Source organism: Pseudopodoces humilis, chromosome 12, assembly GCF_049639895.1.
Source record: "Pseudopodoces humilis isolate 2021_Gansu_Grassland_sample_001 chromosome 12, ASM4963989v1, whole genome shotgun sequence".
NCBI classification, from domain to species: Eukaryota; Metazoa; Chordata; class Aves; order Passeriformes; family Paridae; genus Pseudopodoces; species Pseudopodoces humilis.
The window spans coordinates 8,764,938-8,825,885 of NC_142211.1; the positions used below are offsets into that span (position 1 = coordinate 8,764,938).

A 60,948-nucleotide genomic window follows, 5' to 3' on the forward strand; every position below is an offset into this window, starting at 1 on the left:
TGGTGACAGCTGTTCCCCTGGTATGGTGTTTCATTGAACAAAAATGTTATAATTTTTGTAAGATCTGTTTAATTTGGTTTTCAATGTACTTCTTGCTTTCATAGAATCTATATGCTCATCATTGATGGTATGGTGAATGAGGTAGGAGCTGAGGTTGGGTTGAGGAGTCAAGTTTTCAAAAACATTATTGTCCTTTGGAAAGAGGTGGGCTCTCCATACACCTAAAGGTGAATAGAGTTTGCTGTAAAACTGCAAAAGTTGGTGCAATGCACAGACTATATTCTTGGTAATCTAGGTGTATTTGATAAGGCTAAATAAAAAAAAATACACCTTCTTGGTCTGCATGCCTAGTAGACTACTATGGGACATCGATTCACATGGGAATAAGTTAATGAGGTAAAAATTACTGAAGCAAAGAAATAATATTTTTACATAACCCTGTTTTGTTGCACAGGGAATAGCTATCTAAAGAACTGTATCGCACCTTACGAATTGTATTTGGTTTGTGTGGCAAGGTTCTGGTGGGAGGGCTACGGGGCTGTGGCTTCTGTGAGAAGCTGCCAGAAGCCAATGCCAGTCGACTCCAAGATAGACACACCACTGGCCAAGGCCAAGCCAATTAGAAATAGTAGTGTTGGAGGTTAGGTGTCCTTTTAGTTCTGGCTAATCTGTGGAATTTTTACCCATTAGTTGCGGGGAAAACCTGACTGTGGGTACTTGGTGGGTACTTGAGAAACACAAAGAGTTCGGCTGGGCCCAGGGGGGAAGGGGGCAGGAAAAGGGGAGGGTGGGGACAGTTTGGCGGGGTTTCTTCAGCTTCAGAGAAGGACACTTTGCTGAGAGCTGTTGCTGTGGAGAGAAGGGAATTCGCCATCACCCAGATGGAGCTGCTGCTTCTTCTTCTCCTTCTTCCCTCTTTGTTGGTGGGCCTCGCACCCCCTGTCCTGCCGGGATGTGTGGCAGTGCCAGCCACCACCGCAGAGCTGCTGATATACCTCAGCCACCAGCCTGGGATCTCAGCTCATTCCTGCTGTTCCAGCTAAGTGTTCCTCAGAACCCTGCAGGAGCACCGGGACTGCTTGCCTGAGGGGGTTTGTGAAGCAGCTGAGAAGGCTGTCACGGGGTCCCTGGTTCTGTTTTGTTGTTAATGCTGTAGTTATTGTTGTTTGTGTGCCTCATTATACATACTAGTAAAGAACTGTTATTCCTATCCCCAGTTTTCTGCCTGAGAGCCCTTGATTTCAGAATTATAATAATTCGGAGGGAGGGGATCTACATTTTCATTCCAAGGGAGGCTCCTGCCCTCCCTAGCAGACACCTGTCTTCCAAAACTGAGACAGGTAGTAACGCCTCTGTGATAACATATTTAAGAAGGAGAAAAAAACTTATTGCACAAAAGCAATTGCAGCCAGAGAAGAGATGTCACCCTGAAAACTCAGTTTTTCGATCTGGTTGACATAGTTTCTAAAGACTTTCCCAGGACAGTAACTGTAAACATAGATATGGATACATTCTTTCTGATACATGTCTTTTGATGGACATCTCTCACAGCCAGTGTGGTTGGGAAGGTGTTAACCTGACTGTCCAATCCCTGGCCGTGGTCAGAAACCTATAAATTCTGAGAGAAAAAATAAAATTCTCTCCTTCCTTCACCACACCTCGAGCTGTGTCTGTGTGACTTCTTTCGTGTCCAGCAGCAACATCTGGTGACCCCCGACGTGTGTTGCAGGTGATGGTTGCAGGGCACTCTCTGGCCCTGGACCATGGCTGCTTTTGGGTTCTCTCCTGCAGAGGCCCTGGTTGTGGGGGTGTGGCATGCTGTTTTTGATCAGAAACGGATTGATGTTTCAGATGCTGACTTTCAGCGGTTCTATGCTTATGGGAGAGCTGAAGGTTTTTTCCTGTGGTTGAGGCGGTTTTTTCGAAGCCAGCTTGGGATGCGTTAGGCAATTGCCTGATCTGGGCTATGGTGGTGGCTTACGACCCCCACCTAGCCCTGCTGCTGCAGATCTGGTGGCAGTGTGACCGCGCTCTGAACAGCTGCGCATCCTCTTATGCCGGATCGGTAGCCGCTTTCTCTGACCTGGATGAGAGGGATGGCTCTGACTGCAGTTGTGGGAGCAGGGCGGGGCTCTCCCTCTCCCCTGGTGATGCGAAGCCAGGGGGCAGCTGTGTCTCGGGTTCCGAGGTTGGCTCCCCCAGGGTTGCTGGGGCCCCTGGTGGGCTGGATCCTGGCCAGCGGGCCGTCGGGGGCGCTGCAGAGCCGGCGAGCATAACCCCACCTCCCCCGGCACCCTGGAGGCGTAAGCCTGGGGCAAGGTCGCCTCCTTTGTGTGACTTCCCGGTGCAGGCCGATGAGGGGCTGCCTGAATGGGGGTCAGCGCTGTCCCTGGGGGAGGCGTCAGGGATGGTCCCATGTCCCTGTTGCGGCTGGTCTGTGCCATACCCCGCCGTGGGGGACAGGACAGGCCCAAGCTCCGCCCCGGTGGCCATGCACGCAAACACTGTTCCAGTGGAGGAGGGCCTGGCACTGCTCCGCGTGGAGCGGCTGGCGCCTATTCTTGGGTTTTGCGCCCCCAACGCTGCTCCCCCCGCACCAGATTTGTGGGACGTGGGGACAGGTGCTGTGAGTGGTGCGGACGCTGGGCCGGGTTCTGCCGGCCCCATGCTACAGGTTTCCCCTCCTGCGGGCCCGGGAAGTCCCCTGGCAGCGGAGTGGGACACTGCCACGGCCCCACAGGCTGTGTCTCTACCTGCGCCTCGGTCCCCCCCTGCGCTGGGGGTGGACTAGAAAAGAATTAAACTTAACATCAACAATGTTAAGTGAACTTTCAGCCGATGTAAGCAGTGTACGTCATGCAGTACTACAAAATTGAGCTGCAATCGATTTTTTGCTCTTAGCGCAAGGACATGGTTGTGAGGAGTTTGAAGGCATGTGCTGTTTGAATCTTAGCGATCATTCAGTTTCCATCCATAAGCAACTACACCAGCTACAAGATGAGTTACATGCCCTGAAAGAAGATAGTGACCCCATTGGAAGTTGGTTTGCCAGCTGGGGTATCACTGGATGGTTGAGTTCTCTTGTGCTAGAGGGGGGACGGATGCTACTTATGGTGTTAATTGGGATAATACTTTTAAATTGTATGTTATCTTGTGTTCGTAAAAGTGTAGAACGAGCCGCATCCAGAGCCTGGTTTGTGCAAAAAGAGAAAGGGGGAATTATAGAGAGTTTTTTAGCAGAAGGTGGACACGATACATTAGTAAAAGCCTGTCTGCACAAACCAGCCTCTGGAATAAGTCGTGATGTTAAAGGCTAAAATCCTTGAAACTTTCCTGCAGAAGAGAGAGTAAAGCAAAACAATATTCTTGTGTACAAGGGAAAAAATGTAAACTTGTGTGTATTAGCCAATAGCAGCTTGCTTTGCCTGCGGACCCTGTAGAACCCTATAAAAGGTGTGTTAATAATAGAAATAAATCATGTGTTTAAGCCTTTTTAGAGTAGCTAAACTTTTAGCGGCAGCTGCTCCTGGAATGAAAAAGGAGGTTGCCCATATTAGACCACGATTCCAAAAGTCTGGGTTTCTAACATCATCACGTTGTAATTCATTTAGGCTTTGCTTTGACCGTTTGATATTTTTCATTTTGCTAGCTACATTTAGCAATTGATGTAAGCTTGGGTGGAACAAAGTAAGTTTCCCAAGATAACAGGGTCCTCCATATGGACTAGCAGGAATTCCATTCCATGCTCTGTCCCCACAGATTAGGAATATGGAACTAGGTAATCGCTTTGGTAATCGTCCTGTGAGATTGCACTGCGAGTAAAAAGCTTTACTCTCAGTGGCAGTAACAAGATCAACTATAGGGTTGACTGTAGCCCAGTGCTGCGTTACTTTATCAGGATGACTTTTTGTCGAGGGTTCAAACATCATCCATTCACCTGAGGTTTTGGTGGAACCTAACAAATATAATTCTTCTGGGGGCTCCATGGTAATATTAAGAACTTTGATAATTTTTGATTGCCAGCAGGCTTCAAGCTGTCTAGATGTGAAGCCAGTGGTGCGATTGCACTCTTGCAGCATTGCCAATTGATTCAGTCGAGTCTCGTTACTAACTAAACCTTTAAATGCTTGAGGATCCCATTCAGGGACTCCTACGAAACAGGTGCGAAAAGGATCTCCAGGTGTGGCTAGGCTCAAACACATTGACCTTTGGCCAGTTCAATGTGCCAGAGTGACCCATATGTTCTGTCACTTTGGATGTTAATCAGCAGACAGTTGATTGGGACTACACACAGCACAATTACCATAAGCAGTTTGTTCCATGTAAATGATACCATACTTGCAAACTCACAGCTAAAACTTTAACGTTAAATGTACTTTCAAAGATGCTTACACTAGCTCTTGAAGGGGTAATACTTATACTTTATACTAATATAACAATTACTACACAAGCTAAACTCTTTATCTTAACTATTATCTAACTACTTTTAACACACGTGCTCTGGTATATATGTAGTCTAAGCGTGAAAGCAGTTTGCTGAAAGGGTAAACACACAGCTACAATTTGTTTTGTCTACAATTAGATAGAGTCTCTGCACTCTTCTCAGATCTTTTACAGAATTTTCTCACAGACTATGACTTGACACGATTCAGTCTTGAAACATCTGTTGCTCGCATGATGTCAGCTGGCAGCCGATCAGAGACTGACTGAGGGCATCAACATTCTGATTGTTCTTCAGATCCTTCGTGGCTGATTTGGTCCATCCGCTAGGCACCCATAGCGGTCCAGCATCTGTGGAAACACAACTGTAACCACGCCAGTTAAATAGCAATGGACTTGGTCCCTCCCAGATACCTGTCTTTGGGTTCTTATAATATAACTTAACTTCTGGGGTAGCTTGCTGTCCTGGGGTGACCCTAAACTAAGACACTTGCATCTTTACTTGACTATTATGAATTACCGCCAGGGGTTGCTCTAAATCTCCAACTAAACTGAGGAAATTCAGGGTGAATAACACTTGCTGCAATCGAATGACAGGGTCTAATTGTTCAGGTGTTTTTTGTTTACTTAAATACTCTTTTAGGGTCCTATGGGCTCTTTCTACAATGGCCTGTCCAGTTGACACATGGGGAATTCCAGTTACATGTTTGACTCCCCATTTTTGTAAGAACTGAGAAACTTGTGTTCCTACATATGCAGGCCCATTGTCTGTTTTTAGTCCTTTTGGAACTCCCATTACAGCAAAGCAAGCTACCAAATGTCGAATTACATTTATGCTTTTTTCTCCTACTTGTGCAGTGGCCCAAACCATTTTTGAAAAGGTATCTACTGTGACATGTACATATTTGAGGCGACCAAATTCAGGCACATGTGTTACATCCATTTGCCAGATTTCACAGGCTTGAAGACCTCTAGGGTTAACCCCTAAGCCTAGAGTGGTTCCATATTGACTGCACTGTGGACAGGATTTTACAATGCCTTGTGCATCTATTGAGCTGATATTAAATTGTCTCTGTAAGGCTTTTGCGGCTTGATGAAAGAGAGCATGACTCTCTCTTGCAGCTGCGAAAGAGTCTCTTGGTGCTGCAACAACAGGACTGACAAGCGTATCAGCTTTTGCATTGCCTTCTCCGAGACCTAATTCTGTTTGATGACTGCGAACGTGAATGATGCAACAAGGCTCATTTCTGTCCTCTATAGCTTTTTGATTTGAAAAAATAGTTGACACGGTCGCTTATTAGCTGGTGGTTTGATGAGAGCATCTTCAATACGTTGTACCACTCCTACCACATACAATGAATCTGATACAATGTTCAGCCTACTGTCTCGCCAATGAGACAGTGCCCATGTGACGGCTGTAAGTTCTAATGTCTGCAGTGAGTCATGTACATCTCCATCTATGGTTTTACTTCTCCAACTCGAGTCTTCTTGCCAGGTACAGGCTTCTTTTTTCTGCTGACTTCCTGTGGCAGTATATACTGTAAGGCCTTTTACCAGCTGCTTCACGACTTTGGGCTGTTGCAACCACCGCTGCTTTAAGATGATCTGCAGGCATGGATCTTTAGGTTGCCTGTTGTGTACAGTTCCTGGATAGCTGAGCAGCGCTAATTGAATTGGTTCTGAGTGTCTCAGCATCCACTCAAAGTTTTCTACCTTTATCGGTAGACTGATATATTCCAGCTCAGCAACACTAATTTCCACAATTCGCGTTCTCGCTTTTTTGATGAGGTAAGCAATTGCTTCGGTCCTCTGCCAAATACTCATTGGTGGCGTATGTGGTGTAAAAATCCACTCAAGGATCGCTAAAGGCTCTGCACATTTCCTTACTGATTGCACTAACTGTACCTTCTTGGCAGGCTGCTTGGCATCTCGACGGCTCTCAGGTGGGTCTTCTCCCCCTTTCTCTTTTTGCCAAGCAGGCCACTGAAATATGATAGCACATGGGGCAATAGGGTGGTTACAAATCAGAAGTCCTAAAGGCACATCTGGCAATCTTCTGTCTGCTAGTGTTGAAAGCAGTTTCTACCCTAGGTATATGAGACATCTCTTCTAATTTGCAGAAAGGGTAATTGGAGTTTGCGGGTCTGTGCCTTTTAAAAGGCTCATTAAGGGTGCCATCTCATCATTTCGGATACCAGCAATGAGTCGTACCCATTCCAGATCTCCAATAAATCTTTGTGCATCATTAAGGGTGTGGATCTCTGTTGCTGTATTTTATATATTGGTAAAGGTCTGTCTGCACAAACCAGCCTCTGGGATAAGTCGCAATATTAAAGGCTAAAGTCCTTGAAACCTTCATGCAGAAGAGAGAGTAAAGCAAAACAATATCCTTGTGTGTAGGAGGAAAAATGTAAACTTGTGTGTACTAGCCAATAGTAGCTTGCTCTGCCCGCAGACCCTGTAGAACCCTATAAAAGGTGTGCTAAAGATAGAAATAAACGGCATTCACAATTACTTCTGTGAAGACTGGTGAACAGCTCGGGGGTCTTTCAATATCTGGCGCTCCGACCAAGGACACCCCTGCGGGCAGAGGGGCTTTGGAGTCAGCGGAGTGGATCTGGGCATTAGACGTCGCGGGCTTGGATCGGCACCGGATAGGCAGCCTGAGCATGGTGAGACGCTGAGCGGTAGGATGTGGAAAGTCAGGCTGCTGGGGGGGGCCCAGGCAGGCAAGGGCGTGGTAGAAGGGTTGCAACCTTCCCCCCCGCTGTTTGCCGCTGGCATGGAAGTGGAATTTGCGGCGGCAGATAAACTGCTTCTCTGCATCCTTGTTAAACGAGGCGAAGCAGCCCGGGAAAAGGACCTGGATATGCTCATTATATGGGCTAATTGTCATGGGCATTTGCAGTGCCCACACTGCTTTTTGCGGTGCAAGAACGGACTGATATATCGGCTCTGATATGGGAAACGGCAATCACGGAAAAGAGCAAGGACACTGTGACTCTCGGTTGAACTTGGCAGACTGTAATTAATACCTTAAAATCAGAAAAGCAAGATATACTGAGGCTGTGAGCTCCGTAATTCTACCTGCGTCACAGCGGCAGATGCCTTCACCTCCCACTGCTGGGCGAGCACTCCTATCTATGCTGCCCATGGAGAGAGGGAGGGAGAGTCAAAGAGAAGAAAATAATGAGAAAAAAAAAAAAGAAAAAAAAAAAAAAAAGTTCCACAGCGAACGCTGAAACAACGAACAGAATCTGTTCAGTTATGGCAGGATGTGATACATCCAGAAATATTTGCTTCATTTTTGGAGTCACTTTTTGCATTACAATCTTATTTAAGTTCCATCTTTACCACCCTGGAAGAAAAGAAGCCAAATTTAGATTGGTTTCCACCCGAACCAGGGGGACATGGGGGAGCGAGGTGGGTGCAAAGAACAAAGGCACCCCCGGGGGTAGAAGCAGCGCAAGAAAAGTTCCAAGGCCACGCTGTTAGCACCTGGCCGTGAGAGACTTTTCGTGTAACATCACCTGCTTCTGTAAAATCGTGCCCTTTTTCCCTCTATCGGCGAACAACAAGAGAGATTGAGAGAAAAAACTGCATTTGTTAAAGTTAACTTTGTGAGGTTTTTTTTTCTTTCTCTCCGTTTTTCCTCTCTGCGAGAGTATATGGAGAATGTGAAGAAAGATAAGAGCAGCAGAGAGCAGCAGCAGGGCGGGCAGTCAAACCCCCCCCGGCTCCCTCTCTAAGAAAAAGCATCGGGATTATACTCAGTTTGTTAAAAAGTTGTGATTTATTGGGTTTTCAAAATGTTTTTATATACCATTGTAGAGTTAATTCTGTGTTTTAAGTAATTATGAGTTTATGCAATTGCAGTTTTTAGGATTTTACTGAGAAGTTATTGTGAGTCTTTGAAAGTGAAAAAAAAGAAAAAAAAAAACAAAAAACCAGAGAAAAAGTGTTTAACAGAAGTTGCCTTGCAATAATTGGTTTTAGAACCCAAGGTTAAAATATAGTGTGATTTACAGCTTCTAGGAAAACCTTCCAATTAATGTTATCTACAGAAGAGATTTATGGTTTAAAAAATAATTAGTTAAGAGAACTTTACTGTACAAGACAAAGTTAAGTTAAAGTATATATTATCCATTTGCTTGTTTTTTCCACAATTTTAATAAGGTAATTTTAATGTGAGTCCTTTTGTTATATAAAACACATATAACTGCATATATACCAATTTGGATTTTGGATTTTAGTTTAAAAATTGGACTTGATGCTTCTGAAAAGTGCTACAAAAGCTGGATGGCAGCTCGCCAAATCCCATGTTGTTGTGGTTTTTCTCTAGAAAAACTACACTTTTAAATCCTAACCAATTTAAGCATATACTAGTCAAATTTCTGTTATGAATGGGTATTTTTAATAACATTTGCAGTTATTGTGGGTTATTCTCAAAGCTAGATGACATAGAATTGTGATGTATTTGTTACATTTTTATAATCTTTATAGTGAATCCATGTTACTGTTATATTGTGTTTGAAAGGTATATATCAAACTTTTAGCTGCCTTTTTGTAGTAACAGAATAAGATTAAGTTATGTTTTTATTTAGTATAGATTAAGTGTTAATAGAATTAAGGATAGTCAAGCTTTATAATGTTTAGGCTTGAATGTTTTTAAGTTAAGTTTTCTAACTTAGATATTCTTTTAAAGTTAAGTTTGTTATTTCCTTTTGTCATAAATAATTATTGTTAGGTTTAAATATTGTTTAATTTAAATTGTTTTATGTTTTATTGGAGACACTTGTTTAAACTGCAAAGTATAGTTATTTTCCTAGAGAAATGAAGATAACCACAACTGAAACAGCAGTGATTGAACACTGGTGAACACCTGTTTGTGGATGGAAGTGAATGCAGTCTGTGACACCCTTGACTTCACTGGGAGTTCTATTGGTTGTTGCAATCTCTGCAGTTTTTGTTTGTTATAGCTTTCTTATTTTTCAGTGTTTCCAGAATTTTAAGAAGATGTATCATTGTTGAAGATCAGCTGCCATGGGGGAGGCTTCAGATTAAACCAACTGCTGCATGGTTTAATTGGTCTGGTATCTAAGGCTTCTGATCATTTGCTTTGTATAAATGCATTTCAACAGTTTGCTGTGCTGTAAGCATCTCATAGCTGCTACTATTGAGAACCTTGTTTTAGAAATGAGTTGAGGCATCTTTCCAGTTTAAAGCCAGGCCCTGGCCAAGCCTTGACTTTACCTGGATGAAATGTTTGCCAACAGATCCAGATGTTTTCTGTACCAAATCAGTATTTGAGTCACTTTTTGACTCAACAATTTGACCCTATTAATATGACAGCTGGATCAATTTTGAAGTGGGCTTGGAGAATCATTTCCGGAGATGATTACCCAATCCTTCACTGATTTTTTTTGTTTCTGTTTGTTTGCTAACTATGGGATGCTGGTGCAGTGTTTTAGTAATTAATAGTAGTTTTATATTACATATGTCATTAATAATGTTTATGATTTAATTGATTTTTAACTGGTATAAGTTCTTATTAATTGTGTATATGATTTTGTGTTGGTGTTGATGTTTATAACAGAAGTACATCTCATTTTATTTTTTTTAAGAAAACGGGGGAAATGGATGCCCTAAAAGCATTTGATTAGTGTAATTCATTAACTTCAAGGAGAGAAGTGTCTGTGTTTTGTTGGCAGGTTCAAAAAGGTCACCTGTCCATCTGACCAGACTGTGTGCCTCTGAACACATGAGATCCAGTGAAGAGAAGTCACCACACAGCCTTGGTACTCCAGACGTAGATCAGAAGTAGACCTGTCAGGACACAGTTGTGTCTGAACACTACACAGACAGTTGCCAACAGAAATTTTATGTTGTTATTATGATGTTGTGTCTCTAACAATTTTTCAGGTATCCTTTGTTTTAAGATTTAGGATCTGAAGAACAACTTGAACATCAAAGCCCTCAGTCATCGATCAACTGCCAGCTGACATCACGGGAGCAGTGAACGTTCCAGGACTGAATCATGTTAGAGAAATTCTGTAGAAGATCTAAGAAGTGTAGAGACTCCATTTAACTGTATATAAAGCAAATTGTAGTTGTGTCTTTACCCTTTCAGCAAATTGCTTTCACGCTTAGACTACATATATACCAGAGCACGTGTGTTAAAGGTAGTTAGATAATAGTTTAAGATAAAGAGTTTAGCCTGTGTAGTAATTGTTATGTTAGTATAAAGTATAAGTATTCCCCCTTCAAGAGCTAAGCATCTTTGAAAGTTCATTTAACGATTGAAGTTTTAGCTGTGAGTTTGCAAGTATGGTGTCATTTACATGGAACAAACTGCTTATGGTAATTGTGTTGTGTATAGTCATGACCAACTGTCTGCTAACTAACATCCAAAAGCGACAGAACATATGGGTCACTCTGGCACATTGAACTGGCCAAAGGTCAATGTGTTTGAGCCTAGCCACACCTGGAGATCCTTTCGCACCTGTCTCATAGGAGTCCCTGAATGGGATCCTCAAGCATTTAAAGGTTTAATTAGTAATGAGACTCGACTGAATCAATTGGCAATGTTGCAAGAGTGCAATCGCACTGTTGGCTTCACATTAAGACCACTTGAAGCCTGTTGGCAAGCAAAAATTACCAAAGTTCTCAATGTTACAACCCTCAGAAGAATTAGATTTGTTAAGTTCCACCAATACCTCAGGTGGATGGATAATGTTTGAACCCCCGACAAAAAGTCATTCTAACAAAGTAATGTAGCACTGAGCTGCAGTCAGCCCTATAGCTGATCTTGTTACTACCATTGAAAGTTAAGCCTTTATTTGTGGTGCAATCTCATAGGACAATTACCAAAGCGATTACCTAGTTCCATCTTCCTAATCTGTGGAGACAGAGCATGGAATTAGATTCCTGCTAATCCACAGAGGACCCTGTTATCTTGGGAAACTAACTTTGTTCCACCCAAGTTTACATCAATTGTTGAATGTAACTAGCAAAATGAAAAACATCAAACAGTCAAAGCGAAGCCTGAATGAATTAAGGCTTAGCAACTCTAAAAAGGCTCGCTTGTTAGACTAAGGAAGGATTGAACTTAACATCCACGATGTTAAGTGAGCTTTCAGCCGATGTGAGTAGTGTGTCATGCAGTATTATGAAATCGAGCTGCAATTGACTTTTTGCTCTTATCACAAGGACATGGTGGTGAAGAGTTTGAAGGCATGTGCTGCTTGGATCTTACTGATCATTCATCTTCCATCCATAAGCAACTACAACAGCTACAGGATGTGTTACACGCCCTGAAAGAAGACAGTGACCCCATTGGAAGCTGGTTCGCCAGCTGGGGCATCACCGGATGGTTAAGGTCTCTTGTGCTAGAAGGGGGACGGACTTTACTTATAATGTTAATTGAGATGACAGTCTAACTTGTGTGTTATCTTATCCAAAGCCTGGTTTGTGCAAAAAGAGAAAGGGGGAATTGTTGCTGTATTTTATATATTGGTAAAGGTCTGTCTGCACAAACCAGCCTCTGGGATAAGTCGCAATATTAAAGGCTAAAGTCCTTGAAACCTTCATGCAGAAGAGAGAGTAAAGCAAAACAATATCCTTGTGTGTAGGAGAAAAAATGTAAACTTGTGTGTACTAGCCAATAGTAGCTTGCTCTGCCCGCAGACCCTGTAGAACCCTATAAAAGGTGTGCTAAAGATAGAAATAAACGGCATTCACAATTACTTCTGTGAAGACTGGTGAACAGCTCGGGGGTCTTTCAATAGATCTCAGTGGTAAATTTCAATTTTTGTGGGCGGACTGACGAAGATGTCAGAATCCACCCTAGATACTTCCATGGAGCTTGTTTTTGAATTTTTTCTGGGGCAACAACCAAGCCTTTTGCTGTGAGCTGGGTGGTGATAAATGTGAGATCTTCATCTTGGAATGGATCACGTTGACAAAACAAGATGTCATCCACGTAGTGATAAATAATTGTCTGGGAGAGCTTGGCACGCACAGGTGTCAGTGCCCAGTGCACAAACAGTTGGCACATTGTTGGAGAATTTTTCATCCCTTGTGGAAGGACCACCCACTCAAATCTCTGAGACGGACTTTCTTTGTTGATTGATGGTAAGGTTAAGGCAAATCTCACTGTGTCTTCTTTTTGCAGGGGTATGGTGAAGAAACAGTCTTTCAAATCTATGACTAGAAGATGCCTTTCTTGTGGCAGCATTGTGGGAGAGGGCATCCCTGGTTGTAATGCTCCCATTGCCCACATCTGGTCATTTACTTTGCCCAGATCATGCAGCAGTCGCCATTTCCTAGATTTCTTTGGGATGACAAAGACTAGAGTATTCCATGGGCTGAGCGATGGTTGGATGTGCTTTGCTTGTAGCTGTTCTTTAACCAGTTCATGCGCAATTGTCAGCCGCTCCTGTGAGACTGTGAGAGAGGCTGTTGTAATCCTTTCTCAGGGGGGGACCCCTCTGTCCCACCCCCCGTGGTGAGAGCCCTGCTTGTCTCGGGACACAGGCGGCGGAAGGGGTCCTGAAGTGGATGCAACACGGACTCAAAGTATCTAGACACAGGAGGCCCAAACTTGCTGGAGTAATCCCGGGTTTATTGTATGTCATCCATCTGGGGCAAGAAAGAGACTGAAATCCCCTGGGTCTTATATCTTATACTAGGGGGCAAGGGTGGTCGGGGGATAGAGGGAGATCACAGCCAATGGGAAGGGGGAAGGGAAAAAGGGTTCTCAGGTAGGAACTAACATTACACAAACCAGAGGTGAGTTCTACCCTTGGGAGATACCAAGATTTTTAGATGCACCACAACAAGAGGCCACTGCTCAACCCACACAGGCTCATTAGATTTCCACTGAATCCTTGGGGTCGGCGGCCTGTCAGCAGTTGCGACTACTGAAAAAGCGATTGATTGGGAAGAGTTAGTGTTGCCCCAAGCTGGCTGAGAACATCTCGACCAATGAGCCCTCCAAGGCTTCCAGGCAAAGGCATGTTTATGGACATAAGGTGGTAGTCTGTCCTTCAGGAAATTGAAACTGGATTGGATGTACACTTCTCAGTGGTGTGGAGTATCCTCCTACACCTTGTACCGAGCTTAAGGCTCTGTGGAGAGGCCATTCTCTTGGCCACCAAACTCGGCTGACGATGGTAACATCAGCTCCTGTGTCTAACATCATCTTGACTCTTTGCTGTTTTGATCTGTGGCACAGGGTGATTTCAACTACCGGCCGATGGTTCATTTGTTGAACAAGATTCACCACTGTGTCTCCTGTTGACCCAAATCCTCTGGCTCCACGTCTAGGAACACTTCAAAAAATGTCTTTTTCAGTTGTCACCTTTTGAAATAACACCAATTGAGCAATTCTTGTTCCTTTTTTGATTGTAAGTGGAGGATCTAAGGTGTAGGCACAAACTTGGATTTCACCGGTATAATCAGCATCAATGACTCCTGGGAGAACAATAAGTCCTGCAATTCCAGCAGATGATCTCCCAATCAACAAAGCACCAAGTGCACAGGTGACAGAATAAATGGGTCCTGTAACTCCAGTTGGGATTTTATGGATGGTGCTGTCGATGAGAGTGACATCTACTGATGCTGCCAAATCGATTCCCAGGCTTCCCCTGGTTGCTGGTGGGTTGAGCTGCTGAATAGAGTTGGGCCGGCTACTTGTGTCCCCGCGTGGCGGCTCCTTGCGCTCTTGATCATGTTTTTTGTGAACTGGCAGGCAGCAGTGGCATGATTGTCTATTTGGCATCGATCACACCACACAGGAACTTGACAGAATTTTCGAAAGTGTCCTTTGTCGCCACATCGGTAACAGATGTTTGAAGGTGTGGTGGAAAGTTTGTGTCCACTTCCCAGTTTATTGACTGCAGCAGCAAGTAGACTTGTAGTTGGTTTGATGGCTTCTGCAACTGCATTGGCTACAAGTTGTCCTTGTTTTGACTGATTAACTCTCAGGACAATATCTAGCATGTCTCCCACATCTGCTTGTTTTGTGAGTGTGGCGAGGATAGGCTTTATTTTTGAATTAGCGTTCTCAAAAGCTAATAGCTTAAACATGCTCTGTTTTGCCTCCTCAGTCATGTCATTCTGAGCTTTCAGAGCTGCTGACAGACGGTCGATGAAATGAGGATACGGTTCCATAAGGCCTTGCCATACTGTCGTGAAGGAAGGATGAGGTTTTGAATCAGGCACAGCATTGAAGGCTTGACGAGCGAGCTGTGCAGACAAATGATGCATTGCAAGAGGGTAGTTTAACTGTACAGCCATATGACTTTAAATTCCTGAACCGGTGAGCATGTCAGGATTAAGTCCATATAATACATCAATTTGATCTCGAGGTCGATTGGCTTCTAAAACTGCTAACCTTTTCCATTCCTTCTCCCACACCATAAGCTGTGATGGAGTTAAAAGCAGACGTGCGAGATTTTGGCTGTCTATGGGACTATTAACATCAGAGGTGAACAGCCAATCCAATGCAGTGTTTGCAGCTTCAGATTTAATGCCATGCTCAGTAACTGTCTTTTTGGCTTGCTGCAAGATCTTCCAGTCATGTTGTTCATAGCGTGGATTTTGCTGATCATATAAAATGGGATAAGCGACTGCCCCTGCTGCATGCCATTCTCCTTCAAGGATTGCATCTCGAATGATGCCGGACCACCTTTGCTGTGCTCTGTGCTTTCTGTTCTCTTCCTCCAAGGTGGTAGAGCTGGAACAAGATTGTGGTGTTAGCAGTGTCTCCAAAGGTGGAGCAGATGGTTCAGAATGCAACATATCCTGCAGTTGTTGAACTGACTCTGCCTACTGTCTCGGTGTTTGCTGCAGAGCTGTTTTTTCCTGTTGAGGCTGTGCTCTGTTTGCATGTAGGGTTTGTTCAATCTGAGCTTGCAGGTGTTGCACGAGCTGCTCTATTTGTTGTTGCCATTCCAGTAGCTCTTTCTTTGATGTATCGTTGTCATTAATTGGCTCTGCTCCTGCTGAAGGCCATCCATCATAGGAGTGCATAGAGATATCATCTGGAGGGAGCAGAATGTCCTGTGGTCTTCCCCAGTGAACAGTAGATGGCATTGAAGGGTAGATCTTTGGTTTGCACCCTGTGGCTCTTGTTTCTGCTGACTTATCAGGCCCCGCCTGGCTGGAGCTGGTGCCCGCTCCTTCCGGGGGAGCCGTCATTTCTACATCTGCGTTCGGCAGGGTAACTTCCAGCTTAGGCTCCACTGGTGCGGCCAGAGTCTGAGAGGGCTCTGCTGACGTGGATGCAACTACGTCGGAGCACCCCTGAGATTTTAAAAGTTCTGACACGGTGCTACACTGCCTCCCTGTGAGCCCCTTCGCTGGCCGAACGTGTCCAACCCCGAAAAATGCACCCAGACGGCTAATGGATGTGGCAGGAGGTGACCATGGCGCATCCATCTCGGGCCGCACCATGGCTTCTAAAGCAGCGGCTGCAACCAAGGACTCTGCCTTCATATCCCTTAATGTATTTAACACAATTTTCCATACTGAACTGAACGCTATTACGTATTTACTCTTTCCCATGATTGCCGTTTCCCATATCAGATTCCCTATATCCGTCCATTCCTTCACTGCAAAGAGCAGTGGGGGCACTGCTTAATGGCTGTGATTTCTCGTCCATATAATGAGCTTATCCAGGTCCTTTTCCCTGGCTGCTTCGCCTCGATTAACGAGAATACTCAGAAGCAGTTTTTTAGCTGCTGCGAACTCCATTTCCATTTTCCACAAGGCCACAGTGGGGGGAGGGTAGCGACCCCTCACTTACTCCTCCGCCTTTCGGACTCCCCCAGCGACTTGCCCCCCTTTTTCCGCGGGTCGCCTATCCGGTACCAATCCAAGGCAGCGTCTATCTGCGCTCAGGTCTCCTCCACCAACCTCGGTCCAAGGCTTTGTCCCACCGTGCGTGGACCCACCGAAGCCCCCCTTCCCCGCAGGGTCCCGTTCGAGCACCAGATATTGAGAGACCACCAGCTATCCACAACCCTTCACAGAAGCAAACGTGAATGCTGTTTATTTCCATTATTAACACACCTTTTATAGGGTTCTACAGGGTCCGCGGGCAGAGCAAGCTACTATTGGCTAATACACACATATTACATTTTTTCCCTTGTACACAAGAATATTGTTTTGCTTTACTCTCTCTTCTGCAGGAAAGTTTCAAGGATTTTAGCCCTTAATATTACGACTTATTCCAGAGGCTGGTTTGTGCAGACAGGCTTTTACTAATATATCGTGTCCACTTTCTGCTAAAAAACTCTCTATACTGCCCCATCAGCCGCAGAAGACAGCAACTGCATTGTTTGAGCTGATAGCTCATTTTGATAATCAAATGCCGGCAACGGTGTTTGCAATTGATGGGTGCAGATCCTGCAAAGATTGTGCTCCCAGTAACGCACGGGGACTTTGGAGCTTTGTGAACACTGTTTCCATGCAAAGTGCTCTGGAGAATTTTTCTGGGTGGATCACCTATCATCTGCCGAGCCACAAGCTGTTGCAAGTGGCAAATTTCACTGACTCTTCTTTGAGGCCCAAACATAGTCAGGAGCCTGTGCAAGGACCAACCACCTTTACTGATGGTTCGGGAAAGACTGGAAAGGCCATTGCTACCTGGAAGGATGGATCTGAGTGGCAGGTTTTGGAGAGTCGTGAGGCTGGGTCAGCCCAGTTGGTGGAATTACGGGCTGCTGTCACGGCATTTCAGAAGTTTTCCCAGGCACCTTTCAATTTGGTCACTGATTCCGCCTCCATTACCAAATTGAAAGTCATCAAATGGATGGGCCATCATGATGACTCAAATGTGGATGACGTGGGTGATCACCCCAATGGCCCATCCACGAGCAGGTCTTGATGCTCGACACGTTTTCACTTTTTTTTTTTTCTAATAACAAAAGGGTGAGATTTCACCCTGAAATTACAGCCTTCTGATTGTATGGAGCATTGTTTATTTTTCCTATTATTTTTCCTTTTGATTGTTTAGAATGTTGTTAGCTTCTTTGTTCATTTTCTTTTCTTTTTCTTTTTTTAAAACCAAAAACGGTGAGATGTTGCCCTGAAAACTCAGTTTTTCGATCTGGTTGACATAGTTTCTAAAGACTTTCCCAGGACAGTAACTGTAAACATAGATATGTATACATTCTTTCTGATACACGTTTTTGATGGACATCTCTCACAGCCAGTGTGGCTGGGAAGGTGTTAACCTGACTGTCCAATTCCTGGCCGTGGTCAGAAACCTATAAATTCTGAGAGAAAAAATAAAGTTCTCTCCTTCCTTCACCACACCTCGAGCTGTGTCCGTGTGACTTATTTCGTGTCCAGCAGCAACAAAGAGAGGTGTGAGAATGTGTGAAAAAAAAACTCTTCAGACATAAAGGTCAGTGGGGAAGGAGGGGCAGGAGAAGGTACATGCACCAGAGCTGAGATTCCCCTGTAGCCTGTGGTGGAAACCATGGTGAGGCAGCTGTGCCCCTGCAGCCCATGAAGGACCACAAGGATGCAGAGATCCACCTGCAGCATGTGGAGGAGACCTGTTTCAGTGCCTCACTGTTGCCTTTCTCCTAACATGGAAATGAAACTCGAGATAATTTTAGTAAGGAGGTAATATAAAAGAGGATCTTTATTTGAAGGCCTTCAGAGGTAGTTATAGAAAGATGTCTGTAGAGAAACATTTCAACAGAGCAAAACCATGATATTTTAGTAAAAGCCTGTCTGCACAACCCAGCTTTCAATCCAGGCGACAATATTAAAAGCAGTGTTCTTGAAAATCTCCCGGAACAGCGAGAATAAAGAAAAACAATGGCATTGTGTACTGGAGAAAGAATGTAAAACAATATATATTAACCAATAGTAGCTTGCTAAGCCCACGGACCCTGTTGGACCCTATAAAAGTGTGCTAAAGATAGAAATAAACAACGTTTGCTATACCTCTATGAGAACTCAGTGAATAGTCTGAGCGGTTTTCCATTACCTGGCGCTTTGAACAGGAACCCTTTGCAGGCAGAGGGAATTCAGCAGGTCAGCATGCGGTGAAATGTGGAAGCGGATCGGCATCGGGTGGCGGATTTGCATGCGGGTGGACATGGAAGAGGACCTAAGCTGCGGAAAACTGGGGCGGAGGATCTGGGGCGAAGACCGAAGGCAGATACATGTCGGCACCCAGGGAGAAGGAGTCGCTCCCCTCCCCCCGCCTGCACGGCTGCTAGCATGGAGGTTGAATTTGCGGCAGCACAAACTGCTTCTAAGCATTATCGTTAAACGAGGAGAGGCAGTCAAGGATAAGGACCTTGAAAAGCTCGTTTTATGGGCTAGAGACAATAGGCACAGGTGCCTCCAGGTCCTGCCGCTTTTTGCAGCAGAATAATGGAAAGATATAGATTTGTTGTGGGAAAAAGCTATCACGGGGAAAAGCAAAGACGCTCTAAAGCTCGGTTCGATCTGGTTAGTTGTGTTGAATATTTTAAAAGATATGAAAGCAGAGTCCACAGTCGCCACTGATGCCTTGCAAGCTTAGCTCGGTCCGAGACGGACGTGTCAGTTACCTCCTACCATGTCAATCAGCCATCTGGGTGCTTTCTTTGGGGTTGGGTAGGTTCGGTCGGTGAAGGAGCTCACGGGGAAGCAATGTAGCTCGGTCTCGGAACTTTTAAAATCTCAGGAGTGTACTGGGGTGGACAGGACTACACCAGCAGAGCCCAAGCTGGAAGTTACTCCACTGAATGAAGATGTAGAAATGACGGCATCTCCGGAAGGAGACAGCGCCAGCCCCAGCCAGGCAGAGCCCCACACGTCAGTGGAAATCAGAGCCCCAGATTGCCAGCCCCCATCTACTGTTCACTGGGGAAAGTCGCAGGACATCCCTCTCCCCCCAGAAGTGTCAATGCATTCAGAAGACGGGCAACCATTGGCAGAAGAAGAACCAGTAAATTGTAATGATGCATCGAAAAAAGATCTATTAGAGTGGCAACAACAAATAGAGAAACTTGTGCAACAACTGCAAGCTCATATTGAGCAGTCATTAAGTACAAGTGGAGCTCAGCGTCATCAAGAGAAAGCAGCTCCACAGCAAACACTGAAACAAGGAACAGAATCTGTTCAGCAACGGCAGGGTATGAGATGTCCTGAACCATCTGCTCCACCTTTGGAGACACTTTCAACACCACAATCTTATTCAAGTTCCAACTCTACTAACCTGGAAGAAGAGAAGCCAGATTTAGATCGGTTTCCACCTAAACCAGGGGGGCATGGGGGGAGCACTGAAGTGTGCGCAAAGAACAAAGGCACCCCCAAGGCAGAGGCAGTGCAGAAAAAGCTCCAAGACCATGCTGAACAAATATCAGCAATTACAGAAACAGTTGAGCAGAAACAGGTGGCTCAGACAGCTTCAAAGGGAGACAAAATAGCCAAAAAAGCGCTAACTATATGGTATCTAGTTCAAAATTCATCACTGTAATTAAAAGTTGCTAAGTTGCAATGGTCACCGTTGTTACCACCTGGCCCTGAGAGGCTTTTCGTGTAACATCACCTGTTTTTGTAAAATTGTGACCTTTTCCCTCTATCTGCTAACAACGAGAGAAATATTGAGAGAAGGAACTGCATTTGTTAAAGTTAACTTTGTGAGATTTTTGCTCTTTGTTTTTTCCCCCTGTGAGAGTATGGGGGAATGATGAAGACTTCACTCAAACCTTTTAGGAATAACAGCAGCAGCAGCAGAGCGGGCAGTTCACCCGCCCCGCTCCCTCTCTAAGAAAAAGCACCGGGATAGTACCCAGTTTGTTAAAAAGTCATGATTCATTGGTTTCGTAAAATGTTTTTATATACTCTTTTAGAGTTAATTTTGTGTTTTAAGTAATTATGAGATTATGCAGTTGCAGTTTTTTAGAGTTTCACTAGAGAAATTATTGTGATTTTTTTAAAATTTAAAAAAAGCTTTTATTAAAAAAATGTTTAAAGTTAATATTAACAAAAGTAAAAGTTACCTTGCAATAATTAGTTTTAAAACCTAATGTCAAAATATTGAATTATTTACAGCTACTAATAAAACGACCTTCCAATTAATGTTATTTACAAAAGATACTTATGCTTTAAAAAATAATTATCTAGGAGAACTTTACTGCACAAGAAAAAGTTAAGCATATATTACCCATTTGCTTGTTTTTTTCACAATTTTAATAAAGGTAATTTCAATGCGAGTTCTTTTGTTATAGAAAACACATATAACAGCATATATACCAATTTAGACTTCAGATTTTAATTAAGAATTGGACTTGATGTTTCTGAAAAGTGCTACAAAAGCTGAATGGCAACTTACCAAATCCTGTGTTGCTGTGGTTTTTCTCTAGCAAAATTGCAATTTAAAAATCCTAACCAACTTAAGCATATACCAAGCAAATTCCTATTACGAATAAGTATTTTCAGTAACATCTGCAGTTATTGTGAGTTATTCTTAAAGCCAGATGACATGAAATTGTGATCTATTTGTTACATCCTTATAATCTTTATAGTGAATCCATGTTGCTATTATATTGTCTTCAAAAGGTATATACCAAACTTTCAGTTGCCTTTTTTGTAATAATAGAGTAAGATTAAGTTATGCTTTCATTTGATATAAATTAAGTGTTAATAGAATTAAGAAAAGTTAAGTTTTACTATGTTTGAGTGTTTTTAAGTTAAGTATTATAACTTTGGTATTTTTTTTAAGGTTTTGTTATTTCCTTTTGTCATAATTAATTTTTATCAGGTTTAAATATTGTTTAATTTAAATTGTTTTATGTTTTGTTAAAAGACACTTGTTTAAACTGCAAAGTATAGTTATTTTCCTAGAGAGATGATGACTACAACTAAAACAGCTGTGACAGAACACTGGTGAGCACCTGCTTATAGAGAGAAGATAGTGTCTGTTGCATCCTTCATTTCATCAAAAGTTTAATTTATTTGTTATAATCTCTACTGTTTTTGTTTTCTATAGGTAACACAAAAGAATAGTGACTGTTATTTACTAGGAAATTCACAAGATTTTTACCTTATTTTATTTTGGTCATTAAGACATGAGTATTTTAGAAATATTATCTTGATTTTCAGACACTGCTGACATATTGCATAGTATGAATTTATGGATTTCTATGATGAACATTATCTATAGAGTGTCATTGTTGTATTTATAGCTGGTCTCATATATTTTAACATATCTTTGTGTAACTACCTTTTAGACATGTGTCATTTGAGATATTTTTGTATTTTAACTACAGATGCATCTTGGTAAACAAGTTATACAGCTGTTCCTATACAGAGTTTTCTTGTTTTTTATTCTTTTCTTTGTTTAAGAAGATTTGCTTTTGCCTAATCCAGTCTAGCTTTATTATTTTTTAGTGCTTCCAGGATTCCAAGAAAATCTATCATTGCTACAAGTCAGCTGCCACGAGAGAGGCTTCAGATTAAACCAACTGCTAAATGGTTTAATTGGTCTCTTACCTTAGACTTCTGATCATTTGCTTTATACAAAAGCATTTTAACAGTTTGCTGTGTTGTAAGCATCTCATAGCTGCTATTATTAAGAACCTTGTTTTGAAAATGAGTTAAGAAACATCTTTCCAGTTTAAAGCCTAAGGCCCTGGCCAAGCCTTGACTTTACCTGGATAGAATGTTTGCCAACAGATCCAGACGTTTTCTGTACCAAATCAGTATTTGAGTCACTTTTTGACTCAACAATTTGACCCTATTAATATGACAGCTGAATCAATTTTGAAGTGGGCTTGGAGAATCATTTCCGAAGGTGGTTATCCAATCCTTCACCGATTTTTTTGTTTGTTTGCAGACTATGGGATGCTAGTGCAGTGTTTTAGTAGTTAATAGTAATTCTATACCACATATGTTATTAATAATGTTTATTATCTGCTTGATTTCTGACTACTGTAGGTTTTTTATTCGTTGTGTGTATGGTTTTGTGTTGATATTTATGTGCATGATGGAAGTACATTTCATTTTTAAAAAATGGGGGGAATTGATGCCCTAAAAGCATTTTATTAGTCTAATATGTGTATTAGAAATTTAGACCACAATTCATTTTAAATAATGAAATATTTTTATCAATAATTTAGCAAGATCATATAATCTGAATTTACAATTAAGTGTACCACAGCTAAGCCAAAATGATTTATTAACTTTAAGGAGAGAAGTGTCTATGTTTTGTTGATAGGTTCAAAAAGGTCACCTGTTGATCTGACCAGACTGTCTTCCTCTGAAAACATGAAACCCAGTAAACAGATAAGTTACCATACAGCCTTAATACTCCAATCAAGATCAGAAGTGGAGCTGCCAGGACACAGTTGTGTCTGAAAACTACACAGACAGTTTGTCAACAGAAGTTTATGTTATCATCATAATGTTGTGTCTCTATAAATATTCTTCAGTTATTCCCTGATTTAAGATTTGAAATAATGTGTTGTATGAATCTGTCTAACCACTCAGTCTCTATCTGCTATAATTCTATTTGTTCCCTGCCTCTCTATAGCCACCGTCTGCCCTGCAGTAGCCAGGGAGGCAGGGAAGATATTATAGCATGGAACAGAGGAACTAAACCGAGGCTCTTTCCCTTGCTGAGATGGAAGGTCAGCTTTATTCCTGGGACTGGAAGGTCAGCTTTATTCCTGGGACCTCGTGGAGAAAGAGAGCAGGAGGGAAAAGAGGAAGAATATTGATAACGCGCGTCTTTCTGAAGGCAGGGGAAAGAGGGTGTGTTACATTCACATAACCAATAAGGAGAACTGGGGAGAAAGAGATAAGAGGAAGAAGCTTACATTCCACATTTCAGGGGTGCATTCTCAGGTCATACAATTTTTCTAAATGCATTACAACATCTATCCATGCACAACTAAAACAGCTTCAAAGCAGGTTACACGCCCTGAAAGAAGTTGATGACCCCATTAGAAGCTGGTTAACCAATTGAGACATTACTAAGTAGTTAAAATCTCTTTTACTAGAAGAAAGATTAATTCTTCTTATAGTATTAATAGAAGTAGTTATTGTAAGCTGTATGTTATCCTGTATCTGTAAAGGTCTGAAACGAATTGCATCCAAAGCCTGTGTTGTGCAAAAAGAAAAAAGGGGAAGAGTAGTAAAACATTTTAACAGAGCAAAACCATGATATTTTAGTAAAAGCCTGTCTGCACAACCCAGCTTTCAATCCAGGTGACAATATTAAATGCAGTGTCCTTGAAAATCTCCTGGAACTGCGAGAATAAAGAAAAACAATGGCATTGTGTACTGGAGAAAGAATGTAAAACAATATGTATTAACCAATATTAGCTTGCTAAGCCCGCGGACCCTGTTGGACCCTATAAAAGTGTGCTAAAGGTAAAAATAAATGACATTTGCTATACCTCTATTAGAACTCAGTGAATAGTCTGAGCGGTTTTCCATTATATGTACTGTGAGTCTGTCAGGATTATGGAGGCAATATGTCTACAATCATAAGGTATTAAGTCATAATTGTTGAATGTGCCTCTCAACAGTTGTTTGAAATATGGAGAATTTAATCCATCATCTTTTATGGCTTGCATTAAGTCCTTGATGACATCCTAAGTCAGAGGCTCCCATCTAGGATTTGCATTTTGCCTGCCATATCTCACTGGCAGTGCCATGATTTCTGTTTCTGCTATGTTGAAATTTCCTTCCTTTAGTGCTTTATTCCTGCTATCTGCCCAATTTGTCAAATTGGCTTCATAGCTTACAACATGTCTTTGAGGATGTGGCACCCAAACTCTGCTTGCATCTTGTGAGAATGCTGCTCCTCCTTGACTGAAGTCTGTATTCATCTTGTTGGTAATTTGTAGTCCTGTATTAAAAGATATGGAAGATGAAGTGCAAGGATTCACCACAGGTGGCACTCCAGTAGGAGGCTGAACCTCATGTTGACCATGAGATGGCACTGACTCAGGGGGCTATAAGGATTATTTACAGAGGTTGAGTTGTCATCTGAAGCCATAAGCAAGTTCCTTAAACAGTCCTTTGTCTGAAAAAAGAGGTTCCAAAGGAACTCTCTTGAGTATGTGACCAACAGGATTGAGAGGAGTTGACTGATTGTCCTATGGATGAAGGGCCAAACCAGGCACTTGGAGCAGTTGTGCTGTCTCGTTAAGGACTTTTAGGTTAGGTTCTTTTTCCCTTTGAACTGAAGACTGACGAGAGGGAGGCAATTTTCTCTTGTTCGGTCTGGGTTGTTTATTCTTTTCTTATCAGCGTTACAAGGTACAAGGAGCTATGTGCACTATGATAGAAAGGGGTAAAATGGCCAACAAAGATCCTTTTCAAGGTCTTTTATATGTCCATTTACCCAATTAACAGATGCCAACTAAATTATTTTTCTTAGTGACCCAATGACCCAACACCTGTGTGCTGCACTACGGCATTCTTTATCCAATCACTTACTACCACCCAAAAACCTCTAGGAGAAGAACATGAAGAAGCAAGAAGAAAGACAAGAGACAACACCCTAAATCCCCCATCTTGTCTTCTGCTCTCTAAACTACCTTAAACTCTAAACTTCAACCTATTCACCCAGTGACTCAAGAAACCTTCTAATTCACACACTTACATTTTCAGTCTTTTTTACTTAACTCTAACAGTTGTCTCCATGGTGCTATGTGAAACTCAGTGCTTTCTTGGGTGTCAGAGTTAGGCATTACAGATAAAGGTATATATCTTGCATCTCTGACCCCAACATTGTGCCAAACCTTGTAGCTTGAGAAGACAGGGGTGTATTCATAGAAACATCTTGACCAGCTGAGATTTTTATAATGTCCTCAGTATTTGCACCTTTAAAGCCCGAATTATCTGCTTGTGAGCTTTCTCTTTCTTGTTGTTTTGTGAAAAATGAGGTTCACTCGCTTAATAAATTATAACAGGTTTAATATAAACAAAAAGACAATTAGGAGACAAAGATAATAAAGCAAAGGGTTAAAATGGCCAGGTGCCTGGCTCTTTGCCGAGAGCACACCTGGTATCTTTGGAAGATTCTTTTTATCTCATTTTGCTGTAGGGTTTTAATGCATATTCAAACTTTTCCAAGAACTAGTTTGCATAGCCACTCTCCAGGTCCGCCTTTTTAGAGCATGCGCATTTGTTTATAATTTCTTGTTTATCTTCTTTTTATTTGGGCTGGGGTTCCTTCTTCTACAGGCAGTCAGTGTCGATAGCAGCCTGGGCCCCATCATCTGTTCCCTGGAGGTTATCTCGCTTTGTACAGACAGGACATAGCTCTAACGTCCAAAATTCTTCTTGACATACACCTAAAACTTTTTAGCTGCTAGCAGGAGAAAAAAGAAAAAGACATAGCAAAAGCATACAACATTCATCCTAATACTTGCAAAAAGCCAGTATCATAATATAGATTTATAACAGCTTGATTTTTGCCTCTTGGCTATTTTGTTGAAACGGTTCCAGGGATACTGGACCTCGTGTTGACATGTTCCATATCCCCCAGTCCGTGTCTGCTATAGGATTTGTAGGCTGAAGAAATTGTGTGTTGGCAAGGCTGTGGTCAAAGGCTTTTTGACTCTGTGCAGCATCCAGCAAAGCCATCTGCTGTGGAGAAACTGTTGCTTCTTCAAGCTGCTGTTGTTGAGCTGCAGCTGTGTCTGAGCAGTCTGGACTTTGCAGGCTCTGAGCAAAGCTGAATCTGCTGTAATGCTGCTGCTGGCCAGTACTGGACGGTGATGAGTGGTTTCTGTTGCTTCTCAGCTTGGCAGATTGTTGCGGTGGCTGTCAGCTCAGTCGCGGCCGCTTCTTGTTTCAAGGGTGGTTGCCATGGCAGCAGTGCTGCAGCAGCCGGCATAAGCCGCGGCTCTGCTTGTCTACCCGTCTTCTCCCCCGCGCTGGGCTAGGCACGGAAGGAAGAGACCACGCCTGCCTCTGACGTACTGGGCGGTTCTGCCGTCGTCAGTGGGCGGTGCAGAGGCTGGAAGAAACGTCTCTGCCGAGGGCTGGCCTGGGGGCGTTGGCACAGGCGGGGTGTAGGGCTCCGGCTGCGCTCATGTCACTGCTGACATCACTTTGACTGGCATCTGTGGCTCAAAGCACACCCCTGGCAGGCGGGGCACAGGAGCTGCTGTCCCCATCAGGGTGTCATGACACTCCGGGGCAGGCTGGACCATCTCGGGCCGTCTCAGGGGGGACAGGGCTGTCCATCCCCTAGTCCACTGCACCCCCCTAGGGCCAGAAAAGGGCTCGACCGCTGGCACGCAAGCCAAGGGGTTTTCCCTTCCCTCTTCTGCCTCTGGCGGCATCTTGGGCATACAGGCAGCTCCGAGAGGGCTAAGATAAGTTTGCAAAAGCTCTGAGCCGACAAAATACCCTTTGGCGGCTTGGGAAATGGGTCGACTGCATGAGATTGTGTCTCGTTAAGGACTTTTGGTTAGGTTCTTTTTCCCTTTGAACTGAAGACTGACGAGAGGGAGGCAATTTTCTCTTGTTCGGTCTGGGTTGTTTATTCTTTTCTTATCAGCATTACAAGGTACAAGGAGCTATGTGCACTATGATAGAAAGGGGTAAAATGGCCAACAAAGATCCTTTTCAAGGTCTTTTATATGTCCATTTACCCAATTAACAGATGCCAACTAAATTATTTTTCTTAGTGACCCAATGACCCAACACCTGTGTGCTGCACTGCGTCATCTTTTATCTAATCACTTACTACCACCCAAAAACCTCTAGAAGAAGAAGATGAAGAAGAAAGAAGGACAAGAGACAACACCCTAAATCCTCCATCTTGTCTTCTGCTCTCCAAACTACGTTTTCACCAAGTGATTTAAGAAACTTTCTAATCTACACACTTACACTTTTTCCATCTAACTGTAACATTTGTTCTCATGTATCACCATGAAATCATGCTCATGAATTTCATGTTATATGAAATTCAGTGTTTCTTTGGATCCTAGAACTAAGTATTAGAAACAAGGCCACACACTCTGTATCTCAGACTCCAACAAGATTGCCCCCAAGTCTCTGCATGGCTGTTGTGATATACCAAAATATGGATATGATCTAGTATCAATATCCAACTGAGATGGACAAAGACTTTTTAAGCATTTTAGGGTTAAAAAGTGTATGTTTATTAGCGGTGCTGGACCAGTGCTGGGTATCCCATTAATAGGCACGGCCCTGAATACAGGTGAATACAAGCTTTTTATTTACAGAGGTATTGAATACAAATACATATTCATAACCCAGTTACCACCCACTCTCTGCTTTCTATGCTAATTTTCAAAAAAAGCAATTAAGCATGCGTAGTCTGTTCCTTGAAATGGGTCGGTGGTCTCATTATGGGGAAGGGTCACAGAAGGGAGGAAGGAATATATCTCTTCCTCATCTTGACCTTTCTACTTTTTCAATGCAGAGTGACAAATGGACCCTTGGCTGAGCTTCTAGTTTCATGTCTTTAATGGGTTTCTGATTTGCAATTGTCTTATGTTCTTGAAGTTCCTTACCAGATTCTTTGTTTCTCTCTATAAACCCCACTGAACAAGCATAAAGTTGACAGACAATTAGTTATTAGCTAATGATTAACTTCTAATTTTAGCAAAGCTCCTCTATCTACTTTTAATTTTAGCCAGGCCCATCTATTTATTTTTAAATTAAATTTAGCAAGGTGGTTTAGATTTGCCAATTTGATTTCCCAGACAATGCACCAAATAAATGCTGTGATTTTAAAGCAGCAACTAAAAAATCACTGGAAAACTTACTTATTTCTTGCTGTGAGATATGGATTAGAACAAGAGCAAAACAGGCTTAAAACTTAAAAGGAACAAAGAAAGTTTAACAAAAACTACAAGAATAAGAAACCAGAATAAAACTTCCAGAACAACCCTTTTCTCCTCCACTATGCAACCATTCCCTTGTTTACATGACAACATAGAGACAAAAAACTTTGGTGGTTAAAACAGTCTCAGTTTTTGCTATAATTCTTTCATCAGTCTTTGTAGAGAAACAGAAGTCTTCTTCTGCTAATCTATGGAGTTTCTCACAAGAAAACTATTTCTTTTATAGCTTTCTATTTCTCTGTTGCCAGCTGCCCGGAAATTCTGTCATCAGTTCATTCCTCCCATTTCACATCACTCTGAGGTGTGTTATGGGTCAAATGAGTCTAGGGATGTCATTTTTAAGGATGAGTTATTCAAAGGCAAAAGTTCTTTTCATCAGTTTTTGTGAACCCCTCTGGAACAGAAGTTTTCTCTTTGCCTCTTAAAGGCCACAAATCTTCAGCTATTACTTCTCCCCCTCTGTTCCAGCATCTCACAGTATCACAGCTACTTCACCATTTGCTCAAAATCCACACTTTGAAACACTCTATTCCACCCAATATACTCTGTCATGAATTAAAGGAGGTTTTTTTAAGAACACTATTGTCCATCTCCATAGCTTTAACAGAAAAATATTTCAGCTTATTTAAGCATCTCCTTATTCTCTCTTCCCCATCTAAAACTTAATTCCTTTCTTCACTGTCTTTGATGGTTTTATGGTGTCTTCTTACATGTTGATGATCCCTCTCTCTCTCTTCCCCTCTCTCTGGGAAAAAGGTGTGATAAATGTAACCTTGGATAAAAATTCGTGAAAGAATAAATAAGTATATAACTAGATTTGTAACAATGTAAAAAGTATATAAAATATAGTGTGGCCGAAGAATTTCCCCAAACCCAGCAGTAACTACCCATTCAGGCGGTAACGACCCTAGGCAACGTTCATCAGCCTGAAAGAAAAAGCAGGTTAAGCCAAACAAAGAAAGGAGCCAGGCCGAGATATCTGTCGACTCCACACCGGACTTGGATACTTCACTCTGAGAGCCCAAACCGAAGATACAATCAAGAAGCACTCAGAACTTTTACATACAAGAGGACTCTGCCCAGTCGTCTATTGATTCAGTTCCACGGTTCCAGGAAATTCATTCAACCAGCCATCTAAACTCTTTGTTGAACAGTAACTGCTCAGAGTTTTGGCCTCTGGACACAAAATCCCTATAAAAACCCCGGACAGTCTACCCTCCTTCGTGGATTTGGGAACACCTATACCTTTGGGTATAGACCCCTGTCCACCCAGCGCTGCGCTGCTTATTTTATTGTGGTTTTTCCTCGTTGTTTATTTTTATTATAAAAATTGTTTTATAATAAACTGTTCTTTTATTTAACCTAAATTTGCCTTTGCATTTATAACAGATTGGTGCCGTGACTCAGATCGGAAAAACTACGGGGAATCTCACTGCCCAGGACGGGTACCCCCGCTGATTTTGGCGGCCTGGCGAGTTGAGAGCCCCCGTAGCTCGTTCCGACGTCCGAACCAAATTTAGGCTGAGATAAAAACCACAATAAAAAGGAAAAGGATCCGGATCAGAGAGCTCGGGAAGGCACGGAGCCTTCGGGAAGCCGCAGCTTGTTTTGCTCGTAAAACGTCTATTGTGCACAAAGACACCCACGCAGGAAAATAGCTGTAAGTACTGCTGGTTGAGTGGGCGATCGGGCGAGTGTGTGAGACGTGATCTGATCACGGGGCGAGTGTGGACTTCAAGGCCGCGTTTCCATCCTCCCGCGAGGGAATTGGCCGGCCGCGAAGGAAGCGATACAGAGTGAAAGATTTTTTTCTCTCGACACACACTTGTAAAAACCTGAGGCCAAAGGGTGTCTCGGGGACTGATCGCAAGGAACTAAAAGGGGAAGGATACGTCCTGTCGAGCTCGGGAACTGGTAAACCCTTTTAGTTAACGGACCCAGGTAGAGGTCCAGAAGAGGATCAAAAGTACCGATTACAAGAGACCTCAGCTCAGCTCGCTGAAGGGTGAGTATTGGCAAATTTTGATTCCTAGAGTAAGTACACAACACAGAAACGGATACCGACTCACGGAGAAGTCGAAGAAAGGTAAGAAAATATATTTGCGAAGTATGGGGCAGAAAAAGAGTAAGCTTCAAAGAAGAAGCACAGGGAAAAATTCCTCCGATCAGGGGGAGGAATCACCAGACATCCCGCTGGAAAGTCCCTTGGGGTGGATGCTAAAACACTGGGAAGATTGCCCCCAGAGGAAGGAGAAATCAAAGGCAAAATTGATACATTATTGTATGGAGGTTTGGGGAGGACAGGAGTTGAGAAGTCATCTCACTTGGCCAGTGTTAGGCACATTTGAAAAATGGACGTGTAATAAGTTATTCTCCTATGTGGAGAACAAGGTCCCCTCAGATCCTGAGGAGAGGGAATATGCTAAGCTCTGGGTAAACGTCAGAGTAGGGCTATTCCCAATAAAACAAAACGAAAAACGTGAGTCGAGAGCTGAGTCCTGGGAACCCCTCGACCACTTACCACCCCCATATCATGGACCGGCGGGACCTTCCTCTGCAGATCAAGTGGTGCCTTCAGCACCCTTGGGCCCCCGAGACCAACCCACTGAGATACATGTGTCTCAAGCGTGAGACTCGCGGCCGGCAGCAATGCCGGCAGCCCTTCCCCTTTCCCCGCCTGCGAACACCGTAGCCACAGCAGCCTCTTCGGAGGTTTCTCCTGCACAAGGCTGGGGGTCACTCTATCCGTCCTTGCCGGTCCAGCCGCCACAACCGGGACCCTCCCATACAACGGAGGGGATCCCTCCCATCAGCCGGGTGGCGGCGGAGTTCCCACAATTGATAATGGGGAGGCAACCCACAATCACCAACTCCCCTCCCGCAAGTAGAACCCGTTTGAGAGCGAGAATGATGGATAATGAATGGGGAGAGAGTGAAGAGGGGCACCGGTTGTTCCCTCTTAGGGAAGTACCGACGGCCCCGGGAGTGATCGGTTTTGTGAATGTACCCCTTAACTCTGGAGATGTAAGGGCATTTAAAAAAGAGATGGGGCGGTTGTTGGATGATCCTTTTGGTGTGGCTGAGAGGTTAGACGAATTTTTAGGGAGTAGTATTTATACCTTTGACGATCTTATGGCAATCCTGAGATCATTGTTTAATCAGGAGGAAAGAGAGATGATTAAACAAGCCGGTATCAGAGACTGGGACAGACGCAATCCACAGGGGACGCCAGGTAACCAGAAATGGCCTAGTGTAAGCCCGAGCTGGAATGCACAGACAGAGGAAGGCAGACGGAACATGATGTATTTAAGGAGCATAATTGTACAAGGCATAAGAGAAGCGGTCCCTAGGGGCCAGAATATTAGCAAAGTTTTTGGAGAGTGTCAAGGGAAAGAGGAACCACCCACTGAATGGATCGAGAGATTACGGCGAAGTTTACAGATTTACTCTGGGACTGACCCGAACTCTCCTGTGGGGGAGGTTCTGTTAAAAACACAATTCGTTGCTAAATCTTGGGAGGACATTAGGAGAAAATTAGAAAAGATCGAGGGGTGGCAAGATAAAAGCCTCCAGGAGCTCCTAAGGGAAGCTCAGAAAGTATACATGAGGAGAGAAGATGAGAAGCAGAAATTGCAAGCTAAGGTTTTAGTAACTGCGGTGAAAGAGGTCCAGAAACAAGAGCAGATGCAGGGTAAGTTTAAAACACTACCCGGAAAAAGTCGAGGTTCTCACCGGGCAGCCCCGGCCCCACGGAGAGAACCCCCTGAATGCTACTACTGTAAACAGGACACGTTCAGCGGAATTGTAAACAAAGAATAAAAGATGAGAAAATTTTTCAGGAAGATTAGGGGTGTCAGGGGCTCTTTAATTTGGGGACCGGAACATCCAAGGAGCCCTTGATAAAATTAAAAGTGGGACCCCAACGACAGGAGGTAAGTTTTCTTGTGGATACTGGGGCAGAGAGAAGTACCCTGCAGAAATTGCCATACGGATGTGTGGCTAGCAGAGAAAAAGTTTTTGTAATCGGTGCAAAGGGAGACCCCTTTGAAGTGCCTGTAATAAAAGATGTGGAAATAGAATCTGAAAATAAAATTTGCTTAGGGAATTTACTATTAGTGGAAGAAGCAGATTACAATTTGTTGGGAAGAGACATGATTGTCGCTTTAAGAATTAATATCATGATTAAAAATTCTGAATTGGTGGTGAAAATATTTAAGTTGACTCCTAAAGATGAGGAGAAAATAAACCCTGAAGTATGGCATTCAAAGGGAGAGGTAGGAAAGCTAGATATCAAACCTATCAAAATAGAAATTGAGAACTCTGAGGACCCTATAAGGGTTAAACAATATCCCATCCCGATGGAGGGGAGAAGGGGGTTGAAACAAATAATTGATGACCTCCTAAAAGGGGGTACTTTAGAACCTTGCATGTCTCAACACAACACCCCCATCCTGGCTGTAAAGAAGACGGATGGCAGCTTCCGATTGGTCCAGGACCTACGAGCGGTAAACGCTAGGACCCGGACTAGATTCCCGGTGGTGGCCAACCCCTATACTTTACTAAATAGACTCTCACCAGAAGATGTGTGGTATAGTGTGATTGATTTGAAAGATGCTTTTTGGACTTGCCCTCTGGATGAAAGGAGTAGAGGTTATTTTGCATTTCAGTGGGAGGACCCAGATACAAACCGTAAGCAACAGCTAAGGTGGACGGTCCTCCCCCAGGGGTTTGTGGAGTCTCCGAACCTTTTCGGACAAGCTTTAGAACAAATGTTAACCCAATTTGCTCTTGAGGACCGGACAAAGCTTTTGCAGTATGTAGATGACTTGCTAATAGCTGGACCTACTGAAGAGAGCGTGAAGAAAAGCACGATTGTCTTGTTAAACTTTCTAGGAAAAAAGGGTTTGAAAGTCTCAAAATCCAAGCTGCAATTCACAGAGCCTGAAATAAAATACCTCGGACATTGGATATCTCAAGGGAAAAAAAAAAAAAATTAGACCCAGAGAGGGTAGCAGGCATCCTTGCATTGCCTGCACCAAAAACAAAAAGGCAAATTAGACAAATTCTAGGGCTCTTGGGATATTGCAGGCAGTGGATTGAGGGTTTCAGTGAAAAAGTGAAGTTTTTGTATGAAAGATTAAACACTGACAGGCTGAAGTGGACTGAACAGGATGAGTCTAATTTCCAGAAATTGAAAACTGTTCTTATGACTGCCCCGGTACTAACTCTACCAGATACGAATAAAGAATTCCAGTTGTTTGTGGATGTGAGTGGACAAACAGCACAGGGAGTCCTGACTCAGGAATGGGCAGGCAAAAGGAAGCCTATAGGGTTTCTTTCAAAAATCTTAGATCCAGTCAGTCGGGGTTGGCCTACGTGTTTACAAGCAATTGTAGCAGTGGCTCTGTTAGTGGGAGAAGCGAAGAAAATAACTTTTGGGACTCCCCTGGTAGTTTACACTCCCCACGACGTGAGAAACATATTGCAGCAAAAAGCAGAGAAGTGGCTGACTGATTCCAGGCTTCTAAAATATGAAGCCATCTTAATCAGCTCACCCGGTTTAGAATTGAAAACCACTGCAGAAAAATCCTGCTCAGTTTCTATTCAGAAAAATTAGTACATGATTGTTCTGAGATCGTAGAGCTGCAGACCAGATAAGTTACATCAACGCAAACTGTGATTGTTTTCCATTTATACATTTTAAATGTGCTTATTGTAAACAAATTTGAGTAACCCACTGTTGGGGAGAGTACAAGCCTAAGGGATTGTGTACCGATTGTCTGACTAAAGAACAGGAGCTGACTAGCCGTTTCTTAATACTTGTCACCCGGGCGGGGTTTTTAGAACTTGACTCTCCTGAGTGGTACCTGCTTTTTCAAAAGGGGATTAGAGGTAAACTAGACTCCAAGGCAGAAACTTTAGAAATTGAGTGCCGAAAGACAGTCAAGGTACCGTGCAGGACAGACAAGATTAAGTCGTCTCGGTGGGCTGCTTTCAAGAGAAGGTACACCATCAGGACTACAAGGGCCCCTGAAGAATATCCTTGCTGCCGAGAAGATGGTAATCCCCGCCGTATATTTCTATATGGGCGAAGGGCAAGGCAGAGGGATACACCGGTGGGGAATCCTGACTGTCCTGAGTCTAGCCGTGTGCTTGGCCGAGGGAATGATTCCCGAGGTACCTCCGGGGGAGCGTCTCCTGGGGAAGTGTGAGCAGTGTCGGACTGCCACAGATACCAGACGAATAATTAACTGTCCTCCGGAACGTTGTTTGTCTAACAGCACTCAGTATAATCTTTGTGAATTAAAGGGGGAGGTCTAGTGTTACCACTCAGGGGCAAGTTTTAAGGACGGGCAGTCTAAGACTCCTATGAGAAGAAAAACCAAAGCTACCCACTTCAAGTATAAGAGAGAAGTGGGAATGCTTCCTCCAATTCCAATCTGCAGCCAATGTAACAAAACTGTCTGAATAGGAGGAAAAAGACAATCCACCTTTTAGCATATTATAAAATCAACCCTTTGTGTTACAATAAAGCAAACTTAAAAATGTGTACCATAAGGGGGAAAGTGTATTGGGAAGGTAAAAATTTAAAATATAAAGAGAAAGCCTCCTTTAGTAATGAACCGATAATTCTTGATTTGTTAAAAAGTGATGATGACCAAGTATGTTTACAATTCGATCAAGTGTTCTGCTTCTCCAAAGATGAAGAAGGGATAGACCCTGAAAACAAAATAAAACAACTAACCCTAGAACTAAAGAGGCAAGAAGTAAAAATTTGGAAAAAAAAAAAAAAAAAAAAAAAAAAAAGACTAGAACAAGAGAAGCTTAACTCCCTTAGTGAGCACTATGAGCAATTAGAGAGACAATACAGCAATTGGGGATTGCCAGCCCCCAACCAGAATCTTTTCATAGACCTAATGCAAGAAATAGCCACAGAATTAGGTCTATCTAACTGTTGGATCTGTGGCAGTTTAAAGTCGGCTGAAAGGTAGCCTTGGAAGGAAGAGGGACTCACCCCAGAGCAACTCCTAAAATGAGAAAGCTCTAGAATGTCAAAAACAAAACAAAGACCCGAGGGATGGGTTATAGACCAAAAGATAATTGGTACCATCTGCATTAGCAGAGAAAGAAAAGAATTCACTGATTTAGTAGGTTATACCCCGTGTGTAAGCACACTCACAGTGAATTCTGACAGTAAATCAAAAACTTAGCAACCTGAACCACCCGTGGGCTATTGGAGTCGCACCAGGAGTAATCACTGCGAATGAGTTGAAATAATTGAACTATGTTGGTACAAAAGCTCTGGGGCCAATCCCTTCCAAGCACTAGAAGGCCTGAAAGAATATTGAGATGATCCGGCAAGAACAAACAAAGGCTGGGAGCTCCCCTCTTTGAAACATTAAATAAACAAAAGAAAGAATTAAAACGGGAACTACCCATGGCAGGAAGCAGTTCAAAAATGGAACTCAATTCTGCAAGCCTCCTGGTGAGACCAAATATTTGGACAGGGAGCTTGGTGGAAAAGTTAGTGTTCTTTATATCTTGTTCAATTGCCGGAATCATCTTTCTCCCGTGTCTGATTCCTTGCTTCATCAGGTTGATTCATTCTGTTGTGCAAGGAATGCAAATTGCCACTCTTCCAATTGACCCAGAAAAAGCACCAGGGAAACCCACTCTTTTCTCTAAACTAATGAAGTCAGAGGAGAAAAGAGAGAACCAGAAGGCAGTTGAAGCCTTAAAGAAATTTGAAAATAAAAACAAACCTTCTCAAGAATACTGTGAGAATTCACTTACAGACTGGGAATAAGACAAATATAATTAAAACTACTAGAAATGAATGAAATAACACGAATTTTAAATGTGATAAATTATTAGGCGGGGGACTGTGATAAATGTAACCTTGGATAAAAATTCGTGAAAGAATAAATAAGTATATAACTAGATTTGTAACAATGTAAAAAGTATATAAAATATAGTGTGGCCGAAGAATTTCCCCAAACCCAGCAGTAACTACCCATTCAGGCGGTAACGACCCTAGGCGACGTTCATCAGCCTGAAAGAAAAAGCAGGTTAAGCCAAACAAAGAAAGGAGCCAGGCCGAGATATCTGTCGACTCCACACCGGACTTGGATACTTCACTCTGAGAGCCCAAACCGAAGATACAATCAAGAAGCACTCAGAACTTTTACATACAAGAGGACTCTGCCCAGTCGTCTATTGATTCAGTTCCACGGTTCCAGGAAATTCATTCAACCAGCCATCTAAACTCTTTGTTGAACAGTAACTGCTCAGAGTTTTGGCCTCAGGACACAAAATCCCTATAAAAACCCCGGACAGTCTACCCTCCTTCGTGGATTTGGGAACACCTATACCTTTGGGTATAGACCCCTGTCCACCCAGCGCTGCGCTGCTTATTTTATTGTGGTTTTTCCTCGTTGTTTATTTTTATTATAAAAATTGTTTTATAATAAACTGTTCTTTTATTTAACCTAAATTTGCCTTTGCATTTATAACAAAGGGATTAATCTGCAAGTATCATCCAGGTAGTAAAAGAGTTAAAGTCTTGCTCAAGCCGCAGATCCTCATGGTGTCAGGTTTCAGTTCAGCAGCAGAAACTGCAAGCCAAGTCAGGCTGGCCGGCTCCGCTTTTCTCCCCCCCCCACCCTCCGCGGCCTTGTCTGGCCTGGTGGGGGGGGAGGAGGAGGCCGAGCCAGAGCTTATTACCTTTTCAGAAGCTGGAAACTAAGAGAGCAAGAAATTCCTGGACTTACATCTTAAGGTGGTGTTCACAAGTTGATCTCACTTCTCAATGGTTAAAACTGCTGTCAGTTCTCAGAAATGGCTAGTAATTGGTCAGGAGAAAAAACTCCCATCGGCCTCCAGCAGTTTCAACTTCCCCCATCTCTCAAAGCCAATCTTAAAATTGCATACCTCTATATATATAAAGCAGGAGATTGAGAATACCAGTATCATAAAGTCACCCCAGGACACAAGGCTTATTTTTAATTAAGGCCTCAGCTTCTTTAAAATCTTAAATTCTTCGAAGTTTATGTTTCAGTTGCTCTAGGTTTTCCTCAGGCTCGGCCATCCCCTTTGCCAAGATAGAGTTTTGGGAGGCTTGTACAGATTCTGCGGTGTGTGGTAGTTCTGCAGCTGGCTGGAACAAGCCTGCCTGTTCTTTATCTGAGCCAGTATTGATATGCGGATAGAAAAAGAACTCTAGAACTCGCAGAGTAGTTATAAGAGTAGGTATGAATTTATTCAACGCTGAGGTGCATGGGGGGTATCTCCTCCGAAAAGCATGCACACTTTTTGAGGTTTGGCTTTCTCCTTTTATCCCTTACAAACTAGGATTTCACATTACGCTTAATAAATATTCATTTCTTAACCCCACCTGTTTTTGTTTTATGTTACAATTAGCTCCTTGTCCTTTTATTCCTCTGTTAGCTCATTGTTTTGGTGTCTTGCATGCCTTAGTTTGCATATTACTTGGTTGCACAGCTTCCTGGGAGTTTCTTTGTTCTAGTGTGGCACAGCTCCCATGGGAGTTGCCTCCTTCTGTGACATACCTTTCTAATGGGTTGCTTTTGTTAGTTTGATTTAGCCCCCATGGGAGCAGCTTTGTTACATAGTAACAGGGAAGTAAGGGAAAGGGATAGAGGAATGTCCCATAAGAACTCTTAAAACACTTCAAAAACTGGTAAGTAATTAACATTACTAATAACCATCGGAGTAAACAAGGGGTAAAACAACAAGGTTTACAAATGGGATAAGAACATTAACTGTACATAATTAAACACAGTATTTTAACTGGGGTGGATTTCTTGAGAGATTTTATTCATGACAATTCCCCCCTCTATTTATTTGATCAGGTTTTTCAAACCTTCATCAATTGATGGTTTGTAGTTCTTGGGGGCATAATTCTCTTAGCTTCTGGTATTGGTCATACATTTCTTGGGCTGTTTTATGGTCGGATTCTTGGGTTTCTAATTTCATTATTTTAGTTTGTTTCTGGCCAGCTATTTCTGGGATTTGGAGACTGGCTTGCACGGTCGATGTTACGGTCCGAATTACACAGGGAAGGAGACATGGTAAAAATAGAAGACTTAAAAAGGCACTAGCTGCAATGAAGGCTACTTTTTTCTACCACTCCTTTTTGAAAGACTAAAAATCATACCACCAATTGGAATTTATTAAGGGGGTCCACTCTTGGGTGCCTACATATGAGATTTTTCTTATTTCTCTAGAGATGTTTCTGATGACTTCACTCTTATCATCGATCTCCAGGCAGCACTCTGATGAGTTAAACTTCCCACAAATTCCTCCTTCATTAGCCAATAGGTAGTCTACAGCTAATCGAATTTGGTATACTATTGCTCTAGTTTGAGCCAATTGCTTGCTGATGTGATGTTGGGCTAGAGCTGTTTTGTTGGACACAATTTCCAGTACTGCCTGGAGTTGGATAATTCTGTTTAACATGTAGATAGGAGAGCGATACCCCCAGGACCCATCCTGGGCCCAAGTGGCTGGCCCATAGGTCTTAATTATTTCCTTGTGAGTCCATATTTTACCTTTCCATCCCTGGGAACTCCCCGTATCTATTATATTTCTTTTCTTTCGGCTTCCCTTTCTTAGATCATCATAAAGTGGGATCCCTAAGTTTGATCCAGATTCCTTTGGTAGGAGAAAGAAAGAAGGCTTAATGATTCCTACTGTACAACTCCCCTCCCAGTCCCCTGGGAGGTGGGTATAAGCCATATTCCCACAAATCCAGAACAGATGTTCTGGAGCTGTCCAAAATGCATCTTTTAGTTCCATTGGGTATTCCCAATATTTGGATATTTCCCTAATTGCCCAAAAGGGATTTACCCCCTTTCCAGCACATTCATATAGTTGGTATCCTTCATGGAAAATGCACCCCTTTTCCTTTTTGCCAATTGACCAGTACTTGTTTGGTTCTCGAGGGACCCATTTTATACCTGAATCTTTTATCATTAAGTACCTCTTGCAAGCCATTTTTCCCATATGGGTTGCATATCCTTTTCCAGTCCTTTTTACACACTCTTCTCCAATTATCTTTGCCTTTAAGCCGCACTGTTCTCTTCTTCTCAGTCCCTTGGTTTGGAATTTTGGTTTTGTTACTTTCCATCTTAGAATATCTAGTGGTCCTAAACCAATCCCTTCCCAGGGCCAGACCTCAGACATCTGCGTGTTTCCGCACACCCAGCAATTGGTTAAATTCAACTCATTTCTTCAATCAGGTCTATAAATAAATTCTTTCCCAAAGGTTTATCCACCTCTTTTTTCTTTACCATTAACTGTTTCTCTTTAATTATGTCTCTTTTTCCTTCATTTTCAAAGCAAAGCCAAGTTTCTCCAACCAGATATTCCCCGAGCAGGTGTTGCCTAAATGTGGCTGTGTTCTTTGTGATCCAATAGGTTTTCCCCATCTTCCCGGCATGTGTCCAACTGGGAATGGTCAAAGCAAGTGGGATTTATATTTGTATGGACTCTCATTAAGGATCCCAGATTCTCCCCATCATAAAGGGGTTGATAGCATTTTGTGCAGGGATTTTCCTTCCCTCTCACATAGATGAGAAGCAAGCTTAACACCAATTTTACCAAGAGTCCGGTATGAGCTGGTTTTCCTGCAGCAAGCTTCATGGCTCGCTCACGTCCTTAGCCTCACCCGGTCTTGCCTCTTGGACAAGGTGTTTTTGTGGGGATGGTAGAGTCCTTTCTTATTATTCCCACTTTTAGTAATTTTTGTAAGCTGTCAAGAAATGCTTAGTAATTTTGGTAAGCCATCAAGAAATGCTCGGTGGGAGAAGCTAACTTTTATAATAGTATATAAACTTACAATAGCAACAATTAGCAACAGTAACAACAATTGTAGTACTCTATTAACAGCAACTTTAACTTCAGTTACCACAGTCTCTTAGTCTCTTGCTGATATGTTTGAGTCTGTAAGTTCTTCAGTTCACCTTGGGATGTTTTTTGAGAGTTACTTTAAGGTTGGTTGGATCTCTGGTGGCAATCCACTGAGAGGGAACCTTTGGTGATTCATCTGAGCTCAGTCCGTCATCAGGTGGGGATACTGGTCCTTTTACTCGGGTAATATGGGTCCAGCCTTTTTCTTGAGTTTTCACAGCGGTGTGGGATGTCAGCAGTACCTGGAATGGACTGTCAGATTTTGGGGTTAGTGGGGTGGTGTTCCAAGATTTTATTAAAACCCAGTCTCTGGGATTAATTTGATGAACATCCACATCAAAGGGAGAAGTTTGGGGAAGATACCCTCTTTTCCTTAGACTTTCTAAGGTTTTGTTGATAGTTTTTAGATATGTGTGGGTTAAGGCCTCTCCTTCTAGATAGTCTCTTGTGCTGTATGGGATGAGTAGGAAGGGTAGCCCAAACATCATTTCATAGGGAGACACCCCTATGTCTGCTCGTGGTCTCGTGCGAATTCTCAGAAGGGCGAGCGGTAAGCACTTGAGCCAGCTTAGGTGGGTTTCTATGATTAATTTAGTTATTATGTTTTTTAAGGTTTTGTTCATCTGCTCTACCCTTCCGGAAACTCTGGGGGTGCCAAGGGGTATGAAGCCTCCATTTTACTCCCAAAGCCTCAATGATGCGATGTAGAGTTTGGGCAATAAAATGGGGGCCTCTGTCGGAGTCGATGTTATTGACTAGACCATACCTGGGGATTATTTGTTCTATTAATATTTTTGCTACCACTTTGGCAGTTTCTCATTTGGTGGGGAAAGCTTCAACCCAGTGAGTCAGATGGTCTACTATCACCAGCAGGTATTTATAGCCCTGCACTGCAGGCATTTCAGTGAAGTCAATCTGTATATTTTGAAATGGTCTCAGAGCCAATTCTCTTCCCCCAGGTATAGTCTTTCTCATGACCTTTTGATTTACCTTTCGGCAAATTACACATCCCTCAGTGACTGCCTTTGCTAGGTTATACACCGCTATGCATAAATTGTCTCTTAAGAAATGATCACACTGTCCCTGGGTTCCCCAGTGGGTGAGTCCATGGATTTCTGTTAAGATTTTTCAGGCCAAGGCCTTATTTAGGAATTTACACCCATCGGATGTTATCCATTCCCCACATTGTCCCTGATGTAGGCCTAATTCTTTTATTGCCTTTAATTATTTTTCTGTAAAAATTTGCTTTGTTTTTTCCTTTTCCCCGTCTGCTGGTGTTTCATTTAATTTTAAGATTTTGGCTGAATCACCTGGATCTGTGGCTGCTTCTTTTGCCATCTGGTCGGCTAACTGATTTCCTTTCTTTTCCAGGGTATCTCCCTTTTGATGCCCTTTTATATGTACAACAGCTATTTCTAAGGGTTTTGGTAAGGACTCTATTACGGATTTTATCAGTTCTTCATGTACTAAATTTTTTCCTTTTGAATTTAAATACCCACGTTCTTCCCAGATCTTTCCAAATGTATGGACTATACCAAAGGCATATTTAGAATCCATGTAGATTGTCCCTCTCTCCCCTTCTAATAGATCTAATCCTCTTTTTAGGGCATAAACCTCACAGCATTGAGCCGACCAGTTGGTTGGTAACTTTCCCTTTTCTACAGTATTTAGTTGTTCTCCTTCTGTTACCGCCACTACTGCATAACCAGAAGCTCTTTTTCCATTTACCACCCTTGAAGACCCATCAGTGAATAAGGTCTTTCCATAGGGTAAGGGGAGATCTTCAAGATCTTCCTTTATTCTGGTCTGATAATTTATGAGTTCTAAACAACTATGTTCTAATTCATCTAGAGGGTAGCCTGAAAGAAATTGAGCAGGGTTCAGGCATCGAGAGGTAACTATTTCCAAATCTTCAGTGTTCATTAGAATAATTTCATACTTTAATATTCTTGGGTCTGTTAACCATTGTTGGGCTTTCTGGCTAAGTACCGTTTTTAGGTCATGGGGTGTGTACACTTTAATCTTTCCTAGTAAGGTCAGTTTTTTGCTTCTTCTATTAGGATGGCAGTTGCAGCAATTGCCTGGAGGCAAGTGGGCCACCCCCTTGCAACAGGATCTAATAATTTTGAAAGGTATGCTATGGGGTTTTTTTCTCTCCCCATTCCTGAGTTAGTACACCATATGCGGTACCTGTCTCTGTGTTAACAAATAAATGGAACTCTTTCTGGTGATTTGGTAGGCTTAACATTGGTGCTGAAGATAGTTTGCTCTTTAAATCTTTTAGCTGTCCTTCATCTTCAGCTGTCCACTTGACTGGTTCAGGGTCTACTAGTTTTTCATAGAGAAATTTGACACTTTGGGTGTACTGATCTATCCATAATTTACAATAGCCAAATAATCCCAATAGTTTCCTTATGTTCCTCTTAGTTTTTGGAGCAGGTATGGACATCAAGCCAGCAATTCTTTCTGGGCTTAGTTTTTTAAATCCTTCTCCAATAATGTGTCCTAAGTAAGTTACTTCCAATTGTACAAACTGTAATTTGTTCTGAGATGTCTTGGTTCTAGAAGACAGGTGTCTGCTAGGGAGAGCAGGAACCTCCCTTGGAATGAAAGAATGTAGACCCTCTCCCTCCGAATTATTATAATTTTGAAATCAAGGGGCCTTTAGGCAGAGATCTGGGGATAGGAATAACAGTTCTTTACTAGTATAACCAGGCAAACAAACAACAATAACTACAGCATTAACAAGAAAACAGAACCCCGTGACAGCTTTCTTGGCTGAGACGGGATGGAGGAGAGGCTTTGTTTTCACAAACCCCTTGGGCGGGCAGTCCCGGTGCTCCTGCAGGGCTCTGAGGAACAGTCGGCTGGAACAGCAGGGATGAGCTGAGATCCTGGGCTGGTAGATGAGGTGTATCAGCAGCTCCGCAGCGGTGCCTGGCACTGCCACACATCCTGGCAGGACAGGGGTTGCGAGGCCACCAACTAAGAGGGGAGAAGGAGAAGAAGCAGCAGCTCCGTCTGGGTGATGGCGAAATTCCCTTCTCTCCACTGCAGCAGCTCCGCGACCCAGCAAATGAATGTCTTTTCCCGAAGCCGAAGAAAGCCAGCCAAAAACTGTCCCCACCCTCCTTTCCTGCCCCTTCCCCCCCCCTGGGCCCAGCCACTCTTTGTCCTTTATCGAACACCCACTAAATACCCACAGTTAGGTTGTCTCTGCAGCTAATGGGTAAAAATTCCATGGGCAGGCCAGAACAACAAAAAAAAAAAGACACCTAACCCTCAACATGAGATCCTTTCAGGCCTTTGGTACCTAAGAAATTTAGAAGCTGAACACTTGTTATTTTTACTTTATCTTGCTTTTCTCCAGATATTAACAGATCATCTACATATTGTAGAATCTGAACACCCTCTTCCGGAGTAAATTGTTCCAAAATACCTTCTAACGCTTGTCCAAAAAGATTAGGGAACTCAGTGAACCCCTGAGGTAAGCGTGTCCACCTCAGTTGCTGTTTCCTACCCCTCTTAGGGCACTCCCATTCAAAAGCAAACCGGTCCCTGCAATTTTCCACTAAAGGACATGCCCAGAAGGCATCCTTCAGGTCAACAATGGTAAACCATGCATGTGTTCTTGGTGTTTTGCTTAGCATGGTATACGGGTTGGGCACTACTGGGTGTCTAGAAATTGTTCTTTTATTTATTTCTCTTAAATCTTGGACTAATCTATGTTTTCCTTCTGCTTTCTTTATTGCTAAGATGGGAGTGTTGTGTGGGGACATGCAGGGTTCTAGAATACCTTCAGCCAAGAGGTGTTCTATTACAGGTACTAGTCCTTGTTTTCCTTCTAAAGATATTGGGTACTGTTTTACTCGGACGGGGGGCCCTCCTTCTGCATTTCCACCTGGATCAGTGGGATGTCCAAATAGCCAAATTTTCCTTCTTGGGCCCATACTTCCGGGTTTATGTCTTCTAAATCCTGAGTGGTTAGCTTTTGATCTGGACTACCATTTTTCCACCTTTAGGGATAACTCCTACACCTAATTGGACCTGTAAGTCCCTGCCTATTAAGTGACTTTCTAAATGAGGTAGATAAATGAAGTCTGCAAAACACTGCCTCGAATTCCCCTTTATTTCAATGCCTTCTGCTATGAAGGCTTTGAAAGGCCTTCCTTCTGCCCCTAATACATCACAAGTTCTTTCCCCAACTTTTATCCCTACTGGAAGCTTATTAATACAAGATCGCTCTGCTCCTGTATCTACTAAAAACTCAAATTCTTCACTCTGGGGACCCACTTCAAAGTTTACCAAGGGCTCTTCATAATGGTCCATTGTATCCCCCATTAGGTAGAGCCCTTGACACCCCTAATCTCTATCTCTCTCTCCCTTTAGGATTTTCTCTAGGGTGTCTTGTTCTTTTTCAATAGCTTGGTCCATTGCCAGTTTCCTACAGTCTCTTCTGAAATGCCCTACTTCTTCACAGTAGTAGCACTTTTGGACCTCCCTGACCCTTTTGGGGGTAACCCAAGGTGGTCTAGGTGCATTCCTACCCTCCTTTGGTGGAAGTCTTATCTCATTTCCACTTGAGTGGTTTTTATCCACCTCCCTAGCCACAGCCACCATTATTCTCGCCTTAGTTTTTGCTTTCTCCTCCTCTCTTCTCAGATACACCCTTAAAGCTTCCTTCAATAATTCGTTCATTCCTTTCTCTTGCCAATCTTCCAATTTCTCTAACTTCCTTCTAATGTCTAGCCAAGATTTGGTGACAAATTGCACTTTTAATAACACTTGGCCCTCAGGACTGTCAGGGTCCATGTTAGAATATAATTGAAAATTTCGCCTTAGACGGTTAAGCCAAGAGGCTGGTATTTCATCTTTCTCTTGAGTCCCATCAAATGCCAATTTGGTGTTGTTTCCTTGAGGTACAGATTCTTTTATCCCTCTAACTATCAGAGATCGATAGTCTTCCATGTGTCTCCTCCCCTCTTCTTCGTTTGGGTCCCACCCGGGGTTCATTAGAGGTAGTTTACAATCCCCTGGAGGCCCCAGCCGGTTCTCCCTTTCCCAAATTCTCATGCCTGCAGCTCTGATTAACCTAACCTCCTCTGGGTTAAAGAGCATGGTCAGGATTGAATTTAGTTCCCCCCAGGTATAGATATTTGGACCCAAGAACTGGTCTGTTTGATTAGACATTCCTACTGGGTCTTCTACCAAATTTCCCAGTTCTTTCTTAAAAACCTCGCAATTCAGAAGCTGTCAAGGGGACATTCACGAAGCCGACTCCCCTAGCTACTCCTCCCATAGGAACTTCCCTAAGGGGAAAGAGCTTTTCTACCTTTGAGATTTTAGATCAGGTATTGCAATATGGCCCCTCTGCCGGATGTATACTAGAGGGAGAAATTGAAGAGGAGGTGGATAAACTTAGTTCCCAATTAGGAGGAGGTAGTGGGAGAGTAGCAGGAGCAGGAGAGGAAGATGAGCCCATAGCTAGAGACACAGGGAAGGGAATTGAGGAAGTTGGTAGAGGGGTTGAAGAGGGGGCAGAAGGTGTGACAGGTAGGGGTTTTGGATTTTGGGCACAGATGTTTACATTTGATGCAGGAGATGGTGAAGGGATAACCAGGGCTGGTGGAAGGTTTGGGCTTACAGTATGAGGTGGAGGTGGTAGTGGGGTCACCTGTGCTGGAAAAATAGAAGTTGCAGTTTTCAAGGAGTGAGGGAATGGGGTTTCAGTGGAAGGAGAAGCTGGGGAAGGACTTGAGGTGTTCATTTGGGTAATTGGGGAGGGGTTTGAGGGTAGGATTGCAGGGGGGTCTAGGAAAGGGATTTGGGGCATTGCTGGGTATACAGGGGGAGGACAAAGATAGTCTAGGGGATCCCATTTGCTCTGAACTTCTTTCTCTGACTCCTTTCCTTCTTTATCCCCCCTTTCTTGTTCTTGCTTCTTAAGTTTACAGATCTTAACAGTCTCTTCTTTAGTGAGATATCTTTCCCAACAGGCCACATAGGATATTTGTTCTAAATTAGGGGTACCTTGATCCCTTAAATAGCGGTTTAGTTGGGAACAAACCCAGGGATCATTGGACCCATACTACAGCTGTCGCCCTGAAAACTCAGCTTCTGAGCTTGCTAACATAGTTTTCTAAGGACTTTCCCAGGACAGTAACTATAAACATAGATAGGTGTACATTCTTTCTGTTACACGTCTTCTGATGGGCATTTCTCATGGCCAGTGCAGTGAGAAAGTGTTATCCTGACCATCCAATCCCTGGCCATGGTAAGAAGCCTATAAATCCTGGGAGGAAAAATAAACTCTGCTCTTCCTTCACCACACCTCAACCTGTGTTTGCGTGATCTATTGATCTTCAGCGGTAACACACAGCCACTCTGCTTGCAATTCTAGACTGGGCCAAACCTCTATGCAATAATGAATCATTTTAACTTTATCGAGGCCCTTTGTGGTATTATATGTCTCCCATTTGTCTAACAATTGCCCCAGTGGACTGTCGAGAGGGATGTTCTTTTGTGTTTTCCTCTTTTCCTGGGGTTTTACTTCCTTTCTTATACACTTCCCCATCTTTGTGCCTCTACCCCAACACAAGAATTAAAGAGAGGCAAATTAATCTCTAATCAACACAAACTCAGATCTTACTCTAACAGTGATATGCGGAATAAAAGGAACCCTATAACTCGCAGAGTAGTTATAAGAGCAGGTATGAATTTATTCAGCGCTGAGGTGCATGGGGATATCTCCTCCAAAAAGCATGCACACCTTTTTGATTTGGTTTTCCCTTTTTATCTTTTACAGACTAGGTTTACGCGATAAGCCTAATACATATTCATTTCCTTAACTCCGCCTGTCTTTACTTCATATTACAATTAGCTCCATGCCCCTTTCAGTCTTTTGGCCACCTTTTGGGACTTTAAATTCGTTCTTTCCGGCTTAGGGTCTGAGGAATCTCCTTTATCCTGTGGTGCCTTTGTCTTTGCATCTTGTTTGTGTATTCCAGCTCTTTATCGTATCTTGCAGTCTGACCCTTTTCCTGATTTGGTCAGGGTATGGTTTTTGTCAAACACTTCTTTTAGTTAAGCATTTCTTTCTAATTCTTAATTTCTCTGTTTCAACAGAGTTCTATAGCCTGGATGATCTTGAGGCCTAGCCCCTCAATCCAGATGCCTATAGCTCCCCTAACCCTCCTTCGAGGGATGGGCTCAATGGGGCTCTCTCTGGCCCCCTGCCCACCCTCGATCTGGGGTAGCTAGCCCCTTCTGAGAGTCCGGTCCCAACGAGGTAGCGCTCCCCCTCCTGGCACTCCCCTGTGCGTGACTCACACCTCCCCAAGTCCCCACGCACCCAGGCCTACTTGGGGTCTGCAGGTCATCACACCAAATTATATCCTCTACCCGCCCGGAGTTTTCCCAAGAGAGATGCCTCAAACTCTCTTTATCCAATCGCTTCCCCTCGTTCCCGGCCAGCCCCCTTGCGGGAGTCTGGAACCGCGGTAGTAGAGTGTTGGGAAGGTAGAATTAGAAAGAAATTATGACTTTGTAGCCAGAAAGGCTAAGGAAGAAATACAAATGATAGCACAGTTTGAATAATTCAAAGAAACCGGGCTGGTATGCCAGAACACATTCTTTCCTGCAATAAAACCAAGCTGAGACCCCTCTTCCTAGCCTTATAAGAAAAGGTCTGAAGGACCCTGAGATAACTAAAAATATGCAAAAACTGCGATTTCTATAGGTTGCACACAAATGTTACTGTATTAGTATACTTAGAAAGATTGGTCAGTGAAAAAATAGAATATTCAAATGTATAGGTTATATAAGTAATTGTAAAAGAGAGTTCTCTCTTTTGGTTCTCTTAACTCTTGGTCTCTCTTACTACGCTCTCTTGTTTCTCTTAGTTCTCTTTGTCTCTCTTGTTTCTCTTGGTCTCAGTCTCTCTTAGCCCTCTTGCCTCACGCTTTCTGCACTCTTGACTCTCTTGCTACTCTTTTTTCCCCGGCTCTCTCACTTCTGTTCTGTTACTCTCTTTCTTAGCAATCTTAAGTCTTGAGCTCATGTATTCATATTTTACCCCCTTTTGTACTGTTCTCTCTGAGCCCGCTTTGAGCTCTATCTACTGGCTCATAGCAGGCTCTCTCTCTCTCTTTATCCCACGCCCTGAAATAAACTTCTAACACCTAACTCGATTATAGAGGTCTTTGCCATGTCTCTGACCGTCCCCAGAAAGCGTCTCCTACAGTAGAGGGTCCTCACTTGCTCCGGGGGGTCTGAGTTGCCAGCCCCCGTCTCAGTCACTCGTCTCTTTACTCCCACCGCCGGTCACTCACCAGTCTCTGACTGACGCTCCTTGGAGTTGACGTCCCAGGCTGAATCCTTGGTCCAATATCCCCACGAAGGTCCAATGGGCAGTGGTCACTCAGTGGTCTTCCCAGACGAGCCCCCAACTGAAAGAAATTGGCCAGGAGGCAAGACTCCCGTTTGATGCCTTTATTAGGATTCAGCTCTTGGGGTGGGGGGCCCAAGGGGTTGCTTGCACCATGGCCGTTCCCACATTGGCAGCTCCAAGGAGGAGGCACAATTCAGCTTTGCAGCACACACTGCAGAGCTGGGGCTTCTGTCCTCATGAGAGTAGCCAGGAGGCCTGTTGTTCTGGCTCATTGTCTAGGGTGGTCAGTCCTTTCCAGTCCTCTTTAGGTCATGGTGATGCAGGAAGATGGTTTCTAAGCAGGCTTAGGTGATGCAGGAAGATGATCTTCCATCATAGCTTGCTAGAATATGTTTCTTTGTCCTTTTATTCATTTGTTAGCTTGTTGTTTTGGTGTCTTGCATGCCTTAGTTTGCATATTATTCGGTTGCACAGCTCCCTGGGAGTTGCTTTGTTCGAGTGTGGCACAGGTCCCATGGGAGTTGCTTTGTTCCGTGGCATAGCTCCTTAAGGGGTTGCTTTGCTACATGGCATAGCTCCTTAAGGGTTGCTTTTGTTACAGTGTGGCCCAGCCCCCATGGGAGCAACTTTGTTACATAGTAACAGGGAAGTAAGGGAACAGGATAGAGGAATGTCTCATAAGAACTCTTAAAACACTTCAAAAATCGGTAAGTAATTAACATTACTAATAACCATCGGAGTAAACAAGGGGTACAACAAACAAGGTTTACAAATGGGATAAGAACATTAACTGTACATAATTAAACACAGTATTTTAACTGGGGTGGATTTCTTGAGAGATTTTATTCATGACACCCAAAGTCCGTAGAAACATTGACCCATTTTAAAGATATTAACATCTATCAAATTGCTTGTAAAGGCATTATCACACATCTTCCCTCTCAATCCCTCTTTTTCTTACTTATCGATTTGTATTTAGAAACCCTAGTTATTATTAACTTAACCCTTTGTCCTGGTTTAGGGCAAATTTGGGAGAAAACCTCCAGTGGGGCTCCCCCCGGGAAGCAAACCCACGTGGCCCTTTTCCCCCACCCCCCAACCGGTTCGGGAAGAGATTTCTCTGAGAGAAGTGGAAAAAACCTGTTTATTTCACAGGCACAGCACTACCCAGCACAAAAATGAATGATATCAAATTACAAAACCTCTCGCCCTTCAGAAGAGATGACAAACTTCAGAGGGTCTCTTTCCTGTGGGTGTTCGCTCTGTTATCAGTCCCTCTGGCGCTGGAAAATGCCGCTGCCCAGGCTGGGCTCCTGGTAGTCCACGGGTGCAAGCTCCCGGTGCTCCCTCGAGTCCCCAGTCCAGAGCAGGTTCGATTTATTTCAGAAAAAGGGAAAGAAAAACAGTCCAGGAAGACCTCTGTGCTCCAGCTAGTTGGAAAGCCAAGGCGATCTGTGTCTTGTTGTCTGTCTGTGCTGTAGTCAAAACTCCCGATGCGGGGGGAGCAAGTACAGTCTCTGATAACAGACTTGGTGCTTCTTTTCCACTCACTTTTACTCTCAGATGGAATTTTAAGAATACAAAACCTGTGTCTGGGTTAGGTGGACGAATGGGGATACAATTTAACATCATAATCAACCCAGGACATTCCACCCCTCATCCCCATATCGTCGACTTACTGCCAAAACTAACATTCCAACTCTGCACACATTTACATACATAGAAACTTCCCCTCCGTTCCACCCAAAATATACAAGCAATATATCCATCATGCCCCTGTCAAGCCCCACAACAAGCTACTAAATCCAGACCCCCACATTGGAGAGCTGCAGGATTCCCTACTCTCTCATTTTACTCACTCAAAACACCATCTTTCACCTGCTCATACCTTCAACACTTACACATTTCCTTCTATTTCATGTCTGCGTGGTTTAATGTACAGACAATGGCAGTAACCTTTTACCCAATGATCAGGTCTCCCTGAGGTACACATCGTGTTGTTCCATCTCTCTGCATTATCCACCATGTACAACCTGGTCCTTGAGCAAAGACAACCCCACAAATGGGTTTGTCTGTGCTCGAGTTAGAATTGACCCAAACTGTCTTCCCTAGCAGACCTCTGACATGTACCACTGGGACTTTGTCTCCGTCTACTACATGTAAAGACAGACTGGGCAGGACCTGCTTGGTTGGTGGATGTAGGAGACGCTTTCTGGGGACGGTCAGAGACATGGCAAAGACCTCTATAATCGAGTTAGGTGTTAGAAATTTATTTCAGGGCGTGGGATAGAGAGAGAGAGAGAGAGAGAGCCTGCTATGAGCCAGCAGATAGAGCTCAAAGCGGGCTCAGAGAAAACAGTACAAAAGGGGGTAAAATATGAATACATGAGCTCAAGACTTAAGATTGCTAAGAAAGGGAGTAACAGAACAGAAGTGAGAGAGCCGGGGAAAAAGAGTAGCAAGAGAGTCAAGAGTGCAGAAAGCATGAGGCAAGAGGGCTAAGAGAGACTGAGAGACCAAGAGAAACAAGAGAGACAAAGAGAACTAAGAGAAACAAGAGAGCGTAGTAAGAGAGACCAAGAGAGAGAACTCTCTTTTACAATTACTTATATAACCTATACATTTGAATATTCTATTCCTTCACTGACCAATCTTTCTAAGTATACTAATACAGTAACATTTGTGTGCAACCTATAGAAATCGCAGTTTTTGCATATTTTTAGTTATCTCAGGGTCCTTCAGACCTTTTCTTATAAGGCTAGGAAGAGGGGTCTCAGCTTGGTTTTACTGCAGGAAAGAATGTGTTCTGGCACACCAACCCGGTTTCTTTGAATTATTCAAACTGTGCTATCATTTGTATTTCTTCCTGAGCCTTTCTGGCTAAGGAGTCATATTTATAATTTCTTTCTAATTCTACCTTCCCAACAGGTGGAACCTCTGGTGTTGACTAACCAGGTGGCTTTTGCTAGATGTTGCTCCCAGTTTTTAAAAGATCCTCCACCCAGTGCCTTTAAGGTGATTTTTAATAGTCCATTGTACCTCTCCACTTTCCCAGCAGCAGGTGCATGGTAGGGGATATGGTACACCCACTCAATGCCATGTTCCCTAGCCCAGCTGTTTATAAGGCTGTTCTTGAAATGAGTCCCATTGTCTGACTCAATCCTCTCAGGGGTGCCATGCCTCCAAAGGACCTGCTTTTCAAGTCTCAGGATGGTGTTCCGGGCAGTGGCATGAGGCACAGGGTAGGTTTCCAACCATCCTGTGGTGGCTTCTACCATTGTGAGCACATAGCGCTTGCCTTGGCGGGTTTGGGGCAGTGTGATGTAGTCGATCTGCCAGGCCTCCCCATACTTGTGTCTGGACCACCGCCCACTGTACCAGAGGGGCTTCAGCTGCTTGGCCTGTTTGATTGCAGCACACGTCTCACAGTCATGGATGACTTGAGAAATGCTGTCCATGGTTAAATCCACCCCTCGGTCTCGTGCCCACTTATAGGTGGCATCTTTACCCTGATGACCTGAGGCATCATGAGCCCATCGGGCTAGGAACAACTCTCCCTTATGTCCCCAATCCAAATCTATTTTTGACACTTGTATCTTTGCAGCCTGATCTACCTGCTTATTATTTTGGTGTTCCTCATTAGCTCTACTCTTGGGGACATGGGCATCTACGTGGCGGACTTTCACTGGTAGTCTCCCTACTCTGGTAGCAATATCTTTCCACTCTTTAGCAGCCCAAATTGGTTTTCCTCTACGCTGCCAATTAGCCTCTTTCCACCTCTCCAAGCATCCCCACAGAGCATTGGCCACCATACATGAATCCGTGTAGAGATAGAGCTTTGGCCACCTCTCTCTTTCAGCAATGTCCAGGGCCAGTTGAACAGCTTTGAGTTCCGCAGGTTGACTTGATCCACCTTCTCCTTCAGTGGCCTCTGCGACCTGTCGTGTGGGGCTCCATACGGCTGCTTTCCACTTCCGGTTCATCCCTACGATGCGACAGGAACCATCAGTGAACAGAGCGTAGCGTGTTTCTTCTGCGGGCAGCTGGTTATATGGTGGAGCTTCTTCAGCCCTTGTCACTTCCTCTTGTTCTTCATCTGTGAGACCAAAATTTTCACCTTCACACCAGTTTGTAATTATTTCCAAAATCCCAGGGCGGTTCAGTTTACCAATACGGGTGCGCTGCGTGATAAGAGCAATCCACTTGCTCCATGTGGCACTGGTTGCATGATGGGTGGAAGGAACCTTTCCCTTGAACATCCATCCTAGCACCGGTAGTCGGGGTGCCAGGAGGAGTTGTGCTTCAGTGCCAATCACTTCTGAGGCAGCTTGGACTCCTTCATAGGCTGCTAAAATTTCTTTTTCTGTTGAGGTGTAATGGGCCTCGGACCCTCTGTAGCTTCTACTCCAAAATCCTAATGGTCGGCCTTGAGTCTCACCAGACACCTTCTGCCAAAGGCTCCAGGACAGACCGTGGCTCCCGGCTGCAGAGTAGAGCACATTCTTCACATCTGGTCCTGTTCTGACTGGGCCAAGGGCTACTGCATGGGCGATCTCCTGTTTGATCTGAGCAAAGGCTTGCTGCTGCTCAGGGCCCCAATGAAAATTATTCTTCTTCCGAGTGACCAGGTAAAGAGGGCTCACAATCTGACTGTATTCAGGAATATGCATTCTCCAAAACCCTATGGCACCTAAGAAAGCTTGCGTTTCCTTCTTATTAGTTGGTGGAGACATTGCTGTAATTTTGTTGATGACCTCAGTGGGAATCTGACGCCGCCCATCTTGCCACTTTACCCCCAGGAACTGAATCTCACGAGCTGGTCCCTTAACTTTGCTCTTCTTGATGGCAAAACCAGCTTTCAGGATAATCTGGATGATTTTCTCTCCTTTCTCAAACACTTCTGCTGCTGTGTTCCCCCACACAATGATGTCATCTATGTACTGTAGATGTTCTGGAGCCTCACCCTTTTCCAGGGCAGCCTGGATCAGTCCATGGCAGATGGTGGGGCTGTGCTTCCACCCCTGGGGCAGTCGGTTCCAGGTGTACTGCACTCCCCTCCACGTGAAGGCAAACTGAGGCCTGCATTCTTCTGCCAGGGGAATGGAGAAAAATGCATTGGCAATGTCAATAGTGGCATACCACTTCACTGCCTTGGACTCCAGCTCGTACTGGAGCTCCAGCATGTCCGGCACAGCAGCACTCAGCAGTGGAGTCACTTCATTCAATGCACGATAGTCCACAGTCAATCTCCATTCTCCTTCAAATTTACGCACTGGCCAGATGGGGCTGTTGAAGGGTGCATGGGTTTTGCTGACCACCCCTTGGCTCTCCAGCTCATGGATCATCTTGTGGATGGGGATCACAGCATCTTGATTTGTCCTATACTGCCGGCGGTGCACGGTCGAGGTGGCAATTGGTACTTGCTGTTCTTCCACTTTCAGGAGTCCTACTGTAGATGGATTCTCGGACAGGCCAGGCAAGGTGTTCAGCTGCTGGATGCCCTCTGTCTCCACAGCTGCTATCCCAAATGCCCACCTGAATCCTTTTGGGTCTTTGAAATACCCACTTCAGAGGTAATCTATGCCCAAAATGCATGGGGCCTCTGGGCCTGTCACAATGGGGTGTTTCTTCCATTCATTTCCAGTCAGGCTCACATCTGCTTCCACCAAGGTAAAATCCTGCGATCCCCCTGTCACGCCAGCAATAGAAACAGATTCTGCCCCTACATGTCTTGATGGGATTAGCGTGCACTGTGCACCAGTGTCAACCAAGGCCTCATATCTTTGTGGTTCTGATGTGCCAGGCCAAGGAATCCACACAGTCCAAAAAACACGATTTTCCCTAGCCTCTCCCTGGCTAGAGGCAGGGCCCCTCTAAGCCTGGTTATCCTTCTTTCCTTTGGTATATGTCTTGGATGTTCCTTCAAGGGGATCGGACATGTCATCATCATCATACCTGGCAGTTTGGCTATGGGCAACTGGAGCTGCTTCCCTTTTGGTGGAACTTCCTTTGTGACTCTTCTCCTCCTTCAATTCACGCACCCGTTGTGCCAGAGCTGCAGTAGATTTCCCATCCCATCTCCTCATGTTTTCTCCGCAATCACGCAGGAAGAACCACAGCTCAGCTCGTGGGGTAAACCTTCTCTCCCGATCTGGGGAACGTCTGCGTTGAGTGCCAGGACCTCTGATCTGTACTGCTGAGATTTGGAGAAGGTCCTCTTTAATCTCCTCTCTAAGTTTCTTGTGATTCTCCTCTATCTTATCTTCTAATTTCTGCAGACGTGTTTCCACAGCTGCGATTCTTGCATGTGTGGGGCCATGCACGGCATCTGCATATGCTCGAAGCTTCTTCGCCATATCCAGCACAGTCTCCTCCCTTTCATCCCGTTTCATCATTGCTAAAGCAGATGCATATTCTTGTGGCCCAAGTCGTACCAATTTTTGCCACATCACGGATCTGCATGGTACCAAGTCTGGATTCTTAGTTGGCATGTCATCTGAAAAAACAATCTCTGCCACTGCCATTTCTCTCAGGCGTTGGATCCCTTGTTCGATGGTTTTCCACTGCGTTTGCTGCATGTAGAGATCATCTACACACAGATATCTTTGGGCTACACTTTCAAGGACCCGTGCCCAGAGACTGCGAGGGCTAGTCCCCCTCATCATCTCCTGGTTAATAACCGGATCATGTAACAGGGATCCCAGATGCCTCGCTTCAGTGCCATCCAGAACTGTAGCTTCACCTGCAGCGTCCCACAGACGGACTAACCAACTAATTATAGATTCATCAGGTCGTCGAGTGTAGTCCTTCCTCAGGCCACGAAGATCTTTCAGGGAAAAGGACTCAGTATTAGCCTCTGATCTTGTTCCACTTGCTTTGACTCTTGATTTTATGTCAGGAGGCGTTGAGGGTCCTTCTCCTGCATCATCATCATCATCATCATCATCATCCACTGGTCGATCGGTTTTGTCTGTACACTTTCCACTTCTCATGCTAATAGCAACAGCCATTGGTTGAGACTTGCTGTCTGCTTTAGCTACCAGCTTTGTAACTGGGAGGTTGGCTGCAGCCTGAGTAATTGGGGTAACTGTTGATTTATCTCCCTGTCCCCTTTCTCCTGTTTGCTGCCCTACAGTATCCAGCAATGTACGATAAGCATATGCCAGGGCCCAGCTTACTGCAATGATCTTTTTTTCTTTGGAATTATCCTGACACTTCTCTTTCAGGTATTTACCCACCTCAGCTGGATTCAGAATTTGTTCATGTGGAAAGTCCCAAACTACAGGGTCAGAAAATTCCTTCAGGATTTGGCCCATATCCTCCCATTCTCCACCCCACTCAGGATTTTCCATGCTTGGTTCAGGGGTCTCATCAGTCCCTCTAGAAATCTCAGCCCTCATTCTAGAGAGGCTGAAGACTGTATAGAGGAAACTTACCAGATTAAATGCCAGAAAGATGGTCTCTTTAACATTCAGGGGAAACTGAACACTCGCCAATAGTGATGTAACCGATTCAGAGGAGAAGAAGGAAAGGAAAGGTTGAAAAGCCTCATCCCCTGCTCCTCCTCTAACAAACTGGGTGCATAACCATACCCATGAATCCTTTATATTTGGAACAGACTGCAGCACCTGAATAAACTTCTTAGAAATCATAATCATTAGGCCCAGCCCAATAGCTATTCTAATCCGTGCCCCTCTACTGTAAAAGCTATGTGTTAGGGACAACACCGGGGCTAGTTGTGGATAAGAAAATAAACCAAGGGACCATAAAGGTATTAAAACCTCAAAAAAGCCTAGCGACCAGAAACACATGAAGGCCTGCACCCCAAAAGACATTATTAATTCAAGCAGCATGGCTGGATGGCTAGGGACTGCTTTATCTTATCCCAATACAAAGTAATTGCCACTTCAATACAATCTGTACAGGGTTTTTCCACTCTCTCGTGCCACGCGCTGGGCGCCAATGAATGTATTTGTCCTGGTTTAGGGCAAATTTGGGAGAAAACCTCCAGTGGGGCTCCCCCCCGGGAAGCAAACCCACGTGGCCCTTTTCCCCCACCCCCCAACCGGTTCGGGAAGAGATTTCTCTGAGAGAAGTGGAAAAAACCTGTTTATTTCACAGGCACAGCACTACCCAGCACAGAAATGAATGATATCAAATTACAAAACCTCTCGCCCTTCAGAAGAGATGACAAACTTCAGAGGGTCTCTTTCCTGTGGGTGTTCGCTCTGTTATCAGTCCCTCTGGCGCTGGAAAATGCCGCTGCCCAGGCTGGGCTCCCGGTAGTCCACGGGTGCAAGCTCCCGGTGCTCCCCCGAGTCCCCAGTCCAGAGCAGGTTCGATTCATTTCAGAAAAAGGGAAAGAAAAACAGTCCAGGAAGACCTCTGTGCTCCGGCTAGTTGGAAAGCCAAGGCGATCTGTGTCTTGTTGTCTGTCTGTGCTGTAGTCAAAACTCCCGATGCGGGGGGAGCCTGTACAGTCTCTGATAACAGACTCGGTGCTTCTTTTCCACTCACTTTTACTCTCAGATGGAATTTTAAGAATACAAAACCTGTGTCTGGGTTAGGTGGACGAATGGGGATACAATTTAACATCATAATCAACCCAGGACACCCTTTTTAACAATCTGGAACATTTGAAACACCCCTTCCTGACTTTGCTATGTCTAGTCCTTGTACCAGGTGTGGGAAGTAAATACAGAGAATAAAGTAGATAATGACAGTTCATATTAGTCCATTAATCACTAGAGGTCTTCATCTATGGCTACTGATAGCTGAGGTCTTACATCCTTTTCTTCCAGTTGAGAAGTCCGAATATCTGGGGTTTTAGAGACCTTGACCCAAGTGTGATGGGTCCACCTGTGTTCAGCTGTCCTGACTGCTGTTCCTGCGGTCCTGGCTGGATGTTATGAACAGCCAAGTCCAAAGGCAGCATCTGTGCTAACTGGGCTTCCTGTCAAAGAGATTTCACACGAGACAGTTTTGAGAAACGACACTTACTTTTAAATTTTCAAAGGTTTATTAAACCTTAACAAAATAAAGCAAAAGACTGAATAAGGAAAAGAGCAGCACTGGGAGCATAAGACTAAACCGCCATGTGCTCATCTACACAATGCATGTTCTGCTTTTTATACTCTTGGCCCCTCCCAAAGTCTTGTCAGTCAACTTCTTTCTTGCTGTCCATTGGTGGAGATAATTTTCTTACAACTTGATTGAAGGTCAGGTGTTGCCATGTCGCACCTCCTAGTAACAAGACTCCTCTTCCCAAATGCCCTGACCATTGACAACAATACAAGGGGGAAGGGAAAGAGAGCTATGGGGAGAACATAATAACTATACTTCTATAAAACTTTTCTAATACACATAATATTCATCCCTTAATTGTGAGAGACAGCCATCACATTACCCATCTATAACGCAGTATCTTGGCCACATGCTGGTTTAAATATATGTGTTCCCCACCACACTGAAAATTAACAGGGTAAGAATCCCAAACAGTTCAAAGGGGAATAATTGAATATACCCTCTTCTTTGGCTCTTATTCTTGCCAAAGCTAATGGCAAAAGCCATACACATGACATCTTAAGTTTCTGTCACCAGCTTCAAAGGGTGTTTATTCCTCCAATCATCCTTTCTACTTGACCTGAATTCTCAGGGTACCAGGGAGTATGGAGGTCCCACTGAATTCTCAAAGCAGCCATAATCCCTTGAAGGATCCCCCTGTAAAATGAGTTCCACTGTCCAAGTCCACTGCCTTCACAATCCCATATTCAGAAATCATTTGTTAACTGATCAAATAGTTGCTGAAGTGACTAGAAACTCCTCTGGCCACCCTACCAGAGGATATCTGTTCCTAAAGGACATGAAATTATTCACACTACTACCTTCAGTGTTAGAACAAAACCCATGACTTTATTTTTTGACTCCAGTATTTATAGATTCTTGACAATGACCAGGGATTGGATAATTAAGTTACCACCTTCCCAAGCACATTGGTCATGCAAAATATCCATCAAAAGATGTTTCTCAACAGGAATGTGTAAACAACTTATGTTTACAGGACTCTCATGGGAAAGTAACTACAACTATGAAAACATTATCAGAAGGCTTAATTTTCAAGGCACAGATATCTAAGCCCTTTTGCCCAGGGCATCGCAGCAAAATACACCCAACATCTCTGAAAGGAACATATAGCTCAAGGTCATTTCCCTGCCTTGCAATTTCTTTTGTAGCCTGGCACTAGTACTTAGCCAGGCATCCCTCAATAGCTCGTTTTGCTAAAACAAAAAAACCCAAGGCAGTACATCTTGAAGAACTCTGCCAATCTTCGAAAGTCCCAACCACTCCCCCCATGGAGTTGTCCCAATATTTTCAGGGTCAAAACTCCTGGCACCCAGGGTTTACTGTCTTTTGTAACTCAATTCTCCCCTCTTTCTTCAGCCCCACCACCTTTAATTATCTCCAACTTTTCTGGTGAAAGACACTACCACCACTTCCCCCCTCCCCCTGGCAACAGCTGAGTCAGAGGGAGCAAAAGGAGGATCACAGAGACTTCTGGTATAAGTGCTGCTTTTGGAACATGTCCATTGGCCAGTTGATTACTTATTGTATTTTCTGAGTACCCTGTCTGATGTCCCTTAGCACCTCTTATTTCTACCTCTTTTGGTAAATTCAGCACCTCCAACAAGTGAGTAATTGAGCTCTCATGAGTGAATGTTTTTCCCTGCAAGTTAACAAACTTCTCTCCTCCCAGCTTTCCAAACATGTGTACCACCCCACATGCATACTTGGAATCCGTAAATATTCACTACCTCTCCTTGATATACCTTGCAGGCATTTATTAAGGCATACAATTCTGTGGTTTGTGCTGACCATGTGCATGGTAGTGTGAAAAACAAAGTTTACTCTTTAAAATTTTAAAAAGTTTAATAAGGGATGGAAGAGACAATATCCAGTGCTGGGGTGCTTTTGGCAGATTGCCAAGCACATCGTTAGCATAAAAAAATGTTCTTATACACTTTTACATTACATGGGTTAAATGAATATTCATTAGTTATACATATTCAAACATTCCTGTGAGTTTAGATGTTCCAGGAATTCTTTTCCTTGGTTCTAACCTTTGACTTGTCTGCATGCCAGCTCATAGATTAAATCAATATATTTTATTTCTACTCGAGTCTCCGTTCTGTTGTTTTGACACTTCCTGATAACCTGGAGAGTCAGTAGTAAATTTTTCTCTTGGTGTCCTAGTTCTTATAACTGTTATTTAATCATTCAGATACGACAGTGTTGTGGTTTTAAAGCAATAACTAAAAAATTACTAGAAAACTTACTTATTTCTTGCTGTGAGATATGGATTAGAACAAGAGCAAAACAGGCTTAAAACTTAAAAGGAATAAAGAAATTTTATTAACAAAACTACAAGAATAAGAAAACCAGAATAAAAGCTCCAGAAAACCCTTTTCTCCCCCACTACCCAACCATTCCCTTGTTTACATGACAACATAGAGACAAAAAACTTTGGAACTTTGGTGTTTAAAAGAGTCCCAATTCCTGCTAGAGTCTTTTCATCAGTCTTTGTAGAGAAACAGAAGTCTTCTTCTGCTAATCTATGGAGTTTCTCACAAGAAAACTATTTCTTTTATAGCTTTCTATTTCTCTGTTGCCAGCTGCCTGGAAATTCTGTCATCAGTTCATTCCTCCCATTTCACATCACTCTGAGGTGTGTTATGGGTCAAATGAGTCTAGGGATGTAATTTTTAAGAATGAGTTATTCAAAGGCAAAAGTTCTTTTCATCTGTTTTTGTGAACCCCTCTGGAAACAGAAGTTTTTTCTTTGCCTCTTAAAGGCCACAAATCTTCAACTATTACTTCTCCCCCTCTGTTCCAGCATCTCAGAGTATCACAGCTACTTCACCATTTGCTCAAAATCCACACTTTGAAACACTCTATTCCACCCAATATACTCTGTCATGAATTAAAGGAGGTTTTTTTAAGAACACTATTGTCCATCTCCATAGCTTTAACAGAAAAATATTTCAGCTTATTTAAGCATCTCCTTATTCGCTCTTCCCCATCTAAAACTTAATTCCTTTCTTCACTGTCTTTGATGGTTTTATGGTGTCTTCTTACATGTTGATGATCCCTCTCTCTCTCTTCCCCTCTCTCTGGGAAAAAAGGATTAATCTGCAAGTATCATCCAGGTAGTAAAAGAGTTAAAGTCTTGCTCAAGCTGCAGATCCTCATGGTGTCAGGTTTCAGTTCAGCAGTAGAAACTGCAAACTAAGTCAGGCCGGCCGGCTCTGTTTCTTCCCCCCCCTGCCCTCTGCGGCCTTG

The 60,948-nt window shown here is 43.5% G+C and overlaps 1 protein-coding gene across 1 annotated transcript; it reads right to left on the bottom strand.

The window, feature by feature from the left end:
• Positions 1 to 4,734: 4,734 nt before the first annotated feature.
• LOC148183341 (uncharacterized) lies at positions 4,735 to 56,465 on the bottom strand. The gene is made up of 4 exons (XM_088061447.1): positions 54,654 to 56,465; positions 7,010 to 7,120; positions 6,346 to 6,423; positions 4,735 to 4,791 (listed from the first exon to the last, which is right to left on the bottom strand). The coding sequence occupies exons 1-4, from the start codon at positions 56,463 to 56,465 to the stop codon at positions 4,735 to 4,737; spliced, it is 2,058 nt and encodes a 685-aa protein (XP_087917573.1).
• Positions 56,466 to 60,948: the final 4,483 nt, after the last annotated feature.

Coding starts and splice junctions, on each gene's coding strand:
- LOC148183341 (XM_088061447.1), bottom strand. CDS start 56,465: ATGCTGCTTGAATTAATAATGTCTTTTGGGGTGCAGGCCTTCATGTGT. Junction 7,121..54,653: donor CTGCAGCTCTGGCACAACGG/GTGCGTGAATTG, acceptor CCTACCGCTCAG/CGTCTCACCATGCTCAGGCT. Junction 4,792..6,345: donor CCAAGCAGCCTGCCAAGAAG/GTACAGTTAGTG, acceptor GTGTTTCCACAG/ATGCTGGACCGCTATGGGTG.